A 72,089-nucleotide genomic window follows, 5' to 3' on the forward strand; every position below is an offset into this window, starting at 1 on the left:
TTTTCAGATGAAGAAACTGAGGCCCAACGAGAAAGGGATTGGCCCAAGGTCATATAGGCAGTGAGTAGGTATAACTCAAATGGGTGGGTATTGAGTTCATACCATGGAATGGTAACATTAAGTGCAGTTGTGCTGCTGTAACAAAGAGCCCCTACATCTTAATATGACGAAGGCTTGTTTTCTTCTCACTCAAAGCCCACAGTTAGATTCTTCAGTGCAACCATCTTCTACTCTTGTTTCAGGCTGCTTGGTTCTGGGGCTCTGTTATCTCTTCGGAAGTCTCCTCACAGAGCAGGTAATAAAGCAGTTGACATGCGTGGGTCAGAGCCAGCTGCGTGGTCCTGCTCCCCCACAAGGTAGTAGGGGCCAGATGCAGGGCAGGTGGGTTGTTGGGGGGCACTGCTGTCTCTCCACAGCCAGGCATGACACTAGCCTAGGTCCAGTAGTCCACGTCCCCTGGGCAATGTGCTCACCCTGAACGCCCTCCAGGGCCCCAGGGTTCTGCACTGGGCCTTATAGGCTGAGCTCCTTCAGCTGGTGTGAGCTTAGGGCTCAGACTCAGACAAGCTCAGAAGAACTCTGTGATATTCTTGTAACACGTCCAAGTCCATTTTGAGGTCGTCCTTCCTCAGAGGCTACTTCTCTAGGTAACAAATGTTCTGTGGCCCTATGCACTGGGATCGCTTCTCAAGCTCTCTGCCTTCACTGTGCCCTCCAGTCCCTCCCCTGCAATAGCATGGGCAGCAGGTTCCCCATCACGTGCCACACAGAGAAAGACCTGAGGGGAAGGACAAATCCAGCCCATTGCCCTAGCTTAACCTGTCCCCAGACAGACGCACCATCACTGTGCAGTCTGCTTTCTCCCTTGGCTCATCACTATGGCTATTTCTCTGATCCCCAGATCCCTGGGGAGGCACCATTCTTTGCATCTGGGCTTCAGGTCTCCCCATGTGTCTAGGGCTGAGCTGTGCCCCTAAGCACCTCCCTTGGACACAGAGGCTTCCCTTTTTCTGCCTCCAGAATTTCACTAAATCAGGCTCTGCTCTCCCCTATAGACACAAGCACAAGAGAGTTTGTTTCTACTCATGTATTCCACAGAGATGCGGGAGAGACCCCACAGGAGTGCTGGAAGCCTCAAAGACCTTTTCTATACACTCCATTCAGGAACAAAACCAAACCATGCGGTTTCAAAGAGCCGCTGGTTGCCTGGGATTCAAGTCCTTCTAGGGTATTAGGAAGCTTAATGAATAATTATGTAAAGTGGCTAGCACGGCTTTCAAAAAATATTAGAATAACATACATAGTGACATTACCTTTAAAATATCTGATGTGGAATGTTCCCCTGACCTGCATGTGGGACCTCTTGTCATCTCCACCTGAGGGCCGTGCTCCACCCAATGGCTGTGCTCCACCCCAGGGCTGTGCTCCACAGGCACACATGGCCCGAGCCTCCCCAGCAGCCGCTCTTCCCTCACTGCCCGTTCTCTCTGTCAGAGCCCACCTCCCACATGGGGGCTGAGAGGCCACATGGCTGTTCTCTCAGCCTCCCTTGCTACTTAGGACAAGGACTGGCGACCTCATTTTGATCAATGGACCTGAGCACTTAGGGGAAAGTTTTCCTCTCTACTAAAATAGGCTCATGAATGGAAACTCTGCTCTTTGCTGGTCAGAAGTTAGCATCTAGAGGTAGTGCCCAGACCTTCAGCAGCCACTCTGTGACCATGAGAAGTCAAACCCAGTGTGCTGAGGTTAGCAGACTAAAAGACTCTTGCATCGTTGATTATGTGATTGAACCAGTGAACTAAACTTGGGACTGCTGAACTCCTTACACGTTTCGGTTAGGAATTCTGTTACCTGTAGCTGAAACCATTCTAACGAACACACATCTCATCATCAACAAATTCATAGACAAACTCATCAACTCCTTCTCAAATTACTCTTCCTCCAAAGTTCCTCACTTCAACAAATGACCATTTCCTTTGCTAGAAATTCTAGTCATCTATTTCTTTCTCCCTCATTTCTCTCATCCAGACTGTCACCAAACACCTTGACTCTTTTTCCAAAGTCTCTTAGGTCACTTGCCACTGCCAGGGTGATGATGACCATCTCCTGCTGGTTTGCCCTACTCCGACTGCTTCCCGGCAGTCCGTTCCATGGCATGTGCTGAGCGTCTCTTCCGCGGCCTTGCCGTGCAGGCCGCACACCCATGCTCTGGTACTTGCTGTTCCCTCTGCTGGACGCTGTCCTTGCTCCCCTCTCACAGAACACCTGTTCAGCCTAGACCAGCACACGGTGCTGTTGCCCCTGGGGACCTTTTAGTAACTTGCCCAATGAGAGCTCGTTGAGCTTGCTTTTGTGTTCTATCCATAACTATGGTCTCAGCAATCAGCAGATTGTAATGACCTCATTGCCCATGTATCTCCCCTACAAAACTGCAGGCAGCTTGAGGTGAGAGATAGTGTCTTAGTGACCTCTGAACTTCCAGGACCCAACAATGCAAGGCAGCAGTGGCTTAGAAATTCTTAACCCAGTGAACGAATGTCTATGCAGGATAAATTGACTTCTTCTTGAACGTGGGTACCTGTCCTGGCTCTCTATGGCCATGTAACAAAACTTAGTGGCTTAAAACAGAAACAGTATTTATTTTGCTTACAAATCTGAAATTCTGGCAAGCTTCAGGGGAAAGAGCTCTACCTGGCATTGTTTGGGTTGAGTCAAAGGCTGGAAGCTCAAATTCCCCTGAGGTCCATTCGATCGTGTGTCTGATGGTTGGTGCTGGCTGTTGTCTAAGACCTTAGCTGAGGCTGTCGGCTGTGAACTTGTACATGGTCTCTGATGTGCTGGACTTCCGCACGGCATGGCAGCCAGGTTCTAAGGGTGAGCCAGGCAGAAGCTGTATCAATTTTTCTGGCTTGGCCTCAACAGTCACACAACACCACTGTCGACCCATTCTACCCAGTAAGGCAGTCACAAAGGCCTGCCCACGTTCAAGGGTGGGGAAATGGGCTCTGCTTCCTGATGGGAGAGTGACAAGGGTCAGGAAGAGCATGTGGGAGCAGAATATTGCTGTGGCTGTTTTTTTAGAAAATGCAATCTGCTTCAGGACCCCTTTAAGTATTTGAAGTCAACTCTTTTGTCTACCATTCTCCCCAAACTGTCTTTAGTCTTTCTTGTGAGACCTGGTGTGCAGACCTCCTTGGTCCTCCCTTTGGGACGTACTTCTCTGAATGTGGTTAGGGAGAAGATTATAAGCTGTTAGGAAACTGGGTTTGTAACCCACCTCTGCCATAGTCTGATTCTGTGACCTTGGATAAGTCATTTGATTTCCATAGGCCTCCCTTTTCTCGGCAGTTAACAAGAAGCTGATAATACCTGCCCCCTCAACCTCATAGGTCCCTCATAATAGGAAACCACACCATTTCTTTGCCAGCCCCCAAATGGGAGAAGCAGGGATTAGGACCCCCCGGCCATGTGGTGTGGGGATTGTTTGGTCGTGGGCACAGTGTAGGTGATCCTGATTGGTATCACTGAAGGCTTTAACATTGTTGGCCCTGATCACGTTTGCCCAAAGCAAGAGCTGAAGGAGTGGGAAGACGGCCCCTCGTCACAATTCTACCTTCCAAATTCTATGGCCAGTTGGCCAAACCTAATTTATATCCAGAATCATAACTTTAAGGGAATCTAGGAAATGTCGTTTTTAGCTATCCAGACCTACAACACAAGGAAGGCCTTCCCAAAGGATTGACTCTGAGGCCCAGTTTAGTGTACCCACCAGAGCAAACACGTACTGGAGTTCTAATTGTGCTCCAGCTCCAAGCCGGGTAAGAAGAGTCTACAACCTGATAATTGGGCCAAACAGGGTGGGATGAAGGGAATGGGGGTACAAAATCCCATGAGATGGGCTTGGGAGAGCAGGTGGAGGAGATGGAGTCTGTATTAACTTTCTACCTCAAATGAAGACCACTATAGTATCAGGATATAGTGTGGTGTGATTCCTGAAAACATTTAAAAGACCTTAAGCACAGCTGACCGAATATATTTTTGCTTTATAGGTGTTGCCTTATAAATTAGTAAATGCTGTGTGAAATCCTGTACAACACAGGGTAGCATGAGTCTGTGAGCTCTGTACGTACAGGCAGGGTGTCTCATTCATCTGCTTGGGCTTTGCATCCAACACCGTGATGGACAGATAGTAGGCATTCAGTAAATGCTTGATGAAGGAGGGAATTTGTCAGTGTTCCACTGAGAAACTGACTTAGAGGACTTGACTCGGTGTTCCCAGTGTGGTCTGATTAATCAGAGCCTGGTGGGAACGCCCCCTCCCCTGGTCTTAATATTATACTTCTCTTAACGTGGCCCAAGATTATATTAGTCTCCTTGGCAGCCACACCACACAGATGATTCATATTGAGCTTGAGGTCAGCTATAGTCTCTGGGTCTGTTTCACATGAACAACTCTTAAGTAAGGCAGGGCTTCCCCATCCTGTCCATATGCAGTTGATTTTTTGAACTGAACGCCTTATGTAACATTTCATCCCACTGAGTTATAGCCCGTCCTTCTAGCTTCTCAAGACCTATTCAAATCCTAAGTCTTTTAACTCGGTGTATTATTCATCCCTGTTTGAGTTGCTTCATCTGTGATTGTGACGAAGTACAAAAACACAAAATAGGACCAGAGACAGTTTCGGGCTGAGCCAGTGGAGTATACAGAATTCCCCCGGTCTCTGGGCCCCATGCCAAATGGGAGAGTGGGGTCAGCCAGGTGTTGTTCACTCTTCATGAAGTGGCACTGGCTCCTGGGCATCTTCGCTTTCTCTTAGAGGCTGTTAAAGACATTTCTTTATTTTATTAGTACGTGTCAAGATGTTCAAATGTATAGACCTGATAACCCCACCAGGATGCTAACAGGCGTGATCTAAAGGTCTAGATGCAGGGAAATGGCAAAGTTGATTGTGGTACAAAAAAGCAAGCTACAAAATAACATGCACCCTGTGAGGGTAAATATGTTAAATGATGTGCATGTATGAGGGACACCCAAATATCGTAGAAGTTGGGTGAAGGAGACAGGGTGATTTAGTCTATTTTCCGAACTTCCAGTAACCCCTCTGAAAACAGCTTCTGAGAGAAAGGTTAAGTGAAGGCATTTTGCTGAGGCCCATGCCCAGGGAGTTGGGGGGGGGGCGGGGCGGGGAGTGAAGTGGGATGGGGGCAGGGAGGAGAGATTTGGCCTTTAGTACAGAGGGTGCCGGGGTTCCCCAGGCCTGCCCAACAAGCCCTGCAAAGTGCATCTCGGGGCTGCTGGTCTGCGAGGGCAACTGGGAGCGTTCATCAACTCCAGCTTCATGCCCTGGGATGCTAACTCTCCTACACTCCCGGCTTGTAATGGGAGGACACCTAGAAGGTTCCTGGGGAGCTCCTGCTGGGGAGTCGGCGGTGCAGTGGTGCCCGCGGTGAGTTGGCCGGTGGCACAGATCTATAGGGTGGAGGGCAAGGTTGGGCGCGAGGGCAGGGGGACAGGGCTCACAGAATCTGATGTGTCACATGGGATGGGTCTGGCGCGGCTCTGCTAATGGTTACACCTACAGAAGCCTGCTCTCTCCCCTCTAATGCTGGACACCAGCTTCACTGTCTCTGGTGTCCAAATTCCTCCATCCTGAGGATCAGGAGAGCCTTTATCTGTCTCTGGTTTTCATCTTTCCTCCTCTCATCCAGGGGTGACACCAGCGATTTCTCCCGAAACCCACCCTCCTGCACCTCGCACCTCTGCACACCTCTTGGAGCGCAAGGATGCCCCCACGCGCACACGGTGCCCAGGGAGGCTCGCTCTCCCAGGAAGGTGGGAGTGTTTTTAAGAGGCAAGCGTTCAACCATCTTTCTCATCAACGTCCCTTTGAAGCTCTGACATATTCTGTAGTGGCCCTGACACACTTTGTATCATCTGATCTGAGGAAATATTTTTGCAGGCGGGCGGTGGGGGGTAGTGGTGGTGTGGTAAATTGTTTTCTCACCGTTTTATTGCTTGTTTGTTGTTGGTGATAGTTTTTGTTTTTCTTGTTTGTTTCGAGTTTTTCATCGGGCTACATTGATCTTTTGAGTCATCTTTTCCAGGCCACTGGATTTCCTCCATTTGAAAACTATCTGGAGGTCCACCCTCCACAACGGCCTTTGCCCGCCACTCCCTTCCTGTGACACTGGGAATGCCAGGATGATAAAGTTCTTTCCTTCCCAGGTCCCTATCCTCTCATTTTGCCACCACATGCCTCTTGGTTGGTCAGAATTTGTTGTATCCTGCCAGTTCTGTGTGTTGCTTTTCCAGAGATTAAGTTATCAGCCAAGCAAGAATGTAGCAGGCATCCTGGCTTCAGCGGGTGTCCTTGTAACTGGAGTCCCATCACTCCAGCCAAGACCTGGCTTCTGCCGATTTGGGGACCCTGATCTTGGACGTGGAGAAATACTCCTCCTCATTCTCCACAGAGGGACAGGAATCCTCTCCTGTCCAGCCCCCAAGGAGGGGTCTGGGAGACAGTTGTTGGTAAACATGGCTGGGTTCTTAGAGCAAGTCTTGCAATCTGTTGGAAGCAGAGGGGAGGGGAATGCCAAGCCTCAAATCTCAGCTCCATCACTCATTGGCTGTGTGATGTTGGGCAAGTTACTAAACCTCTCTGGGCATCAGTTTCCAAATCTATAGATGCTGGAACTCTCTTGATCTTTCCAGAAAGCGTTAGTGGAAGGTTTTCCACACATAGCCACGATGACTATTGCATAACAGGGATCAAAAGATGCCATTGACTATATTCTGATTTCAGAGAGACTAAATGTGAAAAAAAATTATGCATCTTAGGACCCGTGAAATAGGGTGTTGGTGAGAATTACATGATTTAAAAGATGCAGAGCAGTGAGAGCAATGGCACTGTGTGTGGGTGTGGGTGCATGTTGTGTGTGTTAGCTTTAGATAACGAGAATAGCAAGGATGAAGACCTCTGAGGAGTAGACAGCGAGATGGCTCACTCTCCATTGTCCCTCCCAGTAGAACAGAGATTTTTATTTTTCTGAGAATCCACTACCCAAGGGGGTACTGTCCCTGGTCCCCCTTTCTTCCAGGTGTACTCTGTGCTGTGTGACTGATTCTCACCAATGGTTATGGGAATGGTCACTTTACAGCTAAGGGGTTTTAAAAGGGAGCAGGTCTTTTCCATACATGACCGTCCGCTGGACACGTGGAAAGGCCTCAAGGCCCTGTGGGATGAAGGAACCACAAGAAGGAAGGAGCTGGGGTCCCTGAATCACCACCTGGAGGAAAGTCACAGGCCAATCAGGAACACCCACAGTGGCCCCTGCCACATCAGCGAGCGACAAGCCACAGCTGAGTGCCGCCACTGGCATGTCAGGGTTAGTTGATGACGGCGCCTAGCCTGACCTTGGCTAAGCACACAGGTGGTGGCACCTGTGGAGGGAACTTGGAAAAAGGAGAGAAGGCTTCAGAGAAATTCAGGGGACTACAAAATCAGGGTCTCCCTCACCGTATTCTTGTGCCTCAGAAAACAGTTGATAGCATCCAGCCTTCCCTGGCCTCCCCCACACAGTGCTGACTTTATACAGAAGTTTTCATCAACGGACCATTCATTCAACATGAATGTGTCTCTTCCACATGTTAGCACAGTCCCTGCGTGACGGGGCTCTGCTGGGTGTGGTCTCAGCATGGCCCCCCATCCTGTGGTCAGGCCCACTCCTGCAGCCCATCCATCATCCTGACGTCCAGAAGAGACCCCATCCATCACGACACCTCATTTGCTAATGTGACTTTCCTCAGGGGCACTCGGCCAGGGAGGGAAACCCAGCCAGCCTACGGTGGGTGGGTAAAGTCGGGGACAGCAGTCTGCACCCTGCAGACCCACAGCAGGGCTTCCAGACCTCAGTTCCAGGCCCCAGGGTTAAGACCCCAAGGGCTCCCGTCTGTGGCGGGGTCACCGCGGCTGAGCTGCAAGATTTCCTCCAGAAGCTGGGGGGGTGGGGCAGGGACCGCTCCAGCTCCGCCTGGAAGGCTGCAAAATCCCAGCGCCACTACTTGAAGTCAGCTCTGCGTTTTATTCCTTTTTTGTTTGAAAAAATAAATAAAAAAATCCAAACGCAAAGGGTTTGTCTGCATTTTCATTCAGTATGTTAGTATCAAGATTAAATAGTCTGTGGCTGCTCCCCAGTTCACCTCTCAGATCATAAAAGCTCTGTAGTGACTGAGAGCGGGAGTCCATCAAGTGGCTTTCTGTTCTCCTCCTCTGTGCCCCAGGGCTAGTCACAGGAATTCCGTTACAAAGTGCAGGCGCCCCATGGCCGGGCCCCGGGTGGCCTCCAAAGTCACCCTGCCTGGGATGAGTTTCTCGTAACCCCAGGCCCACAATTGGGTGTGACAGGTTGACCCACAAGTTTTCTGAGGGACTTCCTCCAGACTCCTGGCAGGGGCCCCTTCCCCCTTCCCCCAGCCCTGGCCCTTGCCTGGTCCAGTGGGTGGGCCTCGTGGGAGGGCAGCTGGAGGAAGGACCATCCAGAAGAAAGTGGCCCAGCCTGCAGGTGAGACGAGGCTCCTGCCTGCGAGCTCAGCCTCCCTCACCCCTTCCAGGACTGCTTTACTGTAAACCTTTCACAGGAAAGGAAACCCTATAAAGTATTTGTGACCCACGAGCTCTACTCATCAAACATTGCAACCTGGGAAAAATGAAGTTGCTCCAAAATACAAAAGAGCAAAATTGGAAATAATAAAATTTTAATGAATACATTCAAACATCATTAATTGTTCAATTTGATACTCATGAAAATTTCCTTCCATTTGAAAACAATTTGTACCTTTTATTTTCTCGCCTTGTACGGATTCCTTGCATACACGTGATGATGGCTGGGAAGTTGGAGCCCATTGTAAACTAAATGAGTAAACTTCAGCCAAATAATTTCAAAAGCAAAATTATAAAAATTCTTTCCAAGTATTTTATAGCAAAATAATTCTATTTAATGTGGGATGTGGGTGCATTTTAATTCTTTTATATACTCTGGGGTGGAACCTACAAAAATAAGACTGTCTAGTACCCGGAGAGTCCTGCCTCCCTCCTCAGCCCCTCCTCTCCTCTCCCTCCCTCCTCTCCTCCTTGTCTGTGTTCTCAAAAGCCTCCTTCTCTGGAGTTTCAAGGAAGCATCAATAGAATCTCCTACGAGAAATATTTTTATAAAGACACCACTTCTTAACCTTCAGAGGCCTCTCCTTGGGAGTGGTCCATGTTACCTAAAAGGGTTGTTATTTTTGTCTCTCTCTGGCCCCTTAGCTGTTCCTGAGGTCAACATGCTCTGCCGAAGGGACACTTCCTTCCAGCAGAGGAACTGAAGGCGCCCTGCCGCTGGCTGCTCCTTGGATGCTCAGTCCCTCACTCGCGCTGGCTGCGCCATGGGATTCCGTGTAAGTCTGATGCTCAGCCAGCAGCAAAGACATGCTACGGTCTGGCTTAGCTCACAGCGCCCTTTTCAATGAGACAGCGGGCCGCTCCAGCAGCCTGGCACCTTCCTGCCAAATGCTCCGACCCTCAGGACTCACAGGTAGCCTTCCTGTCTCTGGGGAAAATGGCCTTTGGCACCTGAGTGACTCATGGAGTCGAGGTGTGGCTCCCAGGTCCCTCGGCAGGGATGGCCATTTGCAGACCCCAGCAGGCTGCTGATGGAGCTCCTTGGTCAGCAGAAAGGCTCCAAGGATGCCCTCTGAAAGCCCCCCAGGGACCCTTTCAAGCAACCCTGAGGTTCTCCCAGGAAGCCTTCCCCAGCTACTCCCCTTCCCAGATGCTCTGCTCTGTTCACTGTGTCAGACAGATGATAGAAAATAAATGATAGATGATAGAGGACAGGTTTCATTGTTGCTCCATCAAACCGAGGGCCCCACCTGTCACTGTGCCACCCCCACCCCCAGTACAGAGTTGGGCACACAGTCCTGCTGAATGCGTGCATAGACGGTTGGGCAAGGGCAAGGCTTGGGAAGCAGAGAGTTGAGACAGCTATGCAGGCGTCTAGAATGAGCTGCCAGCAGCTGCTGTCTCCCATGCTCCAGGGACAGCATGGGGTCCCGAGAGTCTGGGAGACTGGGACGCTGCCCTTCCCTCCCTCCGCAGCGGCAGGACAGAGCCCGCCCTGGCAGGTGAGCCCCAGCTTCGGTGCCAGACCACCTGAGCTCACGCCCCACCTCTGCCACCTGCTCTCTGTGGAATGTGATGCAGATTCGCCCATGCACTGGGCAGGCTTGCTGGCCTTGTGAGTTGTTATGCGCATTTAAATATGCTAGGAAAGCTTTAGCACCTCTAACGCCAAGTTCCACCCCCACCCCGCCTCCCTCACCAGACTGAAGACAGGTGGGGGTCAATCTGAGGTCAGAGTCGGTCTGAATTCAGGGTCGGGGTTCAGCTGCGGTTCCACTGCACGTGGTTTGGGGACTCCTGACACACGCTCACCACAGCCCCCATCAATCTGGAGAAAGGGGTGCTGCAGGAAGTTGCCGCAGTGCTTCCTCAGAGATGCAGGGGAAGGGCGGTCTTACTCCTCACAGCCCGGCCTCCTCCACGCTGCCCGCTACAGAAGAGCTTCATGCCCAGCGCCGCATGGCCACAAACACTGGGCATTGTCGAGGGTGGGCCAGGCCCTGACACACAGCATGTGGGAAACACTATGCCTATTGTCACCCTCCCTTCCCTGGCTTGGAGGCCAAAGACAACAGGGCACCACCCCAAGCCCTGTGCCCAGTGCCTGCCTGCCAGGAGGAAGCCTTCCCAGGGTGAATGGGAAGGAAGAAAGACACCTTCTGTTCTGGAAATGTCGACTTGCCTCCCTGTCCCCTTGGCTCTGCAGTGTGCAGTGGCTTCCCCAGAGACCCTGACAGCTCTGTCCCAGGCCGTGTCCCACCTCCGTGGTCCTAAATACAAGACTGGCCTAATCAGAAGCACAGCCTCCTCCAAGTTCCTCTTTCCACCCAAGCATGGCTGGAACTTTTTGGAGATGCAGAAAGGCCCATGGGAAACAAGGACACAGTCACACAATGAGGGGTGGATTTTCTAAGGTTTGCTTTATAGTAATCTGGAAAAAAAAAAGTTCCATCCATACATCCAACCTGGCTACTGGTTCAAGGCCCAGTTTACTTCTGTCTTCCAGAAAACCTTCCCTGACTGTCCCAGTCCTCAATCCCTTCCTTTTCTCAGTTCTTTCTGCAGCTCTTCTAAAGCGCCCCATCTATAAGCATTCGATGTGGCTGGTGGCCAGGCCGAGGTGGGCCTGGGGCCTCGAGCACAAAGGCCGCTCTCCGATGGCTCCCATGGCTGTGTGGGGCCTCCCTGTGATCTCTTATCTTGCCCACAGCATGCTTCAAGGAAGAACAAAAGGCGGCTGGCTGCCTAGCGTGCTGGGGTCACAGATCTAGAACCACTTGTCAGCGTCCGAGTCTTCCAAACGCAGAACTCAGGGCTGGGGGAAGGCACTTGGGCACCTAGGCTGATCTACAAGCACCCCCGGGGCTGCGGCCGGTCTTTGCTTTACTCATCTAGGCAAGGACCACCCCCCCAGCTCTTGTGCTTTGGGGAGGAGGGGGGCTTAGAGAAGCTCCCTCTTTTCCCTGCCTCCTGACAGCAAAACTCTAATCCATGCAGGACCAATGGGAGCTGGTCCATCTCTTCTAGAAGCTGGCCAAGCTCTTCATCCTTTATCTGCTGAACATCCAATGTTCTCCTTTACCTGACTTACGTCCGCAGGTCCCATTCTCCAGAGAGGTGGGGAACCGCGTCTCCCTCCTCGCTGAGCTGTCCCCGACTCATCCCCTTTTATTCACTCTCCCCTCCTGAACTCTCTTGTTTCCGGCCACCTCCCCTCTTGTCTGTGGCCAGCCCTGGTCGGCCAGAGCCACCGAGGGACACCACTGGCACCTGCAAGCCTTTCCCTCCTCCTAGAGGAGAAGTGAAGTGCTGCCCATAAAGTGGGGAGGCAGCCACACTCCCTCCTCACTGGACTTCCGGCAGCCTCACAGGGCATCCCCGTTCCCTCTGGAGACCCTGCAGACACCTTGGAGCTTCTGAGGGGCCATGTCTACCTTCACCCCTTTCTCTCTTTGCTCCCTATCCCCAGTGATAGGACACCAGTGATACCAAGAAATAAAGGTTTCATCAAACTGTCTGATGTATGTGGTTCATGAGGTGAGGAGTGCAATACACTGGGAACCCCACACAGGACGTAAAACCTAAATGGGCACAGCCATTACCCAAGGAGCTCATTGTCAAATCGAATTCCCTGGTACCCTGCCCAGTGATTCTGTTTCATAGATCTAGAGGGGGTCTGGGACTCTAAATTTTTAATGAGCGGCCCAGGCCACATGCCTCTTGTCTCTGAGCCCTGTGTTAGCTACACTGTAAGGGAACAGAGGGGAATGGGGTCAGTACCCCCAGGAAGTTCACCTGCTGCCCTGGCGCCCTGTGGAGCAGTGAGCCTTACACACCCTCAGAGGTGGTCAAGATCAGGGAAGAACTTGAAGGCAGCTTCTTTAATGAGGCAGGACTTGGGCTGGATCTGAGGACCTGGTGGAATTTGAATCCACAGAGAGGAGGAAAGACACATCCAAGTGCCAAAAATAGGAACAATGGCTCCAAGGAAGGAAGTGCCGGCAATGGAGTTTTGGATGCTGTGGCGGGCTAACGAGAGGCTAAGGAAACATGAACACGCTTTCTCAGGATCAGCTCTTGGAGAAGGAGGGAAGAGAGAAGAATGGGCTCCAAGAAGGTTTGGAACTGAAGGTTTCAAGTATCTATGTGAGCCCTAAATTCCGTGTTCTGATGTCATTTCTCTCTTTCGGCCCCTAGTCAGCGCAAGAGTGCGGATGAAGCCGGACCCGGGATGGGGAGCACAGGTGGGTGCGGGCCCGGACTGAAGCAGGGTGTTCCGAGGCCCCTCACCACCCTTGCTATGGCCCTGCACCCAAGCCTCAGCCTCCCAGCCAGGATGGTTGGCCTCTGCCCACGAAAGCATCTTGCAGCCTTGCCGTCATGGTTTGAGGCCAGCTGCTGTCCACCTCCCTGCCCCGGCTCCTGGCTCAGGGACTGGCCTTGACCTCCTCGTGAGCGACCCCGTGCTGGCTCCCCACCCCATCTCATGCTCACTGTGCTTATGCGTGTCGGCCATGTTCAAGAACCCCTCTCCTGTGCAAGCTCAGGGAACGTTGAAAGCCAGTGCCAACAAGGAGTAAAGATTGGAGGGGACACAACGAGGAATGTACCCAAGACCCCCAGGAGAGGGAGCTCTAGCCTGGCAGACCCCACGCCTAGGTTCTGGTCAGGGCTCTGTCCTGTGGTCTTGGGCTGGCCATTTTCCTCTTTGGGCCTCAGATCTCTGCCCTAGAAAATTCAAACTGCTTATCCTGCTCCCAGGTGCTGTATCTGGGGAAGACCTACAAGGAGAACATTAAAGAGATATTAAGCCAAGACCAGACGGTGTGAGGTCAGCAGCGTCTGGGAGAAACCGTTTGGACTACACAAAGGAGGGAGTTTTGTCTCTGAGATGGAGGCCACAGCCCAGACGGTCGTGAAGATGGTGTTTACCAAAACCTGCTAGCAGGTGCTGTGTAGCGAGTTTTGACTGATAATGTATCCTGTTTGGACATGTAGGTGTTACTTTCATCTCAACTGTGAGGAAACAAGCTCTGAAAGCCCACATGCCCAAGGTCACACGGCTCCTGGGCTGGAGCTGGGAGGCACCCCGCACTGGTCCAGGCAGAACGCAGTCACCAGCTCGGGACGTTGGGAAGCCATTGGGAGAACTGCTTTGTGCGCAAAGCCTTGCTCGGCTAGGGGAGGGAGCTGCCTCAGAAGCCGCCCTGCCCCACCCCCACCCCCCGGCTCCAGGAGCCCCCCAGAGCTGCCTCTGGGCCTAACCTGTGCCCACCCCGGCTCTCAGGGAGCCAGCTTCTTCACATTTCCAGCCATGATGCCGGCCCCGTGGATTTGGAAGGGGACCTGGATCCCCCAAAACAGAGGCTCCATTAACACCCCAGGCCAAACCAGTCAGTCACTGGCTAAAGCCCAGCTGGGGTGTTTCAGATTAAACTGGCCTCTTCTTTGAGAAAAGGAAATGACAGAAGACAGAGGCCCAGGAGGGCTAAACATGGTTCAGCTTCTCAACTGACAGCTGAGCTCCGGGAGAAGGACTGCTGGGGACGGGAGTGATGCTTTGTGTCTTTTTCAGAAACAGCTTTTAAATGAAAATAGAATTTCAAATATTAGTTAACATTTTTGGATGCTTTGCGTGGGTCAGTAACTGTTTTAAATGCTTCAGATGAACTAGCTGGGTGAATCCTCACAATAGCTCTATGAGATCGGTATTGCTATTAGTAGCCCACCTTACCAACGTAGAAACTGAGGCACAGGGAGGGAAGTGACTCGCCCAGGGTCATGCAGTGGGTAAGTGGCAGAGCAAAGATTCAAGTAGAACAGGCTACTCTCCTGACCTGGACCTCACAGGGCAGGTACGGGACTGACCGCCCTCCCCACGCAGCCCTCAGGGCCCCATCCTCCATGGGTTTCTGCAAGGTGGGCAGTCAGTCTATGAGCCTGCTTCTTCCTCTCCCACTCCCCCTGCTTGTGTTCCCTCTCTCGCTGGCTGTCTCTATCTCTGTCGAATAAATAAATAAAATCTTTAAAAAACACACACACACACACACACAGAGACACAGAACAGCTGGCTCATTGCCTGTTCCTTGCAAAGCCTTCCCTGATGCTTGAGCCCTTTCCCTGAGCGCCTCCTGTCTGCCCGCTGCTTTATTCTCAAAGAACATGTGTGTCATTATACTTTTCCTTTGTAAATTGTCTGTTTATGTTTGTTGCTCATTTTTTTTCTTTCAAGTGTTTCATCTTTTCTTACTGATTGGTAACAGCACTGTCGCACCTGCACACTCTCCTCCACTGCTGTCGCCTCTTTTCATTCCTGCAACTTCGGTACAATTGCTTAGCAGTGAGTATACGTAGGGGATTGCATTGCCCAGTGGTTAGGGAGTCGGATCTGCAGCTACCCTGCATGGGTTCAGATCCCGCCTCCACTCTTCATTAACTGTGCAACCTTGGGTGAGTTGTTTACACTCTCCACGCCTCAGTGTCCCCCTATGTAAAATGGGGACGATAGTAGTACTTCCTTCAAAGGGTCGTTGAGAGGATGAAGCGAGACAATCAATGTGAAACATTTAGCATCATGTCTGGCACAACATAAATACTCAAGCGAGAAGTTCTACCTAATGGTGAATGAGTAGAAAAGACGCGCTCAGTAACTGGCTCTGGAGAGGTATTGGCACTTTGAAAGGGCTCGGGTTATACTGAATTGAATGCTGTGCTAAATGTTTATTGTTGCATCTACAGTTTAAATGTACTCACACTAGATTCTAGGTTCCAGGTGAAACTGATTCATACATACGGATGTTTAAAATCTAAAAAGAGAAAGTATAATATACAATAGGTTTTCTCATAATTTCCTCACTTTCTGTCTCAGCCTTCCCATATCCTGCATGCCTCAATGAATAATCTTAAATCAAAATTAAGAAATGAATAAAGGTTCGAGGGGAAGTTATTATATTAGCGTGAAAGATATTGACTCTCTGGCTGCCATTTGTCAGACCTGTAACAGAAATCAGCTGCCCTCTGAGACTGAGGATCCTGTGAGGTGGCAGGTTCTCAGTTCTGCTGAGCTTCTTGAAGGACTGGACTGGGGTATGTTTTGCTCCTGACAGAAGACAGAGTAAGAAGAGCTGAAGTGCCCACATGACAGAGGGAGAAGAGTTTGGAGTTGGAGGAATTCTGGGGTGTACGGAGGAAAGGGGAGATAGGAGTAAGAGAAGAAGAGTGTGGGTGTAAGCAAAGTGTGTGTGGGTTCCAGAATATGGCGCCCAGAATTTCCGAGAAGCCCAGTGGGGTAATGTTTGGTTTGAACGTGGTTCCTTTGGTCTGAATCCGCATCCCGATTGACAATAACTATCTCAGGCCATGAAGTCGGAGCCCAGCAGAGCCAGTTACCCCCTTGCTCCCTGACCTGGCAAACCCTCACCGTCAAGAGCACCAGGAATGATGTTCAGATAGCACACATCTTTTTCACCCAGTTTATCACTTGGCTGTGTATTGGAATAGACGCCGTGATGTGTCACCCTGGTCTCCTTTAGGACCATAGGGCTGGGCTCGATCTCCCCGTTGCAGGGAAATGCTGCAGCAGAGAATCGCTGTGCCCAGGATCACAGGTATAACAGTCATTGATGCTTGGAAATAAATCGCCCCAGAACATGGAAGCTCAAAATAACATTTATGATCTTGCAGTTTCTGTGGGTTAGAAATTTGGGAGCCACTGGGTGGATGGTTCTGATTCTGGGTGTCTGATGAAGTTGCAGTCCAGATGTCGACCAGGGCTGCAGTCATTGGAAAACTTGACTGGGCCGGAGGACTGGCTTATGAAGGTGGCTCACTAGAATGGCTGTGGGCAGCAGGCCTTGGGTTCTCACCATGGGGGCCTCTCCATGGCCTGCTTGAGTGTGCTTCAAGAGGAAAGCCAGAAGAGAAGCTGTGATCGCTGTCATGACCTGGTCTTGCCATCACTCCCGCCATGTTCTGTTTGTTAGAAATGACCAAGTCCAGGCTTCATCCAAAAGGAGGGGAAGTAAGCTCCACCTTTTGGAGGTATGAATGTTAAACAATGCATGGATATATTTTTAAACCACTAAAATGCCCCACGCCTGGAGGAGCCTGTATCCAAGGATGCAAAGGCCCCCAACATGGGACAGCTCCGAAAGGCTGTCTCAGCTTCAGAGCTCCCTGTGGGGTCAGCCCAGCCTTGACTGAGATGCAACAGGGCTCAGCTTCTCCCTGCCGCACCCTGTCTGCACATGTGGTATTGCCAAGAGCACCACTCATGAGCTTCCCACGCTCTTCACCTCAGAGTTGGCTTCCCAGGGAGCCCACCTGTGAACGTGGTGTGTTCTGTTACGGAGATGAAGTTGCCCTGTGTCTTATACCTACCTATCTCTTTCTTTGTGCATTCTGCTCTTGTGAGTGTTTTTACAAAGGCCTTTTAATCCTGAGATGAGCTACATACCTAGATCTTGTTCTAGGTTATCTATGATTTCAAACTTCACTCTTAATTAAGTAATATAATTGGAGTTTATGTCATTTATTTATTTGAGAGGGAGAGAGAGCATGTGGGGGTGGGGGAAGACAGAAGGAGAGGGAGAGAGAGAATCTTAAGCAGGCTCCACACCCAGCGTGGGCCAGACACGGGCTTGGTCTCATGACCCTCAGATCATGACCTGAGAGCTGAAATCAAGTCACATGCTTAACCGACTGAGTCACCCAGGCACCCCTAATTGGAGTTTATTTTCATCTATCTTGTGAATTGGGAACTTTTCTCTGATGCTTCATCAATTGTCCTAATGCCAGTTTTTCTAAAAAAAGAATCATTTTCCTACTGATTTGAAATAAAACTTTTACATATGTACTAAATTCTAACATTTAATTGGGTTGGTTTCTGAGCTTTCTGTTCTGTTCTGAACCCCAGCCACATTATTTTGGGCATTATATTTCTGAAGTATAGTCTAACATCTGAAAGTACAGGTCACTTTTCCTTTTTCTCCTTTTTTGATATTGTCAAGAGTTTATTCTTTAGGGATACTTTTATAGTAAATTTGACAATTGCCCTGCTTCCCAAAATCACACTGACATTTTGATGGGGGTGTGCTAGATGTTTTGATGTCAGTTCTTTGAAAATATCTTTATAATATTAAACTTCCCATTTAAGAATATAATATGTTGGGGCGCCTGAGTCGCTCAGTCAGTTAAGCATCTGCTTCCGGCTCAGGTCATGATCCCAGGGTCCTGGGATTGAGCCCCACGTCAGGCTCCCTGCTCGGTGAGGAGCCCGCTTCTCCCTCTCCCTTGACTTGTGCTAGCTGTCTCTCTCTCCTTCTCTCTCAAACAAGTAAAACCTTTTTAAAAAAGAATATAATTTGTGTATCTTTTTATTAAAATCTCATTTAAAGTTCTTTTGGGTATGGCTATATGCGTAGAGGATATATGTGGGGAAATATGTGTGTGTATGTGTATGAGTATGCAGTGTGTGTTTTCATGTAGTCCTCACTGTGCTTAGAAAGCCTATTCCTAAATACGTTACGGATTTTGTTGCTGTTGGTGATATTTTTTATTATGTTTCCTAGTTGGTTATTTATGAAGGCCAATGAAATCTGCATATCTATTTTTTAATACGCCACTGTCCACTCTTACTATTTCTGATATTTTTCTAATATTTTTCTTACTATTAAATATTGATTTGCTTTGGTTTTCTTAGGTGAACAGTAATATCTTCAAACGACGATAATTTTCTTTTCCTCTCCAATTTTGACCCTCAAGATTCAGAGGAGGGAGCACATTCTCGCCTTGTGCTAGCTTTGTTTCCTTTTCATACACAAGTAATATATGAGCATAGTACAAACGTTAGAAAAAAATTTTTAAAAAATCACGCATCTGAAATAACACAACTATTTGTTACTTTACTTGCCCATGTATTTTCTTTTCAGATTGTTTTCTGTGGAAATACATATGCATGTGTGCACGTATGTGTGTATATATGTAAAGCCATATATGAATTTATAAATATTTTTAAAAGGAATACTATTTGTAATGTGAATCTTAAACTTTCCATAGCATGACGTATTTTCAGGAAAATAAATACATATGTCATAATTTTGTATTGCTGTATGTCTTTGTATCACAATCTACTCACTCAAGTTTCTAATTTAGGACATTTAAGTTGTCTCCAGTTTCTGATATTCTAAATTGTCTTGCAATAAATCCTTTTTAGAATAGTCTGATTCCTGCCCCTGCTGCACCTAGAATAAATTCCTGGACGTGGCATTGGTGAGTCGAATGATACACGTTCTTAAAACATCTTTGATTTATGCGGTATTGTCCTACCAGTGGTTACAGGGGGATTTTAACCCTGTTCATTTCATTAGAGCATGCCTGTCTCCATGCTCTCCAATGCGGATTTAATCACTCCGTTTCATCTTTACCCATCTGAAAAGAAAAAGAAAAAAAGATGTGTCGCATTTCAATGAGTTTCTTTGATTAGTAAGGAGGTTGGATACAACTGGAAATTGTATCCTTCTTTTGAGACTGCCTACCTAAGTCGTTTATCTAGATTTGGGTTTTGAGAGGGGTGATTGTGTAATTTTGTTATTGACTGTCGAATATTCCATATATAAAAACAATATTAGCCCCCCTTGTCCTATATTTTTTGCAAATATTTTTCACTTTACGTTATGACATATGGAAATATAATATCCATATTTTTTTTTCACATGAAATATCAATTTGTCAATTTGCCTTAGATTTTTTTAAAGCAACAAAACATTTTCATTACAACTGATGTACTTTGTGTTTCTCTCCACAATGGCATTCTACTCCTCTCTCTCTAAATCTAATCACTATCCACTTTTGGAGGGATATTATTATTCCCATGCATGTTTTAATAACAACACTATGTGTGTGTCCATAAGTGATGTATATTCGCTTGTTTTGCACATTAGGTTTTGAAACTTTACATGAATTGATTCATACTGCAGGTGTTCTATAATTGGCTTTTGCTCAGTATTATGTTTGGAAATATATTCATCCTGAAATATACAGCTATAATTCATTCATTTTAATGGAGGCATACATAGTGTTCTATTTTATAAATAGACGGCAATTTATCCATTTTTCTGTTGGGCACTTAAGGTTTTTATTTTTCTGAATTTTCATTATAAGAGCATTTCAATGAACACTACTGTACATGACTGCTTCTGTGCAGGTACAAGAACCTCTCCATGCACATGACGAAATGGGGGACAGTCTGGGTCATTGGTGTGCACGATTTCCGATTCTATAGATGGTACCAAACAGCTCTCATAAGCAGTGGTACAATTTTACTCTCTCGGATATTGTTTCTCCACTCCCAACTCACAGGAGTACCAAACTTTTAATTTTTGTTGATGTTATGGGTAAAAAAAACCTCACAGTTTTACCTTTATATTTTCCTGGCACAGGTCAGTTTGGTTGTCTTTTCACACACCTATTGGCCACTGGGGTTCCCTCTTCCGTAAATCTTGATATACTTCACCCATTCTTCTGTTTATTTTTCTTAACTAACTGTGGCAATCCTTTATAGTTATACATGTTACATATTGCTTCATAGTCTATGATTCTAGTTTAGGAATTTGTGTGGTGTTTTTGTTGGGAAATATCTTAAACTTTCATGGAGGCTCATTTATCAATCTTTTTTTTTTTTCAGGTTGGAGCTGTGGGTGTGTGTTTTGAATCTGTCTTTCCCTACACAAAGATCATAAAGATAGTCTCCTATATTTTCTTCTAAAAGTTGAAAACTTTTTCTTTTTATATTAAGTTATTTAACCAACATGAATTTTATTTTGTATATGGCATGAGGTAAAGATCTAAATTCTTTTCTATATGGATAATCTGCTATCCCAGGACCGCTTATCAAATAGTTCATCCTTTTGCCACTAGTCTGTATTGTCTTTTCTGTCATATCAACTTTCAAATATGAGTGAGTCAGTTTCTGTGTTCTCTTTTCTTTTCCACTGGTGTCTTTGTTAGTCCCTCCACTGACAACACATTATAATAATTACACCTTTGAAATGTCTTGATACATGGCCCAAAAAGTCCCTGTACCAGGTTTTTTTTTTTTTTACCAAAAGTTGTTTTTTAATGTAGTTAAATATATCATTGCCCCCTTTATATTTAGCTTTATTTTAGGAAGGTGCACCCCACCTTCTATATATTGACTATAAATGTCAGAGTGATAATATATAAATATTTGATAGCTTCCCTACTCTCCTCCATGCCAAAGAATATTCATATCTATTTGTATCTAAATCCCTGATTTTCTGTTACACTTTAAAATACTTGGTACAAAAAGCTGCAGAATCAGAAGGATCAAAAAAAGAGGGTACATATCTATTTTATACATATAAAACGTATAGCCACAAAAGAGGAGTGGGGAAGTTGAACCATACATTCTCGGTTTCCAAATGAATTTTGATTGGGAATTTAAGAGTGGAATAAATACCAAATTTTGTAGTTACCAGCTGTTGTACATGTGGAGGACATAGAGAATGGCAGAGGTGGGGAGAGAATTTTTTTAATGTTTTGTGATTCATTAAAAATGTACTCTCTCCCTCTCGCTCTTGCTCTCTCTCTCTCTCTCTCTCTCTCTCTCTCACACACACACACACACACACACTGTCCCTATGGCCCATTGGTGTTTACTCAAGAAAGTAAAGATTTAAACTCCTTTCAATTCTATTTTTCTGTATGTTTAATGGTAATCCCATGATAAGAGTAAACTATGAAACTACTTAAATTTTATTTTGATAAATGAATAATAACTTATTTTTTTGCTGGTACTTTCATAACTCTGTACTTTATTTTAGTAACAAATGCACATAGTAGAAAGTAGATGTCCCTTCCCTACCTGTTCCCCAGTCTCTAACTTGTCTTTTCAGAGGCAGATTGTGTGACCAGTTTCTCAGGAATCTAGAGATACTCAAGCATGAGCCACTGTGTACTTTAACTCCCACCTTTTACCCCCTGTAGAGTAGTATACTACACCAAGTGGGCTATTCCTTACCTTTATCCCTACTGAACACATTATTGTCCATGCATAAAGAGCTCCCTGGTTATTTTAACACCAGCATAATATTTACTATACAAACACGCCAGTGTATTTATCTAGTCTTTTTTTTTGAGCCTGTATGTTTCCCCAGTGTTTTACTGCTGTAATTGGTATGTTGAACGAGAATACCTAATGATAAAATCAAAATAAAACTTTTTTCTTCCATTATCCATTGAAAAGTATTTCTTTAGGATAACACTTCTTGCCTTTGTTTGAAAACACTAGCTGTTCTCATGGGTTTTCATTTTCAGTCAAAAACACAGCCTCAATTCAGAAATTATAATCTTTAGTCCCATGTAATAGACCAAACCCCTGAACTTGACTTAGTGTCATATCTTCTTTCCCCAGCTCTGGCCAGCTACCAGTAGGAAGACTGCTGTGGGGAAGGGACCTCTGTCTGCCTCTCTTCCTTACATCATACCCCTGCTAGTTGTGATTTCACTTTCCATGAGAGCCAGGATGGGGGAAGTGTATATGAGCAAGGAAAGATAAAGGGATGAAGTGGTGGTTATCACTGGTTGGGTGATTTTGAGTTCTCTGCCCCTGGCTGATGGTTCATGCTGCTTCTTTCTCTTAGGGAGGTTTGTGTGGTTGTGGGAGGTTCTCTAGAAAGTTGCTCTTCCCTGCAGTTCTCCTGACCTGTTCCTGATTGTTGTTTAGGACTCCTTTCTTGGCATGACCAGCCTTGTTCTACCAAGTTCTCCTTGGCCCTTGGGACAACCCTACTGAACCAGACCCAGGGACACCCTATGCTGGTCTTTGGCACATATCTGACTTCAGAAACACTCATATATCCCTTGTCCTAAAAATCCCTGATCCCAACACAGGGTTCTGACACCAAAGCTGCAAAGCAGGCCTTCTCTAACTTCTGGATTTCTCAGGAGGGTCAGCCCCTGACCGTAGGCCACTTTAGCACCCCCAACCCTGGGGCAGACACAGGTCTTCCTTTACTCCCATTGCTGGAAAAGTCTCTGGAAGCTCCCCCAAAAAGTTCCTTGAAATTCTTCTTCCCAGTCTTAACAACAGTCTTCCCTACTGGCTCCCCCAAATTGGGGTGAAGACCCAGAAAGGCAGCAGCTCTCTAAAAATCCTCTCCCCCAAACCCCACTCTTGTAGTCTCAGACTTTGTTTTCATCCTTGATGTGGCTGAGAAGTTCAAGAACCATTGAACAGATTCTTGGCCAAATTCCTCCATCAATCTGCAGAAAGAAAGGGGTCTATGGCACATTCACTTTGGTTTCCTGAGCCAAGAAGAGTTCTGTTCTAATGTTTTGTTACACTATCGTAAATAATACTGCCATTAATATTCTTGTCCAAGGATATTTATTTGTGCACTTGGACCAGTGTATCTACATAAATTACCAGATGAATTAACAGAAAAGGAACTGTGGGGCCAAAGTATACGGACATCTCTTTATTATTAAAATATTGATATAAGATATTGCCAAATTGTCCTCCAAAAGGGTATACAAATTACTGTGCACCAAGAAAATGTAAGAGTGTCTGTTTCCCACTGTTTGAATAAGCTTCACATTTTACATTTAAGCCTTTAACCTATCTGGACTTATTCTGACACAAATTATGTTTTAGCTCCTCCTATATCCCCTGCACCCAACTATATTAGATAGTAAATGCAAATGTGTTTATTGAAGAAATTCATCCATTCCCCACTGACTTAAAATGCCACTCTTACTCTGCAATACATTCTTGAATATTTCTGGACTTGTTCTGGGCTTTGTCTTTTTGCTCCACTGATCTGTTTTGTCTATTCCTGCACTAGTTCCATACGATTGTGATTATTGTAACTTTATTATAAATTTCAATATCTGGTAGGGATACTCCCATTTCATTACTCTCCTTTTTTCAAAATTCCCTGGATCTTATCAAACTTTATTTTTCAATGATTTTTAGAAACATTCTGACTGGTTCTAAAAAATCCCATATGGATTTTGGTGACGATTGCAAATTATAGTGAAATATGTGGGAAATGGACAACTTTCTAGTATTTAATATTCCTAAATAATAACACAATATTTTTACTAGTTATTTAAAGAATTCAAGTGAGCTTTGTAATTTTCTTCATATGAATTTATTCCATGAATTTCCATAAACCTAATTACATAAATATGTGGCATTGCATGTATTTGTTGCTATTGTAATAAAGATCTTTGTCCCATTATACTTTCTAATTACAATTGATCTTTGAATAATATAGGTTTGAACTGCACTAGTTTGGACTTTCTGAATATAGTACTGTAAATGTATTTTCTCTTCCTTGTGATTTTCTTAATAACATTTTCTTTTCTCTAGCTTACTTTATTATAAGAATACAGTATATAAAACATATAAATACAAAGTATGTGTTATCATTAAGGTTTCTGGTCAATAGTTGGCTATTAGTAGCTAAGTTTTGGGGAAGTCAAAAGTTATATGTGGATTTTCTACTGCGTGGGGGTTGGTGTCCCTAAACCTCATGTTAGTCAAGAATCAACTGCAGTTAATATTGGCATATAAAAATTTTCATTTTGAAAAATATTTCCATTTCCAGTCATTCTAGTTTATCTTCTTGGGTCTTCTAAATAGGTAATAATATGTAAGCATATTATCTGTAAATAATGATAACATTACTAACTCTATTCCAAGATTTATACTACTTATTATTTCTTTTTAAGATTTTATTTATTCGACAGTGATAGAGACAGCCAACGAGAGAGGGAACACAAGCAGGAGGAGTGGGAGAGGAAGAAGCAGGCTCATAGCAGAAGAGCCTGATGTGGGGCTCGATCCCATAACGCCAGGATCACGCCCTGAGCCGAAGGCAGACGCTTAACCGCTGTGCCACCCAGGCGCCCCTAAACTACTTATTTTTGTTTGTCCAGTTACCAAGATTTCACCACCTACTACAAAGTTAAAGTTATGAACCCATACCTATAAGTGTCACCAAGTATTAACAAAAGTTGCAAAGACACATGACAAACTATTAACAGTGGTTATTTCCTTTGTCATAACTTTGTACTTTGGTCATATTTGCAGTAAACATCAGCAAAATCAACAAAGCTAATTTCTGCAACTTATTTAAGTCTATATTTCTATAATTATCCAAGTCAAGAAGTAAAAGAGTACTTACCCTTTTAATTCCAGTGATAATGGACTAATGGGGATGAGGTTTAATTTTCCACCTTAAACAACTAGAAAAAAATAGAATTCATGAATGAAGTCATCTGAGTCTGCAGTTTTATTTTTGTGGTACTATTTTTAATCACAAATTCAAATTTTGAAATTTTAATCATTGTGTAAATAAATTTATGCATTTTCTGTAAGTTATCAAGCTTACTAATACCTAATTCCAAACTTACATAAACTAATTCCTAGTATTATTTTTTTTAAAGATTATTTATTTATTTATTTGACAGAGGTAGACAGCCAGAGAGAGAGGGAACACAAGCAGGGGGAGTGGGAGAGGAAGAAGCAGGCTCCCAGAGGAGGAGCCCGATGTGGGACTCGATCCCAGAATGCCCTGAGCCGAAGGCAGACGCCTAACGGCTGTGCTACCCAGGCGTCCCCCTAGTATTATTTTACAACCTTTTGGCGTATATAGAATCTAAATGAACTCCCTGTCTTTTATTCCTAGCATTGGTCATTTGGGTTCACTGTTGAATTCTACCAAACATCCTAAGGATACCAACTCTCTACAATCTCTTTCAGAAGATAGAAACAGGGGAAATAATTCAGAAATGATTCCATGAGGCTAACATTACTCTAATACCCAAACTGAACAAAGACATTAAAAGAAAGAAAACTACAGATCAATATCATGAACATAGATGCAAAAATCTTCAGCAAAATATTAGCAACTCAAATCCAACAATGTATAGAGAAGAATTATATAGCATGACCAAGGGGAATTTATCCCAAGTATGCAAGGCTGGTTCAACATTCAAAAGTTACTTAACATAATCCATCATATCAACAGGCTGAAAAAGAAAAATCACATGATCATATCACTAGATGCAGAAAAAGCATTTGACAAAATTCAACACCCATTCATGATAAATGCTCTAAGTAAACTAAAATAGAAAAGAACTTCCTCAATTTGCAATTAAACCTTTAAAAATGCTATTTAGAATAGCATCAAACATATGGATCATTTAGAGACAAAATTAAACTATACAAAACACTGCTGAGAGAAAAACAATTTAATTTAATTAAGTGAAGGGAAAGATCATATTCATGTTATTGGAAGACTCAGGATCATAAGATGTATATTCTGCCCAAATCAATCTATAGATTCAGCTATAAGCTCAATCAAAATTCCAGTAGTTTTTTTTAAATAGCAGTTGACAAGTTAGTTCAAACATTTATATGGAAAAGCAAAGGAACTAGGATAGCCAAAATGATTTTGAAAGAAGACCAAAGTTGAAGGACTTATAATACTTGATTTCAAGGCTTATTATATTATACTGAAGAAAAGAAGCCAGGTACAAAAGAGTACATACTACATGATTCTGTTTATATTAAACTCTAGAAAAACTAATCTAGAAAAATAGAAAACAAATTAATGGTTTTCTGAGGTTGGGGCAGGGGTGGAGGACAGAGATTAACTGGGTAAGGGCAAGTGAAACTTCGAGGGCAATGAAATGTTCTATATCTTGACTGTAGTGATGGTTATGAGATTGTGTACATTTGTCAAAACTCATTGGCCCATACACTTAAAGTGTGCATTTTATTGTAAATTATACCTCAATAAAATAAATGTTTGAAAAGAATATTATTAAGATATCCCTATGAAAGCTAAAGAACTGTGTATGTTTACATCATACTTCTCCTAAATTCCTCTCAATTTTTGCCAAAATGATTTGACATTTTTACTTTAGTTTTATCATTATCATTTTTATATTTTTTAAATGTAACTAAGAAAACAGTCAGCTTCACAACAATAATTGCAATAATTTAGACTTAGTTCTGTGTCCATATTCCTTCAACAGTTACCAGTTTCTTTTATAGTATGACTCCCACATTTGTGAGCTTTCTTGTTGTATCTACTTGTTAATTGGATTATATTCTTAAGTTTTTTTTCATAGATGACAGTGTGTGGTATTTTTCCTGAATATGTATGTAAATAAAAATTTTCTATTGCCTTAATATACAAATGGCATTTTACCTGACATATAGAATTCTTGAATCTCAGTTTTTTTCCTTCAAAATTCTGGATAAATTTCTAGTTTCTTCAGTTAAGTGATGTGACAAAGAAATATGGGCCCAGCTCAATTACTTTCAATCTTGAAAAATCTCTCTTCCTGTGGTTCCAGACTCTCACAGTCTCCTAGTTTTCCACATTTCTCAGGATTCTCCTTCTCACACTCCTTTGTAATACTTCTTCCTTCTCTGCTCTTGAATATTGGTGCTCCCAGAGGCTCTACCTAGGGCCTTCTTTCTCATGCTATACCAAGGATTACAAATCCAGTCAACTCTCAACTTTAAGGAACTCAATAAAATAAATAATTTTCTAGGAAAATACAAATCACCATAAGGAATTCAAGAAATATAATGCCTTAAAAGATCAATAATTAAGGAACCAATTGAAAAGGTTGATACAGAACTACCTCAAAAAATGGTGCAATGACTGTTTTATCACTTAAATGTTCATGGAATTGAGGATATTCATGATACACAAACTTTTACAGAGAATAGAAGGATAGAAAAGATCCAGTTGATTTTATAAACCTAGATTAATCATGATACAAAAACTTGAGAAATATAGTAATGAAACAAAACTTCCTACCAATGCTAGAAAATCAAATCTAGTCCTACGATAAAAGAGTAATACAACATGAGGCAATGAGCATTATTAAAATAACATAAACACAGTTTAATAAGAAACCATTAAAATAATTCATTACATCTTTAGATCAAAGGAGAAAACCCTATGATCATCCAGACAGGTGTGAAAAGGCAAGAAAAATCTACTTTCTCTTGGGATATAGAAAATCATGAGGCAACATTTCTTCCCCACATAACCATGGTTAATTATTTTTTTTAAAAGCTAGATGATCAACAAAGTTATGCGTTTCCCTGAACCCGTCAGAGAACTGTTGTCACAAAGGTCCCAGATGAACTAGATTTCACAGTGAATAGCCCATTTGAGGGGAGATGGAGCACACAAACTATTTCACTTTGGCAGAGCACAGAAGAAAGGATAGTCAGTAGTAGCCCACTGCTAGAGGAACTTGCAAGACATGAGAGTGTGAAAGTAACTATGGCAAAAACAATACTCGAACCCAGTTCAAACACCAACTAGAGCAACTCAACAACCACACGCACATCCCCACACATATTAATGGTCTCACAGAAAAAGAATCATGTCCACCTCTGGCCAAAGTACTATTTATCTCAGTCTCTGCTATTTTTCTATACAACACGTCCAACATTCAACAAGAAATACTAAAACAGAAAAAAAAAATTGTCAAGAGATAAGATAGTCAACAGAACTGGACCCAGAGATGACCCAGATATTGAAATGATCAAATAGGAACCTTAAAATCATTGTGATTAATATTTTAGAGGTTCTAATGGGAAAAGTGGACAACATGCTTAAACAGATGGGGGACTTCAACACTGGGGTTAAAACTATAGGAAAGTCATATAGAAATACTACAGGTGGGGGATGTGACATCACAGATAGAGAAGAATTCCTTTGGCAGGTTTATCCATAGACTAGATGCAGAAGAGAAAAGAATCACTGAACTTAAAAGTAGCTTAATAGACATTTTCCAAACTGAAGCACAAAGAGAAAAAAGATTAAGAATCTAGAAGACCCAAAAACTGTAGAACAATATCAAATTGGAGTCCCAGAAGAAAAGAGAAAAATTTGGAAGAGGAAATATTTGAAGTGATAGTGGCCGATAACTTTTCCAAAATTACTGAAGGACAACAAACCACAGATCCAAGAAACTCAGAGGAAAAACAAATATTAAAAAGAAACAAATAAAATCAAAACATACTAGTCATACTGCCAAAACCCAAAAATATTCCCTGTATTGGTTTATGGTTTCGATGAAATCCCAATAAAAATCCCAGTGAGATTTTTGATAGAAATCGACAAACTACCCCTAAGCTGTATATGAAAAAGCAAAAGAACTGGAATAGCCAAAATAATTTTGGACAAGAAAGTTGAAAGACTCATACTACGTGATTTCAAAACTTAATGTAAGACTACAATAATCAAGATGGTGGTATTGGTAAAAAGACACATAGATTAACAGAACAGAATAAAGCCCAAAAATTGACTCTCACGACTAATGGTTAATTGATTTTTGACAAAGGACCAAAGATAATTCATTAGAAAAAGGATAATCTCAAGAAGCACTTGGACATCTACATGCAAAAAAAACCAACCAAACAAACAAACAAACAAAAACCCAAAAAAAACAAAACAAAAAAACCCCCCAGAAACCAAAAACCAAAAAAACACCCAACTTCAATCCATATCTCCCTCCATGTAACAATGAATTCAAACATATACAGATCTAAATGTAAATTCTAGAACTATAAAACTTATAGAAAAAAATTCTGGAGGAAATCTTTGTGACTCTGGGTTGGATGAAATTATTAAACTATGAGTTAAAAAAAACACAACCCACAAAAGAAAAAATGATCAATATTGGACTTCGTCAAATTAAAAAATTCTGCTCTTCAAAAGACATTTAAGAAAATTCAAAGACGACGCAGGTTGGGAGAAAATATTTACAAAACATATATGTGGTAAAGAATTTTTATCAGGAAAAATTGTAAAGAATTCTTACAACTTAATAATAGGAAGACAATTAACCCAATTTAAAAGAGGTTCAATATCATTAATCATTGGGAAAATGTAAATTAAAACCACAATGTGATACCACTACACCCCTGTTGAATGGCTAAAATTTTAAAAATTGACATTACCAGGGCACCTGGGTGGTTCATTTGGTTAAGCGTCCAACTCTTGGTTTCAGCTCAGCTCGTGATCTCACAGTGGTGAGATCAAGACCTGTGTCAGGCTCCACACTCAGCATGGAGTCTGTTTCAGATTCTCTCTCCCTCTCCTTGTGCCCCTCCCCCCATGCTCTCTCTCTCTCAAATAAATAAATAAATAAATAAATAAATAAATAAATCAATCTCTTAAAAAACTGGCATTACCAAGAGCTGCCAAAGAATGTTATTGATCAGAACTCTCAAATATTGTTTGTGGACATGCAAAATAGTCTAGCTTCTTAGGAAAATAGTGTGGCAGTTTCTTATAAAGTTAACCATACAGTTACTATCTAGACATGACTCAGTGATTCTATTCCTAGGAATTTACCCAAGAAAAACAGAAACATATGTCCACCAATGACTGGCCTGTGAACTTTTAGAAGCTTTAATCATACCAAATTGGAAATAATCCAAAGTTTTGTCAACTAGTAAATGGATAAGAAAATGGTTATATCCATATAATGGAATACTGCACAGCAATAAAAACGAACGCAGGAGTGACACATGCAACGATATGAATGAATCTCAAAAGCATTTTGTGAGTGAAAGAAGCCAGGCACAAAACACTACATACTATATTCCATTTATTTGACATTGTGGAAAAGGCAAAACTCTAGGAATAGAAATCCCCTGTATCCCTGCAAATTCATAAACATAATTATTCTCCAGGTTAATTCTCTCCCATGCAAAATAACTTACGCTAAAGGACACTGAAGCGAAAAAACTCAGACTCTAGCTTGAACCCCCTAAGAATGCAGAAAAATGTCCATCACAGTGTTATTTGGAACATACACTTCAAGGAAGTGTTGGATGAATGACCTACGACAAGAATGTGGCCATTCAACCATGTGGTGGAGAATGTTAATAACATAGGAAGCCCATGCATATACATAAGAAGAAAGGGCACAAAATGGAAACACTGTTATCTAACAACTGTTGAGCAGCTGCTATGCCTTGGGCATTGCTCTAAGTGCTTTATGACTATTATTCCATTCAATCCTGGCAAATACCATATTGTTATTATTGTGTTGTGTTGTTGCTGTTATCAATTGTGGGGTCTGAAGTTTGGAAAGCTTGATGTAACATGCAGTAAGTGATGGAACTGGGATTGGAGCCCAGGTAGTCTATTCTAGACTCGGAATTCTAACTAATAACTTTACTGTCTCTACCCTGCGTGACTGTAAGCTTGTACATTTTAAAACGTGCACAGAGGCCGGAAGCCGCTGAACCAAAATGTGAATAAGCACCCCCCACCCCGGGTGGGGGTTACAGGTAGGTTTTATTTTGTTATTTTGCTTCTCTGTACTTTTAAATTTTGTTCTCTGGGAAGAGTATGATGTTTATAATAAAGTAGAATAATAATAGATGAAGACTTAGTCTTGTCTGAAAAGTTGCCTCCTCATGAGACATGACATTCTAAAGACTGGGGTCTAGACCCTGTAAGTCCAAGTGTAGCACCCTGCACTCTCTCTAGCTCAACCCTCCTCCGTGTCACCCCACTTCAGAAGTCTAGGATGAGCCGCGAAGCACTGACTCCAGAGAAAAGCCTTCCAGACGCTTCTGCCAGGCATCCTGGACAGCAGCCGGAGGGGGGCTGGGTGCATCCAGCTCCCCCTGAGTTTGACGCCGGCGGGGCTGGCCCAGGGTCCTTGGCTGAGCCCAGGCAGCAAAGACCCAGGTCTCCCCCACTGGGGGTGGGATTGGGTGAGACGGTAGAAGACAGGGAGACTTGAGGCAGAGGTGGCAAACAGTAACAGAAGGAAAGACCTGTTTGATTAAGCCACGTCTCTCCTCCCCAGAACCCCCCTTCCCTCCCTGAGCTGTATTCAAACCCCATTGCATTTGGAGGGAAATCCAACCCATGTGTTTCTGATTCATTTACACTTAACTCATCAAAATCCTGTTTTGAAAGAGGCCATTGGATGGTCTACAAAGTCTGAGCAAAGCTCCCCGCCGCTGCGGGCTGGTTGTAGACTCACCAAATACCCCTTCTAATCCACCAGGCCTGTGGGCAGGCTCTGCACCGCGGTACAGGCTGTCTGAGTGTCTGTTCCCCAGACTCAGCCCCCCTTTGGAGCCCTTCCCCAATGCCTTCTGCCTCTTGACGAGTTCTCAGCCTGCCTGCGAGGGCCTGGGAAACTCACCCAGCCCCAGGCAGAGGCACAGAATGTGCCGCCCTTCCCCGGCAAGCCTGGGTTTGAGATGAACCCGTAGCGGAGAACACAAAGGAAGGGAACTAATAGATCGCAGGTCCTGAGAGTGTATTTTAGGTTGTAGGGGTCTGCACAGGGCCCTCTGTCACAGTGGGTGCAGCGCTCAGCTCGGATGTGAGTGATGAGAAGATTAAGCAGTCCACCTTGTTGCCCAGGCCTGCCTCTCCCACCAGAGTCTGACCCAGCATTGTCTCTCAGCCTTCTTGGATTGGATTGGAACAAAGAGCTCATCTTCCAGCAAGAGCAGGGCAGCGAGTCCTTTGTCAGCGCCCAGCAGGTGTGCTTGGGTCAGCGTTGGGGGGGGGGTGCTCGTGTCACCCGCTGGTGCTAAAGTGAGCTCTCCTAAGCAGACATTTGGAAGTCATTAAATCAAAAAATGGTTGACTCAGACGCAAAGCACGCCCAAGCTAGAAAAGACCTTAGAGAACTTTGTGGTCCAACCCCCACGTTTACAGATCGATCCTCACGAGATCCCCTCCAGGAGGCTTTGGAGTAAGCCAAGCTCCTCCAGCTTGCTGCTTTGGGAGAACATGGGGTGTGGTCAGAATAGACAAGGAAGGCTGGGCCCCCTCCAAGCAAGGCTTAGACAAAACACATGGGAAGCAAGAACAGAACCAAGAGAGTGGGGACGTGGGTCCTTTTGTGTCAGCATCACAGTGGGTTTTAACCTTTAGATAACCCCCTACCCTGTGTGCATGTTGCTCCCTTTTCCCTGTGATAACTAGCAGGGAAAATTTTTTGGAACCTGCCATGAGGATATGGACAGCTGGGGACCAGAAGGCAAGCAGTGCCTTGTTGGGAGCCAAGGGGGGACAGCAGGAGCTGACTGAGACAAGGGGTCCAAAGATAAATAATGACAGTAGTGACCGTTCATCAGGGGGAACCCTTCAATCATGAAGCTCAGAGAGGTTCAGCAATTTGTTCCATGTCACACAGCTACTAAGTGTTGGCATCAGAGTTCAAATCCACATCTGCCTGGCTCTAAAATCCATGTAACCAAAGAAAGAGTTAGGGGATGGACAGACAGAAGGAAAAAGCTAGATTTGGCTTTGTGCTCCTGGGCGTGCGGGCTTGGTAATCAAGGAAGCTCCCAGAAGGAGGTGCTGTTGCGCAGAGTCTGGAAAGAGGTGGAGCATGATTTATTGTGGAGGGGAGGAGGATGGTTTGAATGGAGGAGTCAAGGTGGGTGCCAGTTGGGGTGCTCAGTGGCTCTGGGCACTCATGGTATATGGTGGTTGCACCAGGAACCTACCAGCAGGTGGCAGTATTTCAGAACAAGAAGGTGACCAAAGTAGCTTAGAACCATAGGTTAGGAGTTAGTGAACTCTTACTATTGGCCAGGCATTGTCATAAATGTTTTACACAGAGCATCTCATTGAACCTTCACAACAACTGTATGAGGCAAGTATTGTTATTAGCCTTGTTTTACACATGAGAAGGGTTCAGCGACTTGTTCAAGGCCACAGATCCAGGAGGTACTAGAACCAAGATTTTTATAGGAGTCTAACTCCAGATTCAGAGCACGGTGCAGCTGTCACATCTCAGCCTGCATGCTCCGCTGAATGTCCACCGTGGGTGCCCCTGTGCTGGGCACTGCACACGCAGAAGTGGTCTAAACGACACCTCTGCTCCAGCTGCTCCACTGATGGCTCTAATGGCCTGGGGTGATGGAGGGAGGTCCTCGCAGGCAGCAGGTAAGGGGCCAAGGGGCTGGCCACCCACCAGGTCCTCAGACTTAACTCAGGTCCAGGTGCTCTGCTCACAACTGGGTGGCCTTGGTGACATTAACGGATGTCTCAGGGCCTCAGTTTTGTTCATCTATTGATAATTAGGTATAATGGCAACCTCATAAGGACTAAAAGGAACAAGAATTGGGCATGGCATAGGTAGTGTGCTTTACTGAAATGACCACAAATACCAAACACAAAAGGCTCCAGGAGCCCAGAAGAGGGCCATCGAAGTGGGTTTCTGAGGCTGAACAGCAGGCTGCAGGAGGGTGAGCCTGAGATAGCATGAGGACTCGGGGGTGGGGGAAAGCCCAATGAGCACCTCCCCATCCATGGAACCAGGCCATGGCGAATGTTAGAAGACAGGGAAATTCGATCTTCAGAGGGTTTCAAAGTGAGCTGGATTTGAATAGGGAGGTAGAGGCTTCAGAACACCCCGGTCAGCATGCCGCCATCCAGCAGGCGTCCATCTCATGGGCCCGCCAAGGGCCATGCGCCAGTCTGGAGTTGGCTTAGCCTGGGCCTTTCTTCCTGCACTATACATGCATCCTGGCACTGTCTTGCCATTGACTGAATCAAGCCCCACCCAGACCCTCCTCCCACCTGCCCAGGGGGTCTGTGAGCAACCTGGTTCCAGAAGTCCCCGACATGCTTCGCATAACCCACTATACCTGGGACCCTACCAGTCATACCCTCAGAGTACCCCCAGCAGGGCAGGAGATGGCAACTGTGTCCAATCCAGGAGTGGCTGAGTCATTCCCAGAGGGTGCATGCCCCAGAATGCTGTGGTAGACGAGGGACTGTGGGCAGACATGTAGAGTTGGGCACCATCGACTGGCAAACACAGTGCCACCCGAGGTTGCTCAGGCAACGGGACCACCTCTCCTCTCTGCTTCCATTCCTGACTGTCAAGTCTTCAGAAGCAGCAGTGAGGACAATCTCGCACTCTGCTCCAACAACACCGTGCCTTCCCCCACCGCCCCCACCATGCTTCTACCCTTCCTTCTCAAGATATTGCAGGAACAAAGGCTACTGGCTCTTCAGGGTGGGCGGGGGGTGATGGGAGTGCACGTCTGGCTCTGGTGTTATCTGCACAGAGGCGCATTCCTTCCCTGGATCACCCCCACCCAGAAACCTCATCATTCATTCCATCATACACACAGCTGGAGCTGGGGGAGGCCATGACAGGTGGGCCAGCCTCGGAGGTGGGGATGGGGCACCTCAGCCTTTTCCCCACCCCCCAAACAAGACAGATATGTCCCCTCTGAACATGCTGGGGGAGATTATTTTAACAAGCACTTTTGTACCAGGAAATCAGTGTGTTTAACCTAACAAGCAAAGAACAGCCCAGTGGGGCCCATAAATCTCGTTCCCACCTATTAATTTTACGGCCTACATAAAGCAGTGTTGAAGTCCAAAGTATATGTGACCTAAAAAGGCATTGCTCATTCTGACACATATACGACGTGGCCAGGACTCGAACCCTGACCCTGACCCTCACTCCAGGAAGCCAGCTCCCAAGCCTCACAGGGTGCAGGGGCTCACACTGCAGAAACCTGCCTCGCTTCCTCTCAGAGCAACAGGACAGCTGGAGGAGGCGGCTGGGGAGGAGGCTGGAGGCTGCAGGTATTCCTGAGTCTGGGTCAGTGGGAACCCCCTGCTCCGAGACCCCCAACCACCCTCAGGGCTGCTATGTGGAGCTGTGCAGGTTGGTCACTGCCCAAAGGCACCCAGACCAGAGGACAAGTGAGCGCTGAAATCCAGCCTGCACTCCATTCACCAAGCCTGTCCCTGGGGCAGGGACGCATCTGCCAGAGCAGGGCATTTTTAAAAATCCACTTGATTGGCAGCAGCGCTCACAGCCCCCTTGGATAAATCCTGATCTCCACCCTGACTATTTCAAATATCGACCCCCCAAATCCAATGGCTCACTGTATCCCCCAAAGCAATTACATAGCCCTCCTACTGAGAAATCCTGGTAGGAGCTATCAGCTGTTGACTCCTGACTTCAGTTACATGCCAACCCCTCCCAACCCTTGGCGTGCCTCAGTTGTCTCACTCACCACTTAATGACTGACACTGGGTCACCCTGGCCAACCCGCAGCAACTGCATACTGTCCCCTACAAACTCATCAGGACAGGGGCCACCCCAATGCAACTTAACCCTAAGCCAAGCCACCTCCATCCCTCATGGACCCTACAATGGAAGAACAGCCTGAGGACCCCAAATCCCAATGCACACTTACTGCACCCCAGCCATATGCTGAGCTCCCAAACTCAAGTGCACAGCTGTGCTCAGTACCTTCTGGTCATTCCCGCATCCCACCCCAGATTCATGGTCCACCCTGTCAGTGCCTGGGAGGCTCACCTCCAGGGACTTGCCCTCTGGTTTCCAGCCCAGTTCACAAATTGGAGCCCCTATGAGTGAGCTAAGGGAGGGGAATCCTGCGACCAGAGACATGCACTCTCCATCATGGTTTTTGCTTTATCTTGAAAAGTCATGTGGAATTCATGCTCCCATAATATATCTTTGTTGGCTTTATTATAAAAACGTTTCTCTTGGGTCAGTTTCCCCAGAAGCAAACCTGAGACAAGGATCTGAAGGCTAGTCATTTGTTTGGGCCATGATCCCAGGAAGCACCATAGGGGAACAGGGATGTGAGCTGGGGAAGGGAAGAAAGCCCACACAGGGTGCATTAATGAACAGAGGATGACTGTAGGAAAGCGGCTCAGTCCTGCTGAGAACCTGCAGCCGGGGTATTTATCCACCAGCTCCTACCTGTCATTAGTGTTGGGCTACCACTGAGGGAGGGTAACTCCAGGCCTTTCCGGGGAAGATGATCCCACACCCACAGTCAGACAACATCCCCAGGCAGAGTTGCAGGTGCCGTAGCAAAAAGCTATGGGCATTTGAGGAAAATCAACTACCAGGGGTGTGGGCAGGGCAATATCAACATTTGCTACAGTGTTTTGCTCAAATATGCAAGTCAGTTTGACCCCTAAATCTCCCCCGGCCTCCACATTCTCTAAGAAGCCCAATTTGAGAAGCCCACATCCAGAATTCTCCACCCTAAAGAAGGCACCAACTCCCCATACACACCCTTTCCACCAGCTCCTATAACCCTTTCTCACACTCATAGCCACATGCTGGCCTGCTGACCTCTAAACCCACCACACGTGGAACCCAGGGCCCGAGTCACACGCTGGTCCCAATTCAGCCTTGGAGCCTTTGCTTATGAGGCTCCCTTCCTCTGGGAGTCTTCCCCAGGAGACCACTTGCTCATCCCCATCCCCAACTTCATCCATGACCTACCCCTGCAACTGAAGGTCAATAACACACACTGACCCTCAAACCTGGCTGCACCTTGACCTCCTTATCTAATGATGCAACTTACAAAGACCCACACACTAGACTATATCTTGAATCCTCAACCACAGGTGACCCCAAATCATACTGACCCCTCCTCCCCATGCCAACCACTGATGCCTCAGGTCCATCTCTAGCACACAGTGACCCATGCTGACCCACAACAACGCCAGAATATGTAGTCTGGGCACATATGTACCCCTGAAGTCAGTCACACATGGTGATACCCAGCCTCTAATACACACCAGCTCTCCCCAGGTCCAAACAGTGCGCGTGCTAACTGTCTGCATGCAAGAAGATGGCAAATAGCTGAAGCGCAGAGAATGCTGACCACCATTCTTTCCAACCACATGCTGACCCCCAGTCCCAACCACTGCCTGTCACTCCTGTCTCAGGCCCCGCATAAATGCCCACCTCCTAGTTAGAACCACTGGCGTAGACACCTCAACCTGAACCCCCACAGACCACATGAACTTCAGCCAAACAGTGACCTCAGTCCCAGTCATGGACTTCAACCAAATAATGCCCTTAACCCCAGCTGCCCCACAGTCAGGCACTCTGACCCCCAAACAGGGCCACACCCTTAATCCCAGAACTTCACCTCCCAATGAGTCCCAACAAAGAGTGATCCGCCAAACTTAAACTCAGAATGATCCTAGTCTTGAACATACAGTGACCCCGACCCTCAAGTCCCATCCATGCTCTTACCCTTAGCCCAAAGTCGTACTGACCCCAAAGTCAAACATCTCTACCTGACTGCAAGCTGTATGCCTTCTGCCAAACTTCACTGCTCCTCCACGTGGAGAGAGGGCACTCTGAGGGCAGCCCCAATCCACCCACAGCCACCTGGAACCCTGGCTACACCGGGCCTTCAAATCTTGTACACACACCAACTCACCACGAACGTTCCCACCCAGCCTCACTGTGTCCCCTTCAACCCCCCCCACACCTGAACCACTCCTCACAGAGATCACACACGTTCAACGGCACCTTTGTTCTCCAACACAGCCTCACCCTGCAGACCCTGTCACCCACACAGCGAGCACCCACGGGGATGGTGGCTCATCTCCAGACTCCTGCAGGCAGCAGCCCCTAGACCCGGCTACTTGACGCTGTCCTTTATGTCCTGTCTCCACGACTCAGGGAAGGCACCGGAAGCTTTCACCTAGCAACACTGGGACGACCAGCTACATTCCTTCCTCCTATTATTTGTACATCCAACTTGACTATGTCTCAAGTTCCTCTCTAACTTTGAGCGTGCTGACCTCTTCCATGAGGCACAGTTCCTCGGTGCCAAGTTCGGGCCTCCAGGGAAGCATCCTGGATCTCGGTCAGCTCCCCTGAGTTGGGTCATACGCGTCTGTGCAGCCTGCTGGGCAGACGGGTCGGGAGCCTGGGTGTGTGGGGTCTCAGCTGGTCTCTTCACCTCTCTGGGACTCATTTGATCCTATACGTCAGGGCTCAGCAGACTAACGCCAGCAGGTCAAATCTGGCCATGCCCGATCTCCTCTCCGTGCTGCGTATGGCCACCTTCACAAAACGATGGCAGACATGCGTAGTTGTGGCAAAAAGTGTATGGAACTCAAAGGCGAAAATATTCACTACCTGGCCCTCACAGAAGAAGTTTGCCAGCTCTGCTGTGCATCCCCTACCTTCCTCCCAGAGGGTTTAATCTGGAAAATTCTGTGTATGAAGGCTTGGATACAAGATACCTCCTTTCCTCCTCTGGGCTTCTCCAGGAAGATGATCCTTAATGATGTGTGGATTGTTCACTACGATGATAATAAAACCTGTGATTGCCTGCCCCCCAACCTGTGGAAGAGGGGCCAAAGAAAGATCACAGGGTCACAGAAAAGGCCGTAGGGCTTGGGTAGCAAAATTGGGATGTCCCAGCCTCCCTGTTTATTGTGGAAGTTCTTCCAACATTATTGCTTTCGTTTATTGAAACCAACCCCCATGGCGCTCACCACCCTTGGCAGGAGGCCCAGACCTGCCCAGGCCCCAGCCTGCCAGGCCTGGCCAAGACGACTGGGGGTGGAGGGAGCACTGGCCAGGCCCCATTCCAGGAGCCCTGCTTGCTTACAGCCTGAGGCACTAACCCCCACCCCCTTCTTAACGTCTTGCTTACAAGACAGCATTTGGAGACAATTTCTCATCAGACCTTCTTGTAAACATCCTCCTGGATGAAGCAAGCCCGAAGGAGCCCTTATTAGAAACACCTGTGCCAGACAACGGGCCTGCTGAATGACAGCCTGCAGAGCCGCCGCTGGCCCCCCTGCCAATCCTGAGGCTGGTGACCCGGGTGGGGTGGGAAATGGGAGTGAGGGTTTGGGGGGCAGTCTCTTCCCTCCCTTTCCCCTGCTCTCTAACCCCCCAGAGGGCCAGTATTGCTGAGACGGTGCCCTTCCCACGGCGGCGTGAAGGCACCGAACCGCCCCCATGCGTCACCTCTCGGATCTCCGACTTAGTCATCGCCCTCTTCAGGTTCTCTGAACAAGATGGCAGCCACACTTCTTTGTCCCCCACACCCCCCCCAGAAGCGTTAACACGTGGAGTGACTTACCACTTGAAATGAATGAGACTATTTAAAACTTTCAGCGCTGTCCAAGTTTGAGCAGAGAGAGGCAGATAGAAGTTTCCCTACATGGAATTCCCAGGCTGGAAGTAACCTTCACACGCCAGCAAACATACAGAAGAAGCAAAACCAGAGTCCAAAGGCCACATCCTCCGCTGTAAGGTAGTTTTAAGCCATCGCCCTCGCTCCCACCAAACATTTTGGCAGGTGGTGATCCAAATCCCCATTTTGCTAAGAAAAAGCAGCAGGAGAGGGAAGGAGGTGGAGGAAGAGGGATTATATAAATTGGGCCCTGAACTCCTAAGAAATCAGTTCTTGTACCATGAACATGGGTCTGTGATGGGACCCTCCAGCACTCCCTGCGTCCTCCCCCTCCCACCGCACCTGGGACTCCCGGCCAAGCACTTCCTGCAATCCGGGTCACACATTCTCTCGCCACTTGTCTATGGACACATCCTGGGACCAGCTGAGGCCAGACCCTGCTCTGGGCCGCCCCTTGGCCCTTGTGGGGGCCTGGAAAAGGATCTTCTAATTCTGGGGCTGGAAAGACTATACTTTCAGGGATCATTTCTATAGTTTGTTACAACTTCTGGGGCTGGACACCCGGTGGAGGCATCCTTGCTGAGGTCAAGCGGTTTGTCCTAGAGGGAGTAGAGGCCTGAGTGTCTGCCTCTCTGCCCGTGCCACGTTCCTGCCACCCCTCACCCGACCTCCCTCCCGGCAGGCCACAGGGCTCCGAGGAGGACTGAGGTGGGGGAGATTCACCAAGGATCAGTCTTTAATGAGTCGGGCAGAAAGAGCAGAAAGAGGAAGCACAAGGCTCCATGAAATAAATTAGTGAAATCTCAATTCCGATAAATCCAGTTTCTTAAAAAAAAAAAACAACCAGCAACTGGTAGGAAAAGAAAATGTAATTTATGCCTATTGAAAGGAGGCCAGGTTTAAATTGATGAAGTCTCCTGTTTATGTAATAAATCCATTTCCATTCATGTCACCAATATATTTATCCACACATCCTGGTCCAAGTCAAATCTTCATTATTTTATTATTCAACGGGGGGCAGAGGGGAGGGCAGGGGAACAGAGTTCTGTGTCGAATTAATAAAGTCTCACTCTCTCCCCCAGATCCCTCCTTGCACAGGGACAATTTATTCCTAAGAAGAAGACAGAAGAACTGGATGCAATTTATGTGCTTTGAAAGAGACCCAAACGTAATTAGGCCAAGTCTCAAGTTCACCGAGAAATAAATCCCAGAGAAAGTAGCCGGGGGTAAAATTTACGTTCCCTGAAAGTCTGAAAGCCTCTCTCCCACCGGCCTCCCGCCCCTCCCCCAGGCCACCGTGCTTGGTTCCTAGTTCCCAAAGCCCGCCAGGCCCCAGGGGTTCTCTCCAGCGCCCCCACTGCCCACAGGGCCCAACATGTCCACAGGCGCTCCCCTCATCCTGCAGGTCCCCAGAGATGCTCACCCTGCCTGTCCATCCCCCCTTGACACATCCACACCCCTCAGACCACTGGCCCTTCACTCCGTAGTCAGGACAGTTATAGGCCTGAGGGACTCCTTAGCTTGTCAGCGCATTTGCCCGAGAGAAACGAAGGCTTACGGGGCTGCCTGTGTCTCCACACCAAGTCAGAGGCTCTTCCTGGAGTGAGGCGGTTTCCCTGACAGAAACCCCACAGGCAGCCCCTCTCCAGGTCCAGGGGTCTCACTTCACTCCCGAGGCCCCAGCTTCCTTTTCAGGAGGGAGGTAAAGAGATGGCGTGCCCTTTTCCCCAGGAGGTTGGGTATTTGGTATTTGGGCCAGGGTGGTTCAGGTTTTTAAGGCCATCAATTTGAAGAATCCAGGGTGGCTGCGGGAGGACAATGATCTGGTGGGGGGTGTTCTCCTGAGGGGGGAGCCTGCCAGTGGGGAGGGGGCAGAGCAGAGCTTCAGGCCCCGTGGGGAAGCACAGGGACTGCCTAGAGCTCTGCGTGGGGAGGGCACATCCTTAGGAGGGTTACAGTTGGGAAACTTCCATTCCCTTCCCCCATCCACCAGAGAAGTCCCTGGGAATGTGGCTTTGTGCAGCCACAAGAATCGGGATGCCCCTAGGACTGATTCTGCCTGGCCGAGAGGCTTCTGGGCACTCACAGCCAACAAGTGAAGGCTCCCGTTGCTCCAGAGAGACTGTGGGAACTTAACCTAGGTCCCCCAGTGAGGAGCTAGGCTCATGGCCCATCCCGAGCCTTGCCGTGTTCCCCCAAGAAACAGGCCATCTTGCTTCTGGCAATCAGGCAAACGCACTTGGGAGGATGCTGGAAAGTGAGGCTGGGGACCGAGCAGAGCCCAGTCCTTGGCCACAGAGAGAGAAAGGACAGACAGAGCAAGTAACGGGTAGAAAAGATCAACAGGACTTTGTGCAGGGTGACAGAGTGGGGGCAATTCCCGGGCTTGTGGTAGGAGCACCTGTGTGACCAACAGGTGATGCTGTTGGCTCTGGTGAGGAGGGTCAGGGGAGAAGGACGAGGTGGGTACAAAAGATGACGAGTTTACCTGGAGAAGAGTGGGTTTGGGGGAAAAGCGGGGATTAGATGAATTCAGGTTGGAACAAGTGAGTTGGCCAAGACTTTGCCATCCCCAGAGAGAGGTCTGTGGAGACACAATCGAGCGTTCAGGAGTGAGCACGGAAGGCTCTGGCACACAGGTGGTCTCTGACCAGGGAGTTGCACTTGTCCAGTGACAGGGTGAGGAGTGAGAGAGGGGCTGAGGCCAAGAGCACAGGAGGAAGGGCCTGCAAAGGACCTGGGAAGGCACAGCCAGAGGGAGGCGGGAGGAGACAGAGAAGGGGGTGTGAAGAAGGGGGACACCCCCAACAGCCTCCAAGGCTGAGAGAGGTCAATGCACGAAAGACAGAGATGCCTCCATCACTGGTAGCAGAGAACGCAGATGACCTCAGTGAGAGCCCTTCTGGTGGACTGAGGGGACAGAGCAGAGGCCAGACCTCAGCAGGTGGAGGCAGGGCGCCCCGGCCTGTGTGTTGCTCTGAGGATGGGATTAAGCCTACAGGATGGCTGGCATGGCATCACGAAACCTAGTGCTTGGCGAGCGTGTCGGAAGAGACACTAGCAGGCTGGTTCCCAGAGCGGAAGGCCCCTCACCCTCGGAGAGCGTGCGGGGCACTTTTCCCTCCAAGATGGGAGAGAAGGTGACTCTGGGCATGAGATGGAGGCTGCGCCCAGCTCGCAGAGGGGCAGGGAAGGACCCAGTGAGAAGGTGGAGTGGGCACTTCATGTGGAGCCCTAGGCCCAACCTCTTCCTTTCAAGGCAATGCTCCTTAGAAGACCCTTTGTTTTCAGCTTTGGCTGGCCACTGGCTGACAGGGCACCCTACCCCTGGAGAACGTCAGGGACCTGACTGAACCTGACGGGACCAGTTTCCGAGCCTACTTTCCTTTGTTTCTGGTAAAGGGGTGCTCCTGGAGGGCAGGGTCCCAGCTAGAGAGCCCTTCGAGCTTCCCTATCCAGCACGTCCCTGATTGCCATGCTAATTGGAAGTGACTTAGATGCTGGGAATGCTGATGCCTTTCTCAAAAAGACCCAGGCTGGGCCCTGTCCATGGGCCAGCTGCCTTCAGGGACTGCTTCCCCTTGGGCCACACCTCTGGGAAAGTCATCATGACTGAAGGGGGCCATCTGATCCCACTGACACACTATTGCTCAATAGCAGCTCATGGCATACATTGATGGGAAATGGGCCTGCAGTTCAGCCAAAGGGTGATGCAACAATGGCTGTATCTGTGAAATGGGCATTCTAGAAAGTTCAGAAAGGGAGCCCTTCCACCCTCAAACCCCCTCTGCCCACAGGCAGCCTCAGATTAACTCTGGGCAACCTGAGCAGGTCTGGCAGGTGATTTTGAAGATAACAGAGGGCGTTAAGACCATCCTATGGCCCGAGGGGTGGCCAGACTGTCACTGCCGTGCGCCTCCAAGGGTGCTTTCCTTGCAGCCACGCACCATGGATGATGACCACCTAATCGTGGTCTGATTTCCCTGATCTGGGCAGCAGGGACTCTGGCTATAAAATTCTTGTTTTACGAGGTTCTCTGGGAAGCCAAAACTCCCCTGGCAAGCCTACCAGGCAGCCCCGGAGGAACGCAGCAAAGGAAGCCCTATTGCCAAGATGCATTGCGTCTCCCTCGCTCTAGGAGCTACTTATTTCTCGAAAGCCCAAACATCCAGCCACCTGTCGCAGGTCTTGGAGGAGACCTCTGGGTCCATCAGGAAGGGCGGACTATGAACTAAGATCCCAGAGTCCTGCTGTCCTTGACCCAAACACAGTGAGAGGTGCAGGGAGTGGGGGAGGTGTCAGTGCAAGCCCAAGACTCCTCCTCCATGCTGCCTCAGGCCCCGGAAAGCCCCCTTAGCAGACCTGCTTTCTCCCAGAAGCAGACCCTGAGAAGGGGGTTCATGCGCAAGTGATTCATCAACGAAGTGCTCCCAGGAGAAACCAGTCGGGGAGGGGGGATGGGGAAAGTGGGACAGGGATGGGGAGAATCCAAGTCACCCTGTGATTTCAGATGGAGTTCCAGTGTCCGTTTGATCCTGCAGGGAGCTCGGGGGCATAGATAACGCAGCAGAGCTTATCCCCCTGGAGGCAAGGAAACTGGGGCCATATCCCTTCACCAACCAGGCAGTAGCTTGGTCTGCCCCAGGGGGACAGAAACTCAGCATTTCCAGAGCTCCAGGAGTCTGGGTAAAGTGGCTGCAGTGACCTAACAGTAGCCTTTAAAGGGGAAAACTCTTCCGGAGCAAAGCTCACAAGAGCTATGAGATGGACACACAGAACTGGCATCTGGGAGGAGCCTGGGAGGAGGCCCGCAGCATCGTTCCTCTTTGGTAATCTTCAACTTGGGGATGACAGTTATTCCCTGCCTTGATGCCTGTCGCGCCATTCCAACCCAACAAAGGCAGCAATTGAAAACCATCCACCCTCTTCCCAAGATGGGTTCCACTGTCCTGGCCTCTGACTCCCAGGCAGGAACCATTATGGGGCCAATTGCGTGGTTTTAGTATGGCTCCGGTGTGTCTTGAGAACCTCAATGACCACCATGCCAGTCTGGGAATCATATGAGTAACCATTTGACAGAGTCTCTTTTTGAAATGGAATAAAAAAGGACTGATTTCGAGTCCCCTCTGGGGACCCTCTCTGGGAGAGGAAGCACTTGGTTCAGGCATACAGCTTATGTCATGACCACCAGAACAACGGGGCTAAGGGACAAGACAAGGGGCTAAGCTCTTCTGGGAGCTGAAAGCTTTAGACTCGTGAACCACCAAAGCTTTACACTTGGCTCGTGATCTGGACATTTCAGAACTTAAGTCAGCAAACATCTACAAAGAAGCAATATTGGAACTGCATGTGCTCATTGTCCATTTTCCTTTTGGCTACAAGGAAGCTCTCAAAATTCTGTAATTAGAAATGAGCCATAGCTTGCATTTACGTGTATTTTTTTTAAATCTTATTTTCCCTTATTTACCTATACTTCCTCTACACGCCTCTGGATTGGGGTAACTATCTATCTAGACACTGTTCCTGGTAAGGACGCCTTAATTCTCATGAAAAGATAGCAATTTTCTTGGCCATGAGCAAAGCTCATGGTCACGTCTGAAATCAACAGCAGAGGATATTTTCACTCTGGTTGTTTGCCTGAAATTGTAACCTGAACTCTGTGCCACTCAGCTGTATTCAAAAGCTTGGTTTGGAGAAATAGTCATCATGGGGGGTAGGGGGGTGAGATGGGTGGGGAGGGCTCCTGGTGATATTAAAAATCCCATTCCTATGGACTATGAGAAACAAACTGAGGGCTTCAGGGCAGGGGGCGGGGAATGGGATAGACTGGTGATGGGTAGTAAGGAGGGCACGTATTGCATGGTGCACTGGGTGTTATACGCAACAAATGAATCATCGAACTTTACATCAGAAACCAGGGATGTACTGTGTGGTGACTAACATAATATAATAAAAAAAATTAAAATAAAAAAAAATCCCATTCCTGAATCAAACCATCTGAGAGCTCATTCTTGGACTACACACCTTTGAACTCTCCTGTAATTGCTATTACTAAATTTCCTTTTGGTTCTCAACTTGCATTTCATCCTTAGAATCAAAAGTAAGTTTCATATAACAGTATATGTGTTTTGAAACTTAGAAAGTTGTATGCAATTTACTATTTATTATGGGGATGTTGCCTAAGATCTTGCCTATTAAAGTACACATTACTACCAGGAGAAATCCACAGGAGAAAATTTTCTCTGACCTCATGGCTAAAAAGCCAGAGCCATGGATCTACTCTTTTATTATATGGGCATTGGGAATCTTGTATTCTATGGGCATTAATCATCTGCTCCTCTTCTCTTGGCCGCCGGGAAGCTCAGAGCCAAATTAACATCTCATCTGTATCAGTCGTACATACGTGCGAGACTTTCTATAAAACAGCTGGGTGGAGGGAATGCTCATCTTCGACTTCACTAGATCTTATCAAATTATTGTCCAAGGAGGCTGTCACCAAGTGACCCAGAATTCCTATTTCTCCCTCTCCTCATCAACACTGGATATGATCACGATGTTTAATTTTTGCCAAGATAAGGAGTTTGAAGTGGTTGTCTCTTTACACTGCATTTCCCTAGTTCCTCAGAAGCATCTTTTCGTGTATTTATCAGCCTTGAGGTGAATTCACTTTGCAAGCTACCCGTTGAAAGCCTTTAATCTCTTTTTTCCCATTAAAATATTATTCTTTCTCTTACTGACTTCTGTAAGATTTGCAAGACCTGCAGACTTCCTTTTACCCCTGACTTCATCCTATGTCCCTAATCTGTTTGCCCCCATCTTGATTTCCTTAGCTATCTAGATCTTTATTCTTGCAATATAGATATGTCGGCGGCATTAAGTACTCTCGGGGTTATTGTAGTAATCAGGGTCAAGTAACCATGTTGATACACAAGCCCCAAATTGAAATGGCTTCACAGAATAAGAGTTTATTTCTCTGTATTACAGCAATCCAGTGCAAGCATTGCTGGTGGGGTGACTCTCCTCCTGGAATCTGCAAACTCCCTGGTTCTAGAACTGTCTGCTGGACTCTCCACACCCATCCAGGATCAGAGGTCATGTGTGTGTGTGTGTGTGTGTGTGTGTGTGTGTGTGTGTGTGTGGCAGGGGGGGTCTCAGGGCTAGGCATAGAGTACCCTCCATCACTTCTGCTCATATCCCATCGGCCAGAACTCAGTCATTACAAAGGAGGTGGGGAATGCTAGGCCCAGGAGGCAGAGAAAGTGAGTGTTGGAGAACGTAACCACCATCTCTCTCATTCTGTGGATATAAACACATCCTGACTTTGTCTTTCACTTCGTGTTGATGGCTCACTAAGATTGTGCTTGTTTTTTCAGGCCATCTAGATCGGTTTCTTTGGCAGCAGCAAAGCCTAAGTACGGGTAAACAAGGCGTAAGGAGGGCCATGTGGAACTCTGGGGAGGAAGAGCTCAGACCCATGTCGGGGGGACCTTTCTCAGAACTCTCCTGAGTTGGAATCATCTTGAAGTATTATCAATACTCAACTTTGCTATGAGGACTTGAGAAAGAGCGTGGCCAGAGCATGGATAAAACTTGAGAACGCAACGACACACACAAAACGTAAAAATGATTTCTAGAAAAAAAAGAGGGGTCTGCATAGTCACACAGACAGAGGGAGAAAGCCAGCAAAATCAAGACTAACAATCGGGGTCATGGGTGGCTCCCCTCAGAGGTGAGGAAGCAGGTCTTAAGGACTGGGGTTGGGGAGGCCTTGAGGAAGTGGAGCATTGAGATGGGAGGCCTCTCCTTCAAGAGGAGGGGACTAGGGTGGGCATGGCCAGAGGGCAGGTGTCTGGGGACTGCGGGGAATTGTCCCAGCAGCTGTCCCCTCCTGAGCCAGGAAGGAGCAAATAGATGAGGTGAGAGCCCTCAGGGGCTCACCGTCTGTAAGGACAGACGTATCCTCAACTGATTACAGCCAGACCACGATAAATCACTCAATAAAGCTGTTACCACGCTTCTAGCAGGGCAGAAATCAGGGGAAATGGATTCTGCCAAGAGGCATGAGAAGGCATTCACACCAGGCTTTAAAAGATGAATGGAATGTGTAACAGGTGGACAAGGAGACATGGCGGGAACTCCACAGATAATGATCCGTGGAACCAAGCCATCCACGTCCGAATGCACTTAGCATCTGTTATCTCATTTAATGGCTCATAACTACCCTATGTTGTTATTAGCCCCACCTTGCTGATGAGAAGACTGAGGTGTGAAGATATGTGAGGAGACTGCCCGGGAGCTCAGCCGGAAAGGGGCAGAATGGGCAGAAGGAGGAGGCTGAGCAAAGATGTGGAGAGAAGAAAGCTTGGCTGTGTTTAGGGCAGACGCCACCCGGCCCTCCTGCTGAAACTCAGAAACCAGACCCGCCTCCTCCCCTGATCCCTCTAGGGCTGGGGTCTGGGACAAAACCCTCTGCCCAGCATGTGCCCGCACCCCCCACCCCAGAGCCCGACCCCCATGCCAGCTCTGGCCTGGAGATGGGGTCATTTCAGGGAAGGGGGGGGGAGGGCAGTGGCAAGGGCAGGGCCTCTGGAGTCAGGCGCCTGGGAGTCTTCCCAGCGTGTGGCCTCCAGCTGCGCTGCTGGTTCTGCTCTGGGTCCCCTCACCCAGGAGAGGAGGATGGTAACACCAACGTTGCTTGACTGTGAGGATTATGGAAGGAAACTCGATGCCATGTTTCACACAGTCCCCTGGGCTTTGCAGGAACCCAAAGAGGAGGGTTGTTGAATCACAATTACCTAGGATGTTTCTGGGCAGAAGGGTCTCCCCAGAGCCCCTCTTGCTGCCCCTCGACAGCATTCTGGCCTTTAGAGGGATTTCCAGCACTGGCCTTTTACCTACCCTCCTCCCGTCAGCCCGTGGGGGCAGAACCACTGCTCTCCTAGGCCTCCCACCTAACGACCTTGCCGACCCCAGCGCATCTCATGTGAGGGGCTGCAGGTCAGGGAACGGGACCTCTATCACGGCCCACCCTCACTCACGGCTCGCAAGGGCTCCCTCTTACCAATTATGATGGAACTCCTCTTCCTGGACCACAAGCCTTCGTACCCCGTCCCTCCAGCACATCTCCACACTGCCCACTGCCCTTCTCCCCAGCAGGGACCTGGGCGCTCGCCTTCCCACTGCCACACTAATGCCCATGGTTTTCCTCGGCCTGGAATGCTCTCTCCCAGCTCAGCTGACAGTGCTTCCCTGGATACCCCTTCCGTGTGAGGCCATTCCCCACTCGGAGCCTGGCCCAAGTACCTGAGACCAGGAAGGATGGACAAAACAACCCGGGCCAGCGGGCAGGAGGAGGCTGGGTCCAGCAGAGGGGGGAGAGGGGCGTCCTATTGTCACATTGCTCTGGGCTGAGGCGCTTTTCAGCCAAGATCCAGGAGAGTCCCACATGGGAGGCACCTACCTCGAGGTTCATTGGCCCACCTGCTCATTTTGTGGAAGCAACTGTGGCCCAGGAAGGGCCAATGGCTGGCCCGGGTCCCCCACAGCCAGCGGCTCTCTGCCAGGCCCAAGGCCCCCCCTGGACTGCTGCCAAGGGAGCCTATACGGTGGGCTTGGTTTGCGCTCTTTGTCACCCACCCTACTCAAAAGCAGAATGGAAATGAGCCGCTTGGGAGGAGGCAGAGGGGGGCTAGTGATGGCCTAGTCTTAACAAAATAAAATTTTATGTTCCTTAAATACATGAAGTCACCCTGAACGGCCCTCAACAAAGTGTGGTCAAGGGAAGGTACTGGCGGCTTCAGAGCTGAGGTCAGAGTTCACTTGTGATTGGCACGCTAACTGCTCCGGGTATCGCCGAAGCGTCCAGCACTCTCTCTGCCATCTGGAGCACACCCCTCGCCTGCAGACCGGGAGCTCCTGTTATTATTATCTTGTTCCCATTAGGAGTTTGCTCAGCACGCGTTCTCATCAGCAGGGTCCAATTCCCCTCCGGCTTTGTGAAAGCATCACAAATCCTAAATTAGAGGTGTCTGAGCTCACAAGGGCCTCTCTCTGCTCTCCTTACGTTTCTTCCATTGTGCGTTCCTCATCCCCGCCAGCAGCCCCAGCGAGGCCTGCAATTCCGTGGGGACGGGGACCGTGCGTTCTGTTTCCTGCGTTCAGCAAGTGCTGATCGGCCACCTGTCACGGGCTGCACCAGGTGCCTTGGGGACACAAAACACGGGAAAGCGCAGTCCCCACCATCAAGGAAGGCGAGCCGACCCTGTTGGGGCTACATTGCCTTGCTTGTGAAGCCCTCGAGATCTTCAGACACGCGCTCCCTTGGATTACCCGCCATGCTCCTGGGGGGGAGGCAGAGCTGGTATTGCTCCCGTTTGTCAGACAAGTAAACGGAGGCCCTGACTGCCTCGGAGCCACAGTCTGTGGGGGACGGAGCTTGCCGCCAGGTCCCTGTTCCTGCGAGTGGGCGGTGAGGCCTGCGCGCTCACACACACGGCCTCTGCTGTCCGCTCACTGAGTGGGTTGCAGCTGCCCCCCTTCTTCTGGCCCCGCCCAGCCTAGCGCCGCACACCCCACTCCCACCCAGTACGCACAGTTTAAGCACACATAGCTTTATAAGTCACTGGAGACGAAAACCAGAAAATGATAAAAGGCAATGAAAAAACTGCCATGAAAAAATTTGCTATTTGGCCAAATGCTCCTGAGACAGGAGGGGCCTCACTGGCGGGGAGTAGCCCTGCGCCCCACTCTGTCCCTCCCCCAGGCGCTGCCAAGGGTCCCGAGAAGCAGGAACTCCTTGAAGGAGGGTCTGTTGGGTAGATGGTTCTTGCCTGGAGTTTTCGAGAAAACAGGGGCCCCTGGTTAAAGAGAACTTTATCAAATGAGCTCCCTAGGGGCAGCCAAGCCATGCCCTCCCCGGGGGCAGCCAGCAGACAATGGAGTCCGTAGTCCATGTGCAGGCCCCACAGCCTCTCATCTCTCCCCTCAGGGAGTCAACGGCAAGGCCAACGGCTTGGTGTTGCTTCTCTCTACCGGTAGCGACAGGGTTCTAGGGCGGAAAGGGGAGCCCGGTGAACTGAATTGGGGTATTGCCCAGCCCTTGTCACAAGCCCACCCATTTATTGCTGCCCAGAATGCTCTCCGTGGATGACACTGGCCCCTCCGAGGACACCGCATGACGGTGACAGGCCAAGCTGGGGGCGGGAGGGCGGGTGCGGTGGCGGCAGATGCGGCCACCTGGCCTTCCCTCCCACAGCCCCCCGGGGGTGATGGGAGCAGCAATAAGCTTGAAGAGCTAGAGTCCATATGGACGGAAAGGACTTGTGGGGGGAGGCAGGGCTCCGCCCCGGAGGGGCCACTGGGGCTTCCTCTCAGGGAGAGCAGCAGAAGAGAAACGGCTCCCTTTTCCGGGGAAGATTTGTGCCAGGACTGCCAAGGCCCTACAGCTTGAGTGTGCATCTGAGCCCCCTGGTCTGGGGGTGCGGGTGGGTTGCTCACGAAAACACGGATTCGGAGGGCCCACCCTTGGACCTTCTGATTTAGTTATTCTGGGGCGGGGCCCAAGAATGTGCCTTTCTTTCTTTCTTTCTTTCTTTCTTTCTTTCTTTCTTTCTTTCTTTCTTTCTTTCTTAGAAAGAGAGAGCACGTGAAGGGGGGGCAGAGGGAGAGGGAGAGAGAGAGAGAGAATTCTAAACAGGCTCCACACTGAGCACGGAGCTGGACGCGAGGCTCCATCCCACAACCCTGAGATCATGACCCGAGCTGAAATCCAGTCAGATGCTTAACCGACGGAGCCCCCAGGCGCCCCAAGAATGTGCATTTCTGTCAAGGTCCTGCGTGATACTGATGCTTTGATCTGGGGTCCACACCTCGAGAACCACTGGAACTTCCTAGAGACACAGACGAGTGGACCTGCTCTGTGGGGAAGTTCGAACAGAGGGTGGCCAATGGCTGTCTTAGAAGGCCGCTTATGGGGGCAGTCTGGGATGGTGGGGCAGGGAAGGGGACAGGCGACCACTCAGTCTGCTTTCCACCTCGTCAGGGGAGAGGGAGATACGAAGGCTGAGGGTGGAGATCAGGAGCGGCCAGGTGGGGCCTCCCCTCCAGGAGGGCACACCTCCAGGTGTGCACGCATGTGTGCGCACGCGTGCTTGTGCGCGTTGGGGAGGGAGAGCTGGCCCTGCCCTGCCTCGGGAGTTCATCAGAGCTGCTGACTCTGCCTCCAGCTCCCATGCTGTGACCTCAAGTAAGTGACCACAGCTTTCTAGGACTCTCTTTCCACCACGCTCCCTGGCTGCGCGGGCCCTTCCCGCTGCCCCCGCTGTCCTCATGTCGCACAGGCAGGACCACGCGGGCTCCTTCTGTTCCTCCCATGGTGGCCTTCACGTGGCTGGGCCAGAGCAGGTGCTCGGTAAACAGTACGGGGCTGGATTTGATTTGGAGCAGACCTAAGGCAACCAGGAGTGGGAGGCAAGGAATGGCAAGGCCATGGGCTCCCAACTGCTGAGCTAAAAGTGGAAAGTACAGTCGCAGCCGCGGAGGCTTGGCCTTCTTCCTTCCCTCACCATCTGCTCTGCAAGGAAGGGAGCAGGGAGAGGCCACCGCACATGTTACTCACTCGCAGGAGTCACGGGTGGAGGCAGTCAGGGACGGAGGTTAGGGAAGGAGGCCGCCGTCCCCGCAGCAGCGAGCGGCCCCTCTAGCTACCCTGCTTATCCAGACCCCAAACTCAGGACGCTCCCTGCCCCTCACCCCCACACCCAGTCCTCAGGAAGTCAGGGCAGGTCTCTTTCCAACATGCACTCAAATCCATCCACTTGTCTCCACCTGACTGATGCCGCCCAGGTCCTTCCTCACTCCCCGGACTCCAAAAGAGTCTCGCCTTGTGCGGCCGTGTTCTCCCTCTGCCCCTCCAATCCACTCCAGCCAGCGACGCTGCAAAATGTCAACTCCTCTCAGTGCTTCCCTGCTTAAAGTCTTTCAAATGCATCCCTACCGCTCTTTGAATACATCCTGACTCATGGCCACGGTCTTCCAGACCCATCCAGAGCTGATGGCTGCTCCAACCTCATTCCTCTCAAGTCTCCTGCTCCCTTCACTCCTCACCCCTCCCTGTGGCCCATCTCAGAGCCCGAGCATTCCAGGCACTTCCGCCTCTGACCTCTCTGCTCCTCCTGGCAGGACACCCGGCCTGGGACTCTCACTTGGCACTTGCTCACCTACAATTCACACTCATGTAGCGAGGTACTGGCAGTTGTTGGAGACGATGCTACCCTAGTTAGACAACTCTAACCCCAGGAGGGATCAGCAAGGAGGGGTCTCCAGCCCCATGGCAACCCAGAAGAGGACAGAACTCAAAGTGGATGCCCAACTTCCCTCCCAATGCCTAGTATGAGACACGGACAACTCTGAGGCCCAAGGAGCCCAGAGGTCCCACCTTCTGCTCGGGTGAGCCTCGGGAAACTCCAGGGGGAGGCCAGGGCTGTCACTCACGTCCTGGTCCCTATGAATGGTTCAGTGTATAGTCTGCAGGGCCATATGTCGCGCCCCTAAGAAGTGATGGCTAGAACCTGTTTCTCTGGGGAGCCGGGAAAGAGACTGGTGAGTGATGCCTTTTTTCTGGGAGGAGAGGTGAGTGAGAAAAGGGAACGCGTGTCCTCCTGCATGTTTTCACACGGTGGTCTCTGTGGGGTGGGTGATGGCCACTGTTTGGATTTCACTAGCTCAAGTGGTCCCCCTGATACCCTGCAGGTCCACTTTAGGTCCTGCTTTTGTGGCTACAGGGTCTCTGGTTAAGATACGAAATCCTGCGTGGTCAGTAGAAGCAAAATGCCGATATCTGATCCCTGCCTTCCCGGCCTCACCTCCAGCGGGCCTCCATCCCCTCCTATGGGAGACCGAGGCTCCCTGCCGGGGCCCTGGGACAATTACATATGCAAGCAGACCTAAAGCGCCAGGCCCCGTGCCCGTCATAGGCGGGTCGTGTGTTCTCTCCGTGGGGCAGGGGGCAGGGACGTGGATGGGGATGGGGAGAGAGACCTGCAAACAAGGAGTCCTACCTGGCACCTACAAAATCATACTGCAAAGAGAAAGAATTAGAAGAACAGAAAGGGGGATGACAGGACTGCTTCTCGATATGCTTCTAATTTGGAGATTCTGGCAAAGGGCTGGGAGACGGCGTGGCAGGCTGAGCGGAACACGGACCCGGAGCCAGGAGCCTGGGGTCTAGAAGCCGCTCGGTCGCAGCCCCGGGGCCTGCCACCGCCCCCCTCTGCCTCCATGTCCCCGTGCCCAGGAAGGGGCCAAGGGGAGAGCACTCGGGGCCCGGCTCCCGCCCAGCGCGGCGAGTCTGGGATTCTATTTAAGAGCACGTAGCCCATCTGGTTCCCATTGAGGAGGCTGCGTTTTCTCAAGTGCCGCCCCCCCCTGCAATCCAGATCCCCACCATGTGACCCCATCTTCTCCCAATGGTGTTCCGTTTTATGGCTTGTTGTTCCGTGTGCGTGATTTGAGTTTGGGGACTTTTTTATCCCCCACACACAGATTTCCCTCCCTCTTCCAGAAAACGTGGAGCCTGAACTTTTGACTGCCTGCAACCCCCAGGGGAATGGTGATGAGGACAGAGGGCACGAGGAGATGGATGTCTCTGCCTGTCTCCTACTGCCGATCTCTCGGCTTCTTCCTTTGTTTCTCCTCCTCCGTTTGAAGCACGGCTCCTGATGGCCCCTCACATGAATCAGCCGAGCGCCGAGGCCAGAGAGGAGGCTGGAGAGAGGCGCTGGTTCGGTTCAACAGTTCAACCACGTTGACGGAGCTGCCCGGGCCTGCGCGTGCCGGAGCTGCAGAGGGGAGAGGCCGGGCTCGGGGCTGCAGGAAGCCGCGTGCTCGCGGGCGGTGGGAGCCCGCAGGCACGCAAATCCCCTGGCTGGGGGCCGAGGGTGCCCACCCGCCGCTCGGAGACCCCCGCCGGAGAACCGGGCGAGACCAGGAGCTCCACCTGGCAGGGGACGGGCACAGTGGAGGCTCCCTGGAAGCGACCGTGCCCCGTCAATGGTTCATTCCTGCATTCTGCAATTACTTATCAGCCCCCGGCAGGTGCCAGGCCCCACGCTGTGTGTCCCGTGTCTAGAGTGGCGAATACAACGAACGTGGTCCCTGTGCTCAGAGAAGGAGCTTCCAGGCTCCAGGAAGAGAAAGACGTCAAACAGATAGCAGCAAGCATACATCTATACACACACACACATATATGGATATGTACATATATGTAAAGTGTGAAAATGCTGACAGCAATTATAAAGGGGGGCTCAGTGGAAAGAGCCGATCCTTAATGAAGTGACATTTAAGCAAGATTGAAAGAAAGAGTAGGAGTTGGTAGAGAAAGAGTGTTCCTGGCGGGGGGCAAGTGCATGCCTGACTGGGAGCCGGGAGCCAGGAGCCGGAGGAGCTGACGCCCGAAAGATCTTTACTCCCTCAAGCAACTGAAAGACAAGCAATGTGGTGGGAACATGGGGGTGGGTCGAGGGGAGCAAAAGATGATCCAGGGGAGGTAGGCAGGGGCCAGGTCACTCAGGCCACGGTGAGGCCAGGACTCAGCCGGAAGTCAGGGTCCGGGGTCATTCTGAGGTCAAGTTTAAGGGTCAGTTTGAAGCAGGGCTGAGTCTCAGGCATTAGCAGAGAGGCTGTGCTCAGGCTGTGGCCAGGGTTAGGCCTTTGATGCCAGAATTAGGGGTTGGTCTGTGGCCAGGGTTAGAGTCAGTCTGAATCCAGGGCCAGAATCATTCTGAGGTCAAGTTTAGGGGTCAATCTGAGGACAGTGTTAGGATCAGTCATTCATTAAATATTCACTGAACATCTCCCTGGTTGACTCCCTAAGAATATAGTGACAGCCGGACTGTATTCCTTGCCTTCCTGGAACTTAGAGTTGAATGGGAAAGACGGTCATTAATGAAAGAATTTCCTGAATAGTTAGTTCATTAATTACCATTGCAATAAGTTCTATGGAGGAGAACTTTAGGTGCCTGAGACCTCAGGGCCTCCGTTCCGGTTACTACAGCCACGGAGCAAATAATCCCACGATGTCACCGCATGAAACAGCCATTTGCTCTGCTCACCGACTTCATGGGTCAGGAATCGGAAAGGGCGTGGTAGGGATGGCTTGTCTCTGTTCTGTGCCGTCTGAGCTTCAGCTGGGAGGACCTGAGGGCTGGGAATGGCTTGATAGCTGGGGACCAGAGTCATCTGAAGTCTCCTCATTCACACATCTGACCCCTGGGCCAAGACAGATGACCGGAAGAGCTACATGTGGCCTGCTTGTGTGGCTTGGCTTCCTTAGAACATGGCGGCCTCAAGGTATCTGGACGTCTTACACAAGCGCAGCTGTTACGGGGGAAAGGCAGAAACTGCCTCACCTTCTAGGACCCGGACTCAGAAGCCACGCCGCATCCCTTCCACTGTGCTCCATTGTTCAACAATCGGTGCCCACCAAGAAACAAGGGAAGGGGACATAGACTCTTCCCGCCAATGGGTGAGTAGAGCACACGGACTGCAGAGACTTGGAAATCTCTGGAAAACACCACCTGCCTCAGATACCAGCAGAGGGCAGGTCAATTTGCACTGTAGTGAGGAGTCCATCTCTGAACAGCAGCAGCAAGAGGGAAAGAGAATGTGCTTCTGGAATGCATATGGGCCTCTGACAGAGTGGGAGCTCATCACTTGGCTCGGCAGCCCCAAGCCTGGGGGTCGCTGGGAGGCTTCACGGTTGAAGACGCTCAGCAGCGGACCGGGCTCCAAACACACGCTCGCCGGCACAGGAGGGAGAGCAGACAGTTTCCAGGTCTTGGCTCTGATTCCTTCCTGCTGCATCCATTTTTCCTTTATAAAATGGGGTTAAATTCTCCTGGCGCAGGCAGATTGGAGGCTGGCATAGTCCAAACCGATTTTGGGTTCCCTGACGCTTGAGGAACCTACAGGCGAGCCTAACTTTGATTATGCGCCATATTTTAAAAACCTTTGGTGCCTTACAGATGGTAACTGTTAATAACATTTTGTTGAAATTAGAAGTTTTGTGAATCAAATTCCATATGAAATACACCAGGGAACGCCTTGTCTTAGTGGAACCCTATGGTAAATTTTTCTCTAAAAGGAAGAATAGTTTGTAAAGTGAAGAATCTCTCCCACTTTAGGTTTTTTTTTTCTTTTTTTTCTTTTTTTTCTTTTTAAATACAGATTCGTGTTGACCTGGTGGGAGAAAGCAGAGGCTCCCCTCCCAGGCTCCAGACTCAAATAAAACCTTTCCTTTGTTCACACAGGTCTCGCTTTGCCATCTGGAGCTTTGTTGTCCGTCCTGGGGGGCGAGAGGAAAAGAAACGGGTTCCAACAGCAGCAAGGATTTAAATCAGAAGTGGACAGAGCCTGAGTTATGTGGGTCTCTGGGAAAAATAAAAACAGCTGGAGCGTGCACCAACCTGGAGACTGTGAGGCTGAATGGGGACAGCGCTGCCTCCGGGACCCCTTCAGGAGGGAGGCCAGAGGGCCTTGTGTAGGAGCCGGGGTTCGGCTGCTAACTCCCTGAGTGGGCTTGGGGGCTCTCTCTGCGCCTCGGTCTCCTGCGTCGCTCCTGAGGGCCATTCCACAGCTCTCGGGCCCTGACCCTAGCGGCACCCCACCCCACCCTCCTCCACCCCCTTCGCAATGGCTGGGGCTCTGCAGCAGTCGGGGCATGACCCCCTTTCTCACTGGCCTTGGGAAACTCCCTGAACTTGGCCCCATGGCTGGGGTCAGGCGGGAAGTATGGCCCAGATGACCTCATGCTCGGCTCTTGCCCCGCAGTTCATCCCTTGCAGGCAGCTCAGTGACTCACCTCAGGGGGGATGAGCCAAAGCCATTTGAAAACTGAAAGCCCTTGTGGGGCCCTTCCCTTCCAAGGGCTCCAAGAACAGGCCTCTGGCAGCTCCTACACTCTTCCCTTCCCAGAGACCCAGAACGAAAAGACTAGATATGTCCCAGCCAGGACTGTTGTTCCCCGCGGGGACCTAGAGCATACTGCCTTCCCCGTTCTCTCTTTTCTGAGCCAGGACCTCAGGACTCTAGGCCCAGCCTGTCTGTGTGGTGGTAATTATACTCTTTGCCCTCTCTGGGCCTGTCTCAGCATCTCGAAGCTACCATCTCCCTGCTCTATCTCAGTCCATCCCTGCCCTTCCTCTCCAAGCAGACCTTCTGAATCTGTGCCCCCAAGTCCCATGCATCTCAGCCCCAGGAAGGTTTAAGATGAGCCCTGTGGCAAAGCTCTTTCTCGCTCTCTAAATGTTCGTGGGTCCCCCACACTTTCCAGTTGCCTTGATGTTACGTGGGGCCTGCTGACCAGCTCTGACCAGTGATGGCTTCTTGGCTGAGCTCAGAAAAGCAGGCAAGTTTCTCCACACACCCTCCTCGGCCAGTACCTGGGAGATGGATGTGGAGACCTCATGTTAGCCGTCTGCACAGCCGGGTGTCGTGGCCATAGCTGCATATGGTGATTGAAAGTCATTAAAATGCAGTGAAATTCAAAATTCTGTTTCTTAGTCACACTAGCATATTTCGAGTCCGTGATAGCCACATGTGGCCAGCAGAGCTTGCCCGGCATAGCACACGTAAGACATTCCGTCACTGCCCAGAGTTCTACCGGTCAGCACCATTCCAGATGCCAACGCTACAAGCTGTCAGGTCACCATCGGCCCAGGTCCTCAAGCGAGAAGGGAGCAGGGCCCCCCCCCGCCAACCCACGGTAGACACGGAGCACGAGCAAGAAATCAGCTTGTCCCCAGGTGAAGCCACTGGGGTTTCAGAGTGAGCGATCGCTCCCACAGAGTTCAGCCTCCCCTGACCGGCATGGCCGAACTGTGCGAAATGAACGGGGAACCGCAAAATCAGGCAAAAGAGGACCAAGTTCTAGCTTGCTGGGCCAGTGCCATATGCAATCCAAACCATCTGCGACACGGAGCCGACGCTTCGCTGGCCTTGCCGGGGGAACCGGCTGAGGCATAGTCATGGGAGAGCTTCTGGAAGAGGTGAGACCAGGGATGGGCCTTAGAGAGTGGGCAGGCTTCACGTAGGCCTGTAGTCTTCAATGTACACGAACGTTTGGGCGGGCACCTGGGAAGGCAGAGAGAAGCGGAAGGAAGGGCAGGCACTCCGCTGGGAGCGCCGGGAGGCGCAAAACACGTGAGCGGAAGTGGTGAGAACACGAAAGTCGTGGGCCGTGCAGTTTTCCTTGGGGTTGCCAGGGGGCCTTTGGGGAATTCAGGAGGCAAGCCAGGAGGGAATTGTGAGGTGAGTGTCTGTGTGTTTTCACCTAGAGGTGGCCAAGGGAGCATGGTGTGTGGCCATCATTATTGATAGTCAAGAGTGGGGGTGACCTCAGGAATGTCAGGCTGGAATTCTACCACGGGGGTTGCAGAGTTTGACTGGAAAGTATGGGAATTCACAGAGGCGGCGTTTTGTTTACAGAATAATCGGTTAATTGGTGATTAATTCACACCAGGAGCTAGCTAATTCCAGAGCTCCTCCTCCCCTCTGAGTTCCAGGCTCGACTTTCCAACACTCCCCTGGGCTTCCCCAGCCGAGAGTCCACTCAGCACGTCACCCTCAGCCTGGCCAAAGTGACCGACACCACACCCCCCCAGCCGGCACCAAGCGCCGTGGTAATCTAAGTGCAGGGCCGTGGTCTTGGAATTCTCTGGAATTCACACCACTACCACTACCACCGCCCACGCACACACACGGCGCACGCGCGCACACGCAGGGCTCATCCCTCAACAAGTCCTGCCCAGGCCTCTGCCAGCCATGCCCCAGCCTCTACTCCCGCCCCAACGCCTCTGCCTCCGCCACAGTCACACCTGACTGTTCTAGGCCACAGCCGCCTCGGGACTGCGGGCCCTACCCCTTGTGTCTCTGCTCCCTCCAAGCCACCCTGCGTTCCAGCACCGAACAGGATTTCCAGTATGGACCTGGGTCGCACCTCTGCTCAAAAGCCTTCAGGGATCTCCAAAGAAATAAACCTCCCCTGCCGGCCATTCAAAATCTTCCGCTTGCTGACCCTAACGCCCATTCGGCATGATTCTTAGCGTTCCTTTTGCACAAGCCCTACTGGCCCACGCAGATCCCCGTGTTGCTGCCTCTGCCCTTTGCTCTGGGAGACCCCTCCGGCCCCGTGAAGACTTGCCCTGTCCCCAGCTGTTCCCTGGAAAGCATTTCTGGCTAGAGGAAGGTCAAGTGCAATGAGATGAGATGGCACGGACTTCTGTTTCCACTTTCTCACTACAAGTGCCCTCTTATCGTTGCTGGCAGGGGCCCGGTACCCAAACCTGGGCCACGGCAGCCAAGAGCTTCCTATTGAAAATAAAAGCTGAACTCTTTGCTGTGACCAGCAAGGCTACGTGTGATCTGGCCCCGGCCAGCCTCCCCAGCCTCATACTCCACATCCCTCCCTCCCTCTCAGTTCTGCGCTGCTGGCAGTCTTCCTACTGCCCCCGAGGGCCCTTCCCGTCAAATCCGACACCACCCTGCTTAACGGGCACCTAGGCTGCAGGTCCCAGCTCAAAGTGGCTTCCCCAGGCCCCTAACCACCACACTGCCATGTTCTCTAGACTCACAGCCCTTCTCTCTCCGTAGCTCCTTCACAGTTCGTAACTAGAGCGGGGCACACGGGCTTCTTTAACGTCTCTCTCCCCTGCCAGAATGTAAGCTCCTTAGGGCGGGGACCAGGCCTATCGAACTTCCCACTGAATGCCCAGCAATAAACCTGGCATATAGTAGGTGCTCAGTAAAGGCGTGGGGACTGCATTAGTGAATGAATGAATGGATGAGAATCATGCAGAAGGCTCTTAGCACTGCAGGGACACCGCCCTCCAGGCCCATCTCCCCATCATCACCTCTACACTCCTGCCTTCACCCCGCCCATCCTCACTGGACAGGGGAAGGGGCCGCTCCACACGGCTTCAGCTGGCTTGGACCTCACACTGAGCCTGGCTGGGCCTGCGCTTGTGGAGAATAAACAGTTCTAATCCAGAAGGGCCTTGCTTTGCCCAGGAACTGGGCTTAGACACATAGGATTCTGTGACTCTGATTTCCCCAGAGCCCAGGCCCCTCCCAGAGCAGAAGCCTCTGCTCCCTGGCGGGCCTCTGGATAGAAGCCAGGACCCTGCCACCCTCTAGGTCTCCTGCCTCCCACAGCTCTTGGGCCCCCCAGATCATAATCTCTCCTCCAAGATGTAAAAATACATTTCAAGCCACTAACTGGGGAGGTCATTACTTCAAAGACCGTCTTGGCAAATTCCTTTATTGGCCCCAGTTTAAAAAGCCAGAGTCTTCTTATAATGGGGCTCCTTAGAGCAGGGCCCACCTGTGAAAATACTGCCCTCTTCAGGGATTGAGCTGAGCAGGGAAGGGCAAACTCCAGGCCCCTCAGCTGCTCCCAGAGGAAGGGTGGGGAGGGGGTTCAGAAGAGCTTAAGAAATGGTCTTTTCCTAAAGAGAGGGAAACTCCTCCTGGCCAAAGACTCCAGATGGGAATTAACACTTTCAGGGCCCAGTTGAAGGACCCACAGTGTTCTGGCCTCAGGCCGCCCTCTCGTTTGTAGGAATCCGGTGCACTAGAGGGACTGACCCTGTCCAAGACGAAACCTTCATCCCTCCGTTGCCAGCCCTCGGAGCAGGTGGCTTCGCTCCCCGCCTCTCAGTGATGGGAGTCCCTGAGTGTCCGGTCCTCAGACGTAAAGGGCTCCCTGCACCCAGACCATTCTGATCTCGGTCCCCTCGCCTCAGGTAACGTGGGGAAGCTGTCGGCTCCAAGCCTCCACCGCCCTGAACTGCATGGGCCATGAGTCACACCGGCATCCCCTCCGGCCTTCTCAGAGACACGGTCCTGCAGCCGACAGCCCTGCCTGCCTAGGATTTAGTCTCTCCCTCTCTACTCGCCCCTCCCGCAGCCATTTCTGATGCTCAGGAGTTGGCCACGTTTCAACTGCGCGGCTCCAGCCTCGACCCTAGCTCCTTCCGCCCTTCACGGCCCACCGTCCTGGAGGGGCCCACACTTGCTGTCTCTCCTTCCTCGCCCCTGCTTTCTCCTCAGTGCACAGTACTGTGGCTTGGGTCCTCTCCGCCTTCCCGAAACTGCACTCCGCCAGGACCCCGAAGGCCTCCTTCTCACTCAGCAGCATACGTCTCTCCATCTTGAAGGGCTCCCGCCCTCCAGCCGCACCTTCTAAGTCTAAATGGTGGCCCCTCCTCAGAATTCTGTTTCTCCTGTTCCTTGTTGTATCTTCTCTCCACACTGCCCAGGTGATCTCATCTACTTTGATAGCTGCAATGACTCTAGAATCTTTAAATTCAGCCCAAAGCTCTCTTCCGAGCTTTGGACCAATATATTCATTCATTCATTCATTCATTCATTCATTCATTCATTCATTCACTCAACAGATGAAGCCTCTGCCGTGAGCCAGGCACTGTTCGCAGTAACAAAACAGAACAAGCCCTTGCTCTTTCGGGGCTTACCAGTGTAGCGGAGACAAGCACTAGACAAGGAGACAGGGTCACCCCAAGCAGGATAAATGCTAACAGAGGAACAGGCCAGTGTGATGGGGTGGCCTGGGGGTGACATCCGTCAGGGTTAGGTCAGGAAGCAGAGATGCAGTGAGGATGAAGAAATGGGGGACCTATTATAGGAATAAGACATGTCGAAGCTGTGAGGAAAACTAGGGGAAGCCGAAGTCCTAACGGGGGAGTTGGAAGAGCCGAAGAAAGGCATGAACCAGCGCTGAGCCAGTGCCCAACCCGAGAGGGCCCTGAGCAAAGTCAGCGGGAGGCTGTTTCCTCTGCCACCAGAGGTGAGCGGGGCTGGAAGCAGGCAACTCATTGTGAGAGCCATCCGCTCGCACCTGGATCACGCCTCCCCGTCGGGCTCCCTGAGGCTCTTCTCTCCTTCCAGCGTGTTCCTCACAGCACAGCCCAAGCAGCCTTCCCGACGTGCCGTCCTAACCTGCCGCTCCCTTTCTTCCAACGCCTCCTGCTTCCCATTACCTTCCAGATCCCTTTCGGGCTCTCTGGCAGGCTGACCCTGCCTGCGACTCCGGCCCCCCTCTCATGCTTCTCCACTTCAAGAGCCTGCCCCGCTCCAGGCTCAGCCCCGCTCTCCAGATCCTCGCCAGATAAAACTTCCTGCACGTTCTCATGCCCCCACTCTCTTCCAGACTTCAGAACACTCTTTTTTCTTCCCTCACATTCTTTTCCTGCCAACTTTTACTCACCCCGCAGGACTCAGCTTACACACCTCCTCCTCCAGGAAGCTTCCATGATACCCACCCCGCAGACATCTTCCCTTCCCAAGGGATCCTCCAGATTCTGTATTTCTCTGTCTCTGCCCTTGTCTCATGGTCAGGTTCCTGCAGGCTAGTTTGTCCTTGTGCCCCACTCTACCGTGAACACCAAGAGGAAAGAGGCCTCGCTCTGACTAGCGCAGGCCTGGGCACTGTGGCTGCGTGATAAGGTGTTAGTTAAATTAACAGAGGTTTACAAACATAAACACGATTTATTCTGTAACGTTCTTGTAAAAAGCAGAACACAAAACTTTGTGTATGTTAAGATTATGATTTGTAAAATAAATAGAAGGAAAATGTGTGCACACTTAAAGGCGGGGTGTTGAAGGCGTGAGATACAGTTTAGGGCACTAAACCCACCAAGCCCATCTACTGCTGGGCGATTTTCACAGGCTCACCCTCTTCCTACCATATCGAATCCAAATAGTTTAACATGGCCCGAAACGACAAAAAAAGATACAGTTGTGGAAAAGGCTTACCTCTGGCTGGTGAGACTGTGGATGACTTTTCTACATTTCGTTTCAAACTGTTCTGTAAAGTAAAAAAAAAAAAATTGCCATTAAATATTTTTCAAAAGCAGTAAACTGCTCTCTTACCACCTCCTTCTATTTTTATATTCACATTCCTTCCTAACCACATTTGTTTTATACTTCCAAGAATGAAGATGTCTGTCTTGCACAGAGAAAGCCACATTTTTCCTTTCAGTAGGAGTTAACGGACCTGTCTTGTCCCCGTCATCTGTTCGCAGATACCATCTGCCAGAAAACGTGTTCCCGTCCCTCTCTTACTCGTCTTGCTTTGTGAGACAAAAAGTGACTATGAGAACTTTGAGTTGTATCCGCATGCTGATGGACACTTTTAGGTACATAAATGGCCCAGGCGTGGGGTCCCAAATCTGACTTTCAAGGGCAAGCTTTCCCCGAGATTGCCCAAAGGGAATATAAGCACAGAAGACAAAGTAAGGCCAAGGAGCCCTTGTTCCTGGTGGAGGCTTTGCCCAAACCCCACTGCAGAGCTGAGGCAGGTCTGCCTTGGTTTTGTTGGGTGACCTTCTCCTCTCCAGGTAAACCCAACCTCAGATCCTAGAGCTGCCGCCACGTGAGGAAGGGCGATCCTGGGCACTCCTGCTCGGGGGGGTGGAAGGGTGCTCAATGAGGAGTATGCTGGCCCTGGGACCCAGAGCAACAGTGATCTGGGAGGCCCACCCAGCAGTGGGAACATCACCGGCCCAGTGTAAGTAAGTAACTACTAAATCCAGGAGAGAAAACAGGTCACACCCATACACCGTAGACCAGTCTTTGACTCTACGCATCCTCATTACAGGCAGGAAAGGGGAGGAGAAAATCAGGAAGGAGTCTGGTCCAACTTGAGAGCAATAGGTAAGTTGCCATTTGCGGTCTGAAATTTGGTTTTCTTTAGATGTACCACTCCATCTTTGCTCGTGTGTTGCATCTGTGTTCATGAGTGAATTCGTGAGAGAATTCCCTTGGGAGCTTTATATGCACCCATTTAGAATAATTTCCCCTGAAGACTCTTTTTGATCAATTTTGTCATTTCGGGCCATGTTAAAATGTTCGGATTTGATGTGGTAGGAAGAGGGTGAGCCCGTGAAAATTGCCAAGCAGTAGATGGGCTTGGTGGGTTTAGCGCCCTGAAAAGAACTCTCTAACATCGATGTCAAGATTGGGGGGGGTGGCTAGTAAGAGTTAATAAAAGCCTGAACCGTGGCAATCTGAGGGGGTGGGTCTGAGGGAGGAGGGGAAGGTTTGAGAGCCATTCCAGGAAGAGCTGATGGGATTAGAGGAGGAGTGAAGGTCATGTCCAAGGTTATAGCTTGGGAAACAAAGGGCATGGTGACAGCTGTCCAGAGATGTAACGCAGAGGGAGAATTAGGCCTTTGAGGAGGGGATAATGAGTTTGAGATGCCTGACAGATATCTAGGCAGAAATTTTCACTATATATTCAAAGATACAGGCCCGGAACTTGTGATAGAGATTGGGAGTATAGAACTGGTAGAGATAATAGTTACAGACGTGCAGTTACAGATACCAGGTAGATATGTGTGAGAGACACAGACAGACTGCGGTACATCTAGGTATGTCTAGAGTCCAAACCAGGAGGACTCCAAGAATTTTTCAAGGAAGAAATAATGGTAGTTGGGAACCACTTAAGCATATGTGATAAAAGCATGTAAGCAGTGAAAAGTGACCCCAAGCATCTGAGTCTGTCTGGAAAGACAGTGCTCCCATGTGCAGAAACAACAGGGACAGGGGATAGGAGGAAATGATGCCCGCTGTCAGAGCCACTGAGTTGAAGATAATACGGGACATGCAGCTGGCAGGGCGAACCAGACAGGTATAGGACCAGAGCTCAGGTGGGGCCAGCCTGGAGGTGCAGAATTCGAGAAAAATCCTAAGACAGTAGTGCTGGAAGGGATTTTAGACTCCATCTCAGCTGATGCCTTCCTTTTATACACAAGGAAACCGAGGTAAATCAAAGGCTCTACTCAAGCTTACACAGCTTCTGCTGACAGAACCGGAAGTAGAAGCCTAGTCTCTCCATTCCCAGGCCAGAACTTTTGAGAATGTGGAGCTGGAGAAGACAGCTTTCTGAGAGAGGACTGCCAAGGGCTACTGCGGTGTTAGGTCATGGCGACCCTGAGAGCTCTGAAATGGTTACATTAGAACATGGGCATGCCTGGAAGGGACAGAAATGCGTTGTACCCACTCACAGTGAGGCTAGGAAGGGCCTTCAAGGAGAGCTGGATCAAGGGACCAAATGCCATCTGGACTGTTTCTCTCATGCCTCTCTCTTCTCTGTATAACCTTGACGCTCTCAGATTGGCTTTCCCTCATCATAGGGGACATGGCCACTGGTGTACCCCAGACCTTCTAGCCTTTGGCCGCAGAGGGAAAAGGGCTTACCCAGGGAGGGGCTTTGATTGTTCAGTTTACATCATGCCAGTATCTGACCAGAATGCCACGATCCACAAGACATCACATGACTATGATTGGGAAATTGTTTCTAATTGGAAGAGAGGAGGTGGGGGAGGGATTCTGGGAACAAGGAATCAACAGCTCCTCTAGTTTACTCGACAAAAGCTTTGACCACAGACCAGAAAACCTGAGCATCAAGGGATCAGCCACATGAGAGAGATGAAAGAGGGAAGCCTCAGGGCACAAATCAGATAATCTGTGGGTTGAGGGTCTGGGAACCAAAGGAGATGTCTGTCTGCAAGGGATGACAGGTGCAAGGGAGGGCAGCTGGGAAAGGGGTAGGTGAGCAGAGCAGGGTAGAGAAATAAGAAAACAGGCAATTCGTGTGTCACACACCCCTTGGACTTGAGGTCGCGCTAAATCCCGGAGCAGTGCCTAGAGAAGAGCCTCAAAGGGCTCTTGCCTCGAGGGGAGGAGGACACCCAGAGGGAAACATGGCTCGCTAGATAGGCAGTCAGAAAGGCTAGATGCGCTGAGAGGAGCCAAAAGACAGATCCCCTAGATTATGTTCTCTAGGAAATAAGGATTAATGATTACAACCCATAAAAACATGGACCATTCTCTGATAGGTTTTCCAGGCCAGTAGATTAGAAGCATGAAGAAAACACAGAGGTGCAAAAAGAAAAATAAGCTCTAATCACAATTTCCAAAAGTAACACTGTTGAATTTCATGTTACTTTATAGAAATGCTTTTCTTTTTTACAAAAATTGAATCTTACGGCACATATTCTTTTCAAACTTACCTTTTCACTTAACAATATAATGCAAACATCTTTTCATGTCAGCACATATATTTCCACAATATTTTTATTGACCGCATATAATTCTAATGTTTGCATATATCATCATTTATTTAACTCCCTACTGGGGCCACTTAGGCAATATCCTATTTCTTTTTTTTTTTTTTTACGCTTTATTTATCTAAATCACTTCTACACCCAATGTGGGGCTCGAACTCATGACCCCGAGATCAAGATCACATGCTCTTGTGACTGAGGGAACCAGGAGCCCCAGCAATCTCCAATTCCTTATAATTTTCTATAGCTAAACCTTTATGTACATGACCTTTAACTTACAACTTAGAACAAATTCCTGGAAATATAATTTCTTCAAAAAGAGTGTGCACGCTATAAAAACCAAAATTACCCTTCAGAAAGATTGTACCTATTTCTCTCCTTCTTACTGATGGTAAATAAGTGGCCTATTTTCTTTCTTCTTTTGCTAGTAGTATTCTTTTCCAGCTATTACTGGTAAGAATAATACGCATGTCTAGTATTGGGTCCCTGTTCAAATATTTGGGAGCCAGATGAGATAAAGGAACAAGATGATATTCTGTAGGTTTTTATTCAGTTGTTTTTCTTCTAATCAATAGATTCTGAGAGTTCTTTATATATCCTTGACATAAAAGTACTTTGTCAGATAGTGTATTGCAAATATTTTTCCCAGTCTTGGCTTCTCTTCTTATTTTCTTAATGGAGTTTTTTAAATAGCAGAAGTTTTTCATTTTTCAAAATTTTTTTTCTATGGCTCATGCTTTTTGCGTCCATACTAAGAAATACTCGCCCACCCCAAAGTCAGAAAGATTATCTCCTATGATTTCTCCTAAGATGTTTCCAGTTTTAGCTTTTACATTTAGGTACCTGATCCATTTAAAGTAATTTTTTAGCATGAGGTAAGGGCTAGGGTTCTTGTTTTCCACAGGAATCTCCATCTGCTCGGGCATCATTTGTTGAAAACGTTATCCTTTCCTCATTGAATGAGCTTGCGCCCTTTCTTGGAAAGCCATTGGTCATACATGTTTGGGTCTATTACTGAACTCCTTGTTGTGTTCCATTGATCTACATGTCTACCCTGGTACTAATAGGACGTTGGCTTACTTACTGTGACTTTATCGTCAGACTTGAAATCACTACTAGTTTTTTAACTTCTTGAATTAATGGCTTTTTACATTTTTATTTTTATTTTTTTTTAAAGATTTTATTTATTTATTCGACAGAGATAGAGACAGCCAGCGAGAGAGGGAACACAAGCAGGGGGAGTGGGAGAGGAAGAAGCAGGCTCATAGCGGAGGAGCCTGATGTGGGGCTCGATCCCACAACGCTGGGATCACGCCCTGAGCTGAAGGCAGACGCTTAACCGCTGTGCCACCCAGGCACCCCTTTACATTTTTATTTTTAATTTTACTTGTTTAACAATGAAAACATTTAGGAATACCAAATTGCCTCTGAATAACACTTTCGGTCATCTTTGCTATATAGAATGAACTTGTACGACCACATATTAAAACATATTTTAAAGCTAAGATAGGGGCGCCTGGATGGCTCAGATGGTTGGGCATCTGCCTTCAGCTCAGGTCATGATCCCAGGGTCCTGGGCTCGAGCCCCACATCCGGCTCCCAGCTCAGTGGGGAGCCTTCTCCCTCTCCCTCTGCCTCTCCACCTGCTTGTGCTCTCTCTCTCAAATGAATAAATAAAATCTTTAAAAAAGAAATAGCTGAGATAATTAAAACTTATGTTAATGGAACATACACAAAAAGCATATTTGAGTCTGAAAAAGAGTTTAGAAAGTGGCCGATTGAAGAAAAGTAGTAAAAGAACAATAACTTCAGTGTAAAAGTCCCAGACCTTCAGGTTAAAGGCACCAGCCCCACCCGTCAGGCCATTGCTAAGAGACAGCCCAGCCCCACCACCAGCAGCACTGGATATGTTCCCATGAATCTCTTCAGGCTGCTGGTCACTGCTGGGCTCGGTTGCTCTAAAAGACACGGCTACCATGGCTTCCACCACCTTGCACTGCCCCCCCCCCTGGTCCCCACCAAGCCACACTGCTGACGCTGCCCCGACTGCTTTGATACACGCCACCAGTGACACCAGTGATTCCGGACTGGTCTCCTCTCTTCTTTCCAGTCTTCCCTTCCCCCAAGGACTTTTCCGTGAGGATTCACCCTGGCAACTAACAGGCTCAGTACGAACTATGCTGAGATAGCTCAAAATCTTTTCCCGGGTGAGAAGAATGCTCCTTCCCAGGATGGTACGCTGGGTAGGTGGGTGGGTGAGGTCCTAATCAGGATCACTCGGGCTCCTGAAATACTGTACAGTTTTGTGAAATGGCTTACTTCTTAGCCAGCTTAAGCCTTTCACAATTTTGCTGTTCTTTTAAAAATACACAGTGTTATAAAAGTAATATATACTCAGTGTGGAAGATCTGGGACACAGAGAAGTAGAGAAGGACAAAAATCATCTGTAATTCACCACTTGTGTGAACGCTGTTTGTATCTTTCTATGTGTATTTTTAACCTAATTAAGACTCCAACTGTTTCTACAGTTTCATATCCTGCCATGATAAGTTAATATTATTTGGGGATTATTGTCCTGTTTAATTTTTTTGAAAACCCTACTTTAATGTCAGTGTGTTTTTCCATAAATATATCATAATGTAACCATCAACCATTGTTGATTATCTAGACTATTCCCATTTTGCTCTTATAAATAACATGTGCTACGCATCCTTAAACACATCTGCATTATTTATTATTTCTTTATAATAAATTCCTAGAAGTAGAATTACTGGCTGAAAGAGCATAAATCTTTATAAGGCTCTTGATACAGAGGACAAATTTCTTTCTAGACAATTTTTATCAGTCATACTCCCACCAGCTGTGAATAACAGTGTTACAACACACTCTGGCGACCACTATTTTTTTTTCAATCTTTGTTAATTTGATAGGCTAAAAAAAGACATTGTGTTGCTCTAATTTGCATATTTTGATTACCAGCCATGTTAAGAAATTTTGTATGTGTTCATTAACCTTTCATAATTTTGTTTCAAAGCTCTTTACATTTTAAGACCATTATCTTCCTGCCATATTTGCTGGAGATATTCAAGGTATTGTTCAATGTTCTAAACTGTCAACGGTCACTTGAAAATTGTACAAATTCTTTTTAGCTAGGTTGCAAATTTTACGTTACTGCTTAGATTAATTAGAGAGATGTGGTTGCTTGAAAATGTCTCAAGAAATCTCGCTTTCATAAATCTCTTTCTACCACTCCAATAGGTTTTGTTTTTGCCTTTTGATGTTACAGTGTTGGAGCATTAAGCATCGATCAGGTTCTGAAAGGAAACAGATGGCGCACCATAAGCGGGTAATTTGAGGAGGGTCTAATAAAGAGACAAAATGCAAAGGTGTGCTTCCGGTTCAGTGACACCACGGTGGCAGCGTGGTACCCTAGGGCTGGATTAGCAGGGCTCCATCATCCTCCTTAGGTTGGAAGGAGCAAGGGTGAGAGCAGATCTAGGAACGGGCAATCAAGGAGGGCCACGTAGAAAGGGCTCTCTCCAATGAGAACTATGACCTCAGGGGAGGGGCAGAGCCAACCCGTGACACTATTACAGGAAGGCTACTGGGGAACTCAACACCCTAACTCCACTCTTCAACTTTCCCTCAGTCTCCTGCTGGTGTTCTCTATTGGCCAAACCCAAGTGGAAGCAGAGAACAAGGGAGCTGTCCATGTGACCCCTGCAGGTTCCCCACTGGGGGCTCACAGTACCCAAGGAGGTGAAGGAAGGGCAGACCTGGTAGGCAACATGAAAAGTGTCCAGCACGACGACCTCTTACTGTTAAAATGTCCCTACGACTTTCAACTTTTATCCACAGAAACTGACCTTTTATGATACTTTTTGTCTTAATTCTGCTTTTTCTAATATCCTGTGGACGTGTTTTTCTAATATAATTTAGCCTGTGCATTTTCTAATGGTGTAAGATTAATTTGATTTGATTTACGATCTGCATAGCTTGCACTGAGCTAAGAGAAAGGGGAAAACGCACAGACGCTGGACGGAGGCTGCAGGCTATCCTCTAATATCCATTTCCCTCTCCGCAGGAGTACTAAAGCTCTCAGTAGGCATCTGGGCACATGGCTACTCAGAACAAAGCCTGCATTTCCCAGCCTTCCTTAGAGCTCGGGCGGCATGGGACTAAGACCTGGCCAACAGGATGTACGGAGGTTTGATGTAGTCAGTACTGGTCATTTCCCTGAAGGATGGAGCGCGAGACTTTCTCCATCTCCCGCATGCTGCTGCTTGCAGCACGGATATGGTGGAAGGTCACCAGGACGATAAGGCATGCTGGAGCGGTAGGGTCCCTGGACCACCTGGATTGCTTATCTTTAGATGCTAGATGAGAAAGACATAGACTTTTCGTTTAAGTTACTGTTGTTTTGGGTATGACAAGCCTAATTCCTAACTGCCACAGATCCCAAGGAGCAGAATTTCAGGCATCCATTCAAAGGGGGAAAGAGAATAGAGATTAACATTTTCTGCACACCCACTGTATGCTTTCATCTATGTTACTGCACTTAATCCTTCCAATAATCCTGCTATTATCACCATTTTCACTCATGAGGAGACTGAGGCTCAGTTTGCTTAAGAAACTTGCCCACAGTCACACAGCTAATACCCTGACTAGGTAGGACTTCCAACCAAGGTGTGGCTATCTGACCCCAAAGCCCTAGTTCCCTTCATGTCAATCTCCTATAGATGAGTGAACAAAAAAAAGATTCCCAGCCGGGCCAAGAGCGAGCTCATGTACAAGCTTTAATTGCCTCATAGCCTCTTGTGTGCTTCTGGGAACCAAATAGATAAACCATAACACCTTGTCATCATAGCAACCGTGGTTTACAACTGGAATTCATTCTGCAGCTCGGAACGATGGCCAGGAGCCCTCAGCTGCGGGGATTTATGAGTAATAGGAAATGCGAGATCTCTGGCCTTCTGCTGTCAAAGAGAGAGGCCTTGGAAGACGAAGGTGCATACTGCGCAACGTCAAGGATTCGTGACTCACATGCCACCACCAGCATTGTCCTAAAAACTCTCTTGGTTCAAAGAAAATCACTTTCCCCAGTGAGATTCCCATTTCTCTTATTCACTTACCGAAGGCGGGCACCAGGAGAAAAAGAATTATGGGAGCTTTGGGTCATTTTTATACTTCTCAAGGGTAGGAAGAAAATGAATTGGGTTAGGGAATGTGCCCAGTCTCGGGGTCTTACTGAGCTGTTATCATAACTTA

General features: G+C 48.7%; 1 pseudogene; it reads left to right on the forward strand.

Annotated features, from left to right (window-relative positions):
• Positions 1–40,184: 40,184 nt before the first annotated feature.
• Positions 40,185–40,288, forward strand: LOC123786182 (small nucleolar RNA U3; annotated as a pseudogene).
• Positions 40,289–72,089: the final 31,801 nt, after the last annotated feature.

The sequence above is a fragment of the Ursus americanus genome, chromosome 7 (assembly GCF_024610735.1).
Source record: "Ursus americanus isolate L20-20 chromosome 7, mUrsAme1.1.p, whole genome shotgun sequence".
Classification (NCBI taxonomy): Eukaryota; Metazoa; Chordata; class Mammalia; order Carnivora; family Ursidae; genus Ursus; species Ursus americanus.